The 72,089-nt window shown below is 41.8% G+C and overlaps 1 protein-coding gene across 1 annotated transcript; it reads left to right on the forward strand.

The window, feature by feature from the left end:
- Nucleotides 1-11,842: 11,842 nt before the first annotated feature.
- MYLIP (myosin regulatory light chain interacting protein) lies at nucleotides 11,843-31,868 on the forward strand. Its single transcript, XM_082663738.1, has 7 exons — nucleotides 11,843-12,127; nucleotides 13,237-13,427; nucleotides 24,731-24,916; nucleotides 26,213-26,410; nucleotides 26,938-27,102; nucleotides 28,060-28,480; nucleotides 30,104-31,868. Exons 1-7 carry the CDS (start codon nucleotides 12,041-12,043, stop codon nucleotides 30,191-30,193), a joined length of 1,338 nt encoding a protein of 445 aa, XP_082519864.1. The 5' UTR covers nucleotides 11,843-12,040; the 3' UTR covers nucleotides 30,194-31,868.
- The last annotated feature ends 40,221 nt before the right edge of the window (nucleotides 31,869-72,089 follow it).

Genomic DNA, 72,089 nt, shown 5'->3' on the forward strand with positions numbered 1-72,089 from the left:
CCCTGGTGGCACAGTGGTTGAGAGTCCGCCTGCCGATGCAGGGGGCACGGGTTCATGCCCTGGTCCGGGAAGATCCCACATGCCGTGGAGCGGCTGGGTCCGTGGGCCATGGCCGCTGAGCCTGGGCGTCTGGAGCCTGTGCTCCGCAACAGGAGAGGCCACAGCAGTGAGAGGCCCACGTACCACAAAAAAAAAAAAAAAAAATGTTTCGCTTCCTCACACCTGTATAATTTTATATTGTATGTCAGCTCACCCTTTAGAAAACCGTATAATGTACAGTAAGTCATAACCAGGAAGGTAGAGACTAAAAAAGGAATGCCATTCTTTTACTGAAACAAAAGGACAAAATAGGAGAAGAAAATTCCAGGATCAGCACAAATTTAAAGAATTCTATAATTTTAAAGTTCTGCATTTAATCTTAAGGTCAGTATTGCTAGTTCAAAGAAACCATTTGGAATAAACTGTTTTGCTAATAGGTCCTTTTTTTTGTTTGTTTATAAGTTAAAAGTCTAGCTAAGCCAAATAATGATGGAACTATCAGCATAACAGTTTAGTGATTTTTTTAGTAGTGAAACAAAAGGCCACATAGAAATAACCCTGACTTAGAACACTGATCATCTACACTTACCTAGATTATGCTACAGTCTCTACAGATGATCTAGAAGTGCTTTTCTGCCGTTCAGCTATCATACCACCTACTTGGATTATATTAGTAGCCACGACTATGCTGAATGAATTGTGGTCACCACAGAGGACAGTGTTGATAGACCTACTTTCCAAGAGCCCAAGGCAAAAGGCTATTTAGGACAATGCGGCCAGTTCAATAAAATGATGAATCAAGTTCAACAACAACAAAATGTAGCCCAAGTTAAATACTTCCTCACATATTCAATACAAAATGAAAGAAAATCATATAAATTGGAAAGCAGTAGAATTAAACTCAAAATGAAATATAACTGGTAATTAGAATTTTGATAATGAAGTTTCAGAATATATACTCAACAGCAGTGATTTTTAATCATTTACCAAGTAAGTTCCACTAAGGAAGAACATATAAGAGGCAGGTTCTTTTAAGGTAGCAGTAGGAAATTCTGAAAACGATTTTGACGTAATCTAATCAACCACCTTCTTTTCCAAATGAGGAAACCTATGGAGTTGTAACAATGGCCAATAATTATTGTAGGCTTATTGGGTGCCAAGGACCCTGCATAATCTCATTTAGTCCTCACCAAAATCAAACAGGCAGGTAAACTCCTCAGAGATTATGAAACTTAGACTAAGCAAGGTGAGTAATTTACACATGATCACATAGAAAGTGGCAGACTTACAACGGAATGATCTTACAGTCAATGAATAGGAAACATTGGAGGTTGGTAACAAATGACTTACCATTTAACTTAGCTCATAAGCTTTTAGAGAAAGCATCGCTTTATTACTCTCTGGAAGTATCTCAGACATTGTCATATTAAAATATATACTTGGTGTGTATGTATATATATATATATATATATATATATATATATATATATATATATAAAGACATCCTTCTGTATGAAAATGTCTTTAGTATGATTCCGCTTGTTCCTCCAGTTAAATTGGTTCCTTCCTTTACATCTGAAACTACATGTTGGTGTTACTGGAAGAACCGTCAAAAGGTTCTGCCTTAATATTTTTCCTGGGGCAATGAGATGATATTATTATAATTAACAAGGTTCAAAGGACTTTCAGGTAAGTAGAATGTATGGTATGTTAGAAAATAAGAAACATGGGCTTAGTAGAATTTAAAGACTACCAGAACTACTACTTTTCCAGTAACCTACTTGTCCAAGTATAAATACCTGCTAGATATTATTTGGGGAAATAACCTGAATGTTAATTAGTATCTTGAATTGACAGAGTGGGTAGAATAATATTAATATTTATCCTTTGAAGTGTAACTAATGGAGTTTCAGTCTATTCATAGTGGAACTCCATATCAAAGTTCTATTTCTTTGGTTAGTTTAAAATACCTCATAATATTTCGAGTAATGCTAAGGAACTACAAGAAGACTATTTTTAATACTATTTTTTTTTTTTTTTTTTTGGTACACGGGCCTTTCACTGTTGTGGTCTCTCCCGTTGCGGAGCACAGGCTCCGGACGCGCAGGCTCAGCGGCCATGGCTCACGGGCCCAGGCGCTCCGCGGCATGTGGGATCTTCCCGGACCGGGGCACGAACCCGCGTCCCCTGCATCGGCAGGCGGACTCTCAACCACTGCGCCACCAGGGAAGCCCATACTATTTTTTTAGATAGCAAAAGCAACGGCGACTCATTTAAATTTCTAAAATAAAGAAAATTAGGTGGTTTTTAAAAAAATTTCTTTTTATAAATTCCTGTTAACCAAAATAATCACAGCCAACATTTTTGTGTATTTCCTTCCAGGTTATTTTCATTCATAGATTTGGTGTGTATTTTACATTCTGTTAGTAGTTATATTACCCCAATGGTTCTTAAACTTTAATCAACAGTGAAGTGAGGAGGGAGGGGTGATCCTAAAGGCTCCGCCACCCTGGCAGATTCTGTCTGCTCTCTGTTCTTCTCTTCTATTATTTTTGCTGGGTATGGGGGATGCTGAACCCCAGGGGCTGGTCACCCTCAGAGGCCTACAGGAGAATCTTCCTCTGGGGTGGAATATGCAGACAGAGGCTGAGAGTATCCTGAAGGTGAGCACCTAAGGGTTAGACAGGGCTGAGGTATCTGATAAACCAACCACACAGGACTTGCCTGCTATGTGCCACTTGACCCTTGCATACTTTTCCTGCTCCTTAGGTGGCTGTGACACTCATTTTCCATTGCCACACAAAGGGAAGGAGAGCTGACAACAGGAGCACCAGCAGGAGAGCTGCGAGGCAGTGAAGCAGTATCACCAAGTGACCAGAGTCTCGTTATTAGGGAAGGTAGGAAGGTTACTGAAACTGGTAAGAAGGTCAAGGGAACTGAATAGTCCCAGCGATGAGGGAGGGACTGGTGAACAGTGAACCCTTTTCATAGTTTAATTTCTTTTGATGAAAGCATACAGTGAGGGCTTTGTAGCTTGGAAAACCTGCAAATAAATGAAGGTTAGTCCAGTGAGGAATGGCCAAGCCCTCACAAAGCTGACTGTCAACCCATCTAATTGGAATTTGATCGCAGCAATTAAGGGCAAGTGTCTTAGCCTTCTCTCCTTATGACCTCCAAATAAGATTTCAAGTTTGAAAGCCCCATCTATGACGACAATTGATTTCGGAAACTGCAAAAGTGTGTGAGGGACATTAAGGAGAAGGTCTGGCCTTTAATAAACCCTTTACATTTCTTTGGAATAGGTGTGTTACATTGTGTTATCTTTGCTTTTACTTTAAAAATGATTATTCTCAACCTGAGGCATATTCTACAAGATCTATACTCTTCAAAATATCAATGTCATAAAAGACAAAGACTGATGAAATGTTCCAGATCAAAGATGGATAAAGTGTGACAACTGAATGCAAAGCATAACCCAGAGTTTTTCTTTTGCTATAAAAGACACTAATGGAACAATTGGTGAGATATGAATCAGGTCTGGATATTAGATAATAGTATCACATCAAAGTTAATTTCCTGATTATGATAATTGCATGTGATTCTGTAAGATAATATCCTAATTTGGGGATATGTGGATATTCATTTCAATTAATTCTTATCCTTGAAGTATTTAGGGTTAAAGGTAGCATCATGTCTGCAATTTACTCTCCAACAGTTCAGGAAAAGATTACATACATAAAGAGAAAGAAGGATAAAGCTAGTGTGATCAATATTTGAGGATTCTGGTGTAAAACTGCATGGAAATTCTCTGTACTATTCTCTCCTGTAAGTTGAACATTATGTCAAGTAAAAAAAATTTAAATAATAAAAGATGGCTTTTAAACCTTAAAAAATGTTTAACATGGTCTTATTAATATTACATAAATATTGCAAGGCACCACTGTAAATACTTAGGATAGTTTTAATTATTGATAATGTGTTTTCCTTTTCATGACATACACTAAAATTCTAATGGCCAAACATGATTTTACATTTATAGTAAGGAATGATCTAACTGGTCTTACTACATATCACCAGAAACAGCAAATCCCGCCAGTCATCCACCAGCAAGAATTGTCCCCTAGGAGAGCTGATTTACACAGCAGTACATCAAATGGATAAGAAAGGCACAGAACACAGGTGAGCGATTTAAAGGAATACTACCATTTTACACTGTACATTTGAATATCACTTTTTCTTTTCTAAGTATTTTTGCCCATATTATCTCATTTTATACCCTGCATTCATGTACCATCTAAGACTTGCTGTTTTTAAAGCAGGCATTTTCACAGCTAGATGAGATTTTTAAAAAATCTATATATATTTGAAGATGGTTAGAAACAACTACAATCTGAGAAAGACCTCTTAATGACTGGAGCTAGAAAAGGAAGGGGAGGATTTCATTATTCTCAAAGCACCTGGAAATGTGAACGTTGCTTATTCTTAATCTATCACAATGCTGAAATCCAACACCTGCCTTGGGCTGTTTGTCTATGATAAATCAAAATAGGTTTTAGTCATGACAAGAACAATGATATCAACCCAAATAGAATCTTGTTTCCATGAGTATATATTTGCCCTACTCTATTAAACTGAAGCCAATTAGAACTTTGTATTACAAGATTTCCATCTAAATTCAACCCCAAGATAAAGAGATTTGCTGTCTGAACATTGTTTTCCTTGCATTTACCAGTGGTGGCCGGATTCTGAGAAATGGATGAAAAAAAAAATGTTTAGGGTTGATGGAAAAGAAAAAAATAATACTGAATTTTAACTTTCAGTATTTTAAAGGAAAGCCACGTTCAAATGTAAGGATTTTTAACAGAGATAATTTGTCAATTATTTACACATATAATTCTCTTGGACTTTATCTTCAAATATGAAGAAAATAAAATGCAGTTATTTTTAACAATGGATATAATTCAGATTCTACTGTCACTCCTCTGCCTAATTTCCCCCTTACCTTCAAGCTCATACCCTGCCCCCAAACATCAAAACTTTTCACTGGGGATTTGCCCTTCTGGGAAGGCTTTCCCCACAGATATTCATTCACAGGACTCCATCTATCCATCCCCTGCATCCTTTGGGTCTTGCTTCTGTAACTTTCTCCATGAGCCTTCCACGGCCAATTTATCCAAAACTGCAAATCATACCCCACCCCAACTCCCCATACTTCCTGTCCCCCTGCCCTCAGTCATTTTTTGCTTAGCATTTACAGTTTACTTGCTTATCTTGTTTATGGTCTATTTACCTTCCTGGAATGTAAGTTTCATGCGGGAAGTTTTGTTATTTATTCCATCCCTAGTGTCTAACACTTTTTTAGCATATCTTTCATCTGTTAAATAAATGAATGAGTGAATGCTAAAGACCAAATAAATAATAGCAATAATAGCTTATCAATGAATAATAACAGCAACAACAATAATAATAATAGCAGTGAGCAAATTTATGAACTGTGTACTGTCAAAACTATCAGTTATAAGCATTTTGTTTGTTGGTTTGTGTCCTTACTTTTTTTTAATTTTTAAATTACTTTTAGTGTGGATAAATAAAAGAATATGTTCAAATTTCACAGTAGTAAGCAAATTCCACAGCAGACCCTCAGCTCAGTAAACACTAGTGTCTCCTGTAAGCATGTGCTAGAAAGAGTTTTACTCTGGGTAACAAGTTACTATGTTGCTCAGTGAAAATGTGAACCAAACCTCAATTGATGAGCTACTAATAATTCCTTCCTCAGGTCAATATGAATAGATATATATTTGAACTTATTCATTATATAGAAAATGTATTAAGATGGGAAATGTGTGTGGGAGTACATGGAATTGGTGCATTCCTAAATGTTATGGACTAAATTGTGTCCCTCCCCACCCCCAATTCGTACATTGAAGCCCTAACCCTCAATATGATGGTATTTAGAGGTGGGACCTTTGGAGGCAATTAGGATTAAATGAGGTCATGAGGGTGGGGCCCTCCTGATGGAATTAGTGCCCTTATGAAAAGAGACACCAGAGAGCTTGCTTCTTCACTCTGTCTTTCCACCATGTAAGGATACGGGGAGCAGGCAGCTGTCTAAAAGCCAGGAAGAGAGCCCTCACCAGAAACTCACTATGCTGGCACCTTGATCTTGGGCTTTCCAGCCTCCAGAACTGCAAAAGAAGACATTTCTATTGCTTAAGCCACCCAATTTATGGTATTTTGTTACAGCAGCCTGAGCTAACTAAAACACTGAACAAAATTAAAAACCAGATCCTCCAAGGTGGAAAATAAGAAGTAAACATTCCATATATGTAGGCAGGTGGACTTCTCACCTTTCTCTAGAATTACTCCTTATAATTACTATTATTGCCTCCATACTGTCCCAAGAGTGGTTCTATATAATTTGTTTTTGTTTGTTTGTTTGCGGTACGCGGGCCTCTCACTGCTGTGGCCTCTCCCATTGTGGAGCACAGGCTCCGGACACACAGGCTCAGCGGCCATGGCTCACGGGCGTAGCCGCTCCGCAGCATGTGGAATCTTCCCGGACTGGGACACAAACCTGTGTCCCCTGCATTGGCAGGTGGACTCTCAACCACTGCGCCACCAGCCCGGTTCTATATAATTTAAAACTCAGATGCAAGTGAGATCCTGAGGTCATTCCCACTATATTCTGTACAAAGCTAAGACAGGACTGGGCTGTTTGGACAAGTTTTACATGTGATTAAGGGATAACCAAGGGTAATTACATAAAAACTAAGGTCAGCACAAGACCTGGTTTGCTCTCTGGGCTTCACAGTGCCCATCTAGGCCTAACTCTTGGTGGGCACCAGATTCACACCAACCACTGGGGCGCACGTGCTCAGACTCTTCTTCTGGAAGTCTGGGCCTTAGGAAGGGAAGCATCTTTTGCTTGAGCCAACCTGAGAAATTCCCACAACCCCCACCTAATGACTGCTGTGTCCCTGGGCTCTGGTAGCTGAAACGGCTCTGATGGAGGGCTAGGGTATGAGGTTCAGATCCATCAAACCACATAGGGAGAGACAAGGTTGCTTTCCCTCATCCATGGATGCAGATGGCTTCTTGTCCAACCTCTCCCAAGAATTCTGAACCAGGGGAGAGAAGGGGGAGGAAAAAGCAATGGACAGAGGATGCTGGGTACTTATAGCTACTGAGAGATTGCCAGGGAGAAAGCAAACCTTTGTTTTCAAGTCATTTTCAAATCATCACGATCTCTAAAATCACAGCAAGGACAAAATATTGAAAAACTGAGGCAAGGGTAAGATTTGCATATCAAGTGTTATAATGTATGCAAATGTCAGGCACAGTAAGTGAGCTGGGGAGAGGTGGTGTGATTGAAGCTTAGTGAGAAGTTGCTTTACCCCGAATCACTCAGTTTTCATTATCTCGTTTAATAAGAGCTTGTGGTTCTTCCAAAGTATGTAACTGATTTCATGTCCTTTTGCCATTTCTATAGCATTTCTAACAGTTGTCGTTTTATCCCTGGAAAGTTGGTACTACCTCATGAGCCACTGATTTTGAGAGTGGCCACACCCACTAAGTTCTGTGTCACCCCCGCACACACACAATAGATCATGCTAACCCCTTTTTTACAGAAAGGTATGCTCGGACATGGTGTGAGGGGCAGGGAAGGGGGGTGTCATTACAGAGCAACTGGTTAGAACACCTACCAATTAGGACAGGTTTGTGAGTTTGAGCCTCGGGCACACTGGGTCTGTCCTCTGTTCCATGGCTCCCAGCTGCATCCCTAGCATCTATCTATCTACCCAACCTCATTCAAGATCAGAATGATTGTACACCTTGTTGTGGGTGGAATAACACTTGCATATCACCAGACCTGAGAAGCAACTGCCTGATCATTGATCATCTCCATAAATAGAAGACAGGTATTAAAGTATTACACAAAATGGTTTTGTTGTTACACAAAACCTGCCAAATTGGAAATTATTTCCCAGATCTGAGCATCTCTCAACTAAATGTTACATGCCAAAGAAATAAACATGTCATAAAGTGTGACATATCAGGGCATACTAGGAGTAAGAAGGAAAATAGAGAAAACGGTAATATTTCAGAAAATTTAAAAAAAAGAAGAAGAAAGCTGAGAAACAGTAATAGTTGGAATTTTTTCATGGAGGTTGTTCTTTCTGTTTATAATTTTCCTAATATTCGTAACACTAGGTTTAGATTTGGAACTCCCATGGCAAGTGTCTCTTGCTCTCTTGATATTTCTCCAGAAGTTCATGTGCAGTATTTGATTATATCACAATCAAAATTTAGAGCACATTGCATGCAAAGTACAAAAGTAAAACATCAGTACTAACTGGAAATGCCTGATAAAATACACCTACTTCGTTTTTTCCCTTGTACTTTTCAATCTTTTCTAAGTAGATTACCATAACTCTCACAACTAGGAAAAAAACCATTTAAACTGCCTGCTAATTAAGACAATGCTATTTAATATGTTCCAGAGTTTGTAACACGGGCATTGCCTATTCTCTCTCCATTCCTTCTTTGACTCTTCAGACAGCCAGTTTTGGAAATGAGATGCTCTGCTTTGATGGTAGGCCAACAGCAAATTAAACTACTCCTGAATTTCACAAGTCTAACATTTCAAATGAGATTTCAGCTCACTCCACACAGTGTAGCACACTTGTGCCTGATGAAGCATTGCTGATAGAATAATTAGCTTGAACAATGTGTGAAAGCCAAGGGACAGTTTTTTAGGCAGTCACTAACTGTTGTTCCCTCTATGCTCTTACAAATGAACGTTCAAGAGGTGAAGAGGGAGAAGGGCCTTTCCTTTGACCCAGCACAGGATTTCTGCAGTGGTGTGTGCAGCGTTTAGAGAGGAATGCACGTGGAGAGGTATCCAGCCAGCCAGATCAGACTTCGTTTGCAGCCAGATGACCACCACATCTTATCCTACAAATATTATCTGGTGCTCAGTCTTGAGCCCTCATATATGAGAGAGTAAAAGTGTGGAGTCTGGGTGTCTTTGAACAGCCACTTAAACTATGGTTTCTATTTTTAAAATCTACCTTCACGCAACTGATCCTTTTACTTTGCTGGTTAATTTTAATGCTATCTTTAAAAGATGATAGCTAATCGAGAGTGTAAGATAGCAGACACAAGTAACATGTAGCACCTCTCTGGCTAATCTGGAACTGCGAGTCGCAGCTCAATCCAATATAGTTACCTCCCCCAGGCCTGGGTGTGCAGGCTTATTTTGGAGTTAGACCCAGCTGAGGCTTGAAACTGGCTCCAGGCGTTTCCTAGCATTACCAGACGGTGGGATCCTCTAGGAAGCAATTCTACTGTGGGCTTTCTATTCCCGAACCGGGTCTTTGAACATAATTCTGCTTTCTCACCCAGTAACCAGCAAATTCAGCCTTCTCATTCCTGACTAACCTGTCTCTCCATCTCTCTACCCAAGGAAAAAAATTAGGAAAGAAAGAGAAAGACAAGGAAGAGAGAGGTAGATTAGGGTCTCCCATTTCCTGTATATGCTAAGAGAAGCCAGTATTCCTTTTCTTCTTGGCCATGATGATTTCTGTCCCCTCCCCAAGTGCCGTTTTTTCCTACTTTTAGCATTGTTTTGTTTTAAGAAATCCTTCTCCTCTAAAGTCTTATCTGGTGATTCAATTTCAAAACCAACTGGAATCTTTACCAACCATCCCATAGCCAAAGCATAATCTGGGTTTGTATTAAGAAATATCCCTGGTAAAATCCCAAATATCTGGTGTTTGGTTGTTTTGTTTTTTGATTTTTGTTCTTGGCCAATCAATATGTCTCCCTTTCCATTCATTCATGCCTAGTCCCTGCTGATTCTGTGAGCTCCCCAAATTTGTGTACCAAATTCCCTTTTGCTTAAATTAGCCAACTTTTGGTTAGTCGTCGTTGGTTTAGCCAGCTTAGTCGCTCAATAAACAAAAATGTTAACCAATACACTTGGCCTCCATCTTGCCCCTCACCTCTTCTCCCGGATCTAAAATTTCTAGAGATTAAGCATAGATTAGATAACAATTATCCAAATGTTATCTCCCAGATAAATTTACCAGATCAGTAAACTGAAATTAAGTGAATGAGGAACAAGAGCTGATACAAGACGGGACTATTTCAGCAGCGCAATATCATGAGGTGTATTCTTAAAAGACACAAAGAAAGATGTGAGTGCGCATGCCCGTCTGCAACACTGGTGGTCAGGACTTGGTTTCGTTTTAGCCAGAGTCGGCTTTAGTGAAAGACTATTGGAGGAGCCTAACCAGTAGTCTTCTGCTCTGATACCCTTCTTACTTCTTCAGAAATGAAGACAACCAGGACAGAGATAATTGGAACTTCGGGAAAGGGATAAGGACAGAAGTCATAGGCAGGCAGTGACAGAGCTGACGTTACAGGTTTCCTTATATGTATCATGTACCGGGTCATTCAAGTGCTTTTTGTTTTTTGTTTGTTTTGTTTTGTTTGCGGTACGCGGGCCTCTCACTGTTGTGGCCTCTCCCGTTGCGGAGCACAGGCTCCGGACGCGCAGGCTCAGTGGCCATGGCTCACGGGCCCAGCCTCTCCGCGGCATATGGGATCTTCCCGGACCGGGGCACGAACCCGTGTCCCCTGCATCGGCAGGCGGACTCTCAACCACTGCGCCACCAGGGAAGCCCTCAAGTGCTTTTATGAACATTATCTCTGCTGCTCTTCACAGCAATGCTGGGGAAAGGCGGGGCAGAGATTGTGGTCTCCATCTGACTGCTGAAACACTGAGCTGCAGAGAGATGAAGTCAGTTTTCATCGGTCCAAAGCTGAAACCCACATTTCTGGCTTCTCCTATAAAGAAACCAGAGGTAGGCTGAGTAACGCGTTGACTAAGAGAAACAAGTGGTAAATGAGGGAAGACTTGTAGACCTTCAATTATTAATACTTTCTATTGAGATTCAGAGATAAGTCCGTTACTCTGAAGGTGGGGATAACACCTGGTTGCCTGAGAGAAGGGACTGGCATTGGAGCAGGTGCTCCATTAATGTTTAATGAAAAATGAGCTAAGACGTGAGATAGGCCGGACAACCTGAGAGAGGGCCTTAGTGCCCGTACGGGGTTTTGATTCTGCACAACGGGTAAATAGAAGCCTTTGGAGAGGTTTCATAGAGAAAGCACTAGGTCAAGCTCCCTGGCTTATTGAACGACAGCAAAAACTTTTATACTCATATTTTGTTTTCTCAATGACGAGGTCTAAACTAAAGAACAAAAATTCCGCCTTCCTACAGCCCACTGAGGCAAACCCCAGGGAAATCATCATTTTCTTTTCAGGCTTTGGGGTTGCACTCTTTGCTATCTGCTTTCACCACGACGACCACCACCCCGCCCCCCAAACGCGCTACTGGAGCGACCCAAGGCTTCTTTCTGAAGGCGGTAGCTTGGAGGCGTTTAATCACTGTATATTCAAGTCCGACAGAAAGGCGAGCCCACGTGGGAGCCCCGGGCGGTCGCTGGCTCGGAGCAGCGTCTCCCAGCGAGCAGAGGTAGCAAGCGCGTTCCGGGGCCTCCCTCCTTGCGCAGCGCTCAGCCCCCGCGAGCTACCACCTCCCCGGCGGCCGGGGGAACTCAGCCGGCTCTGGGAGGTCGGGCGGCGGCCGAACGGCCGCTGCTATTGGCTGGTCGGGCGGCGGCGGAGGGGCGGGGCCTCCGTGATTGGCGGGGGCCCCAGCCGAAGGGGGCGGGGCCGCTATATCAGAGAAGTCCCCGCTGCGGCGCAGGCAGTCGGGCTGCTGGAGTGCGGCGACGTCGCGGGACTCGGAGAGCCAGCTGGCGGGCGGGCTGGAGAGGGGGTGGCGGGGAGGGCGCGGCGGCTGCGGGTTGCAGGGCAGTGGTCTGCAGGGCTTCAGCCTCCCGAGGGCCAGCCTCGCCGAGCCCGGAACTGGGTCTGAACCCCGCGCACAGCAAAGACGAGGCGGCTGTGGCGGCAGCGGCGGCCCCAGCCATGCTGTGCTATGTGACGAGGCCGGACGCGGTGCTGATGGAGGTGGAGGTGGAGGCGAAAGCCAACGGCGAGGACTGCCTCAACCAGGTGAGGACCAGGGGCCAGGCGCGGGGTCCAGGCCGGTTCCCCGAGGCCGAGGGGCCTCGCTGTGGCGCCGGGACGCGCCGCTTGCCGGGGTCCGGCGGCGCAGCGGCGGCGGCGGCGGGGTTAGTGCGCCCCAGGCGCCCGGCCTGCGCCCCCTCCTCCACGAGGCCGTGGGGCGCACGGCCCCTTCGTGGCGTGCCGGGGGCGCGTGGTGGGGTGGGGGTGGAGGGCGCGGGGGACGCGCGGCGGGCCTGCCCCCCTGCCCCCCAGCCCGGGACTTTCCCGGAAGAAGGAGGCCCAGCACACCTGCCTCAGGTGTGTGAATGATGCCTCCTGTCGGGTCCCCGCGGGGCCTGGCAGCGCCACCTGCGTCCCGGGATGAGGTGGCTGGAGGCGGTCGCAGGTCCCTCGGGTTGCTCGGCAGAGACAAGCAGTGCCCTTGTCTCTTGATGCTTCTCAAATGGAGAAGCATTTCTTATGCACCTCCTTGCATCTCCCGATTCGCGGGGGACGAGAGGACGGTAGGTTTGGGTCGTGGACTCCTCGGTTGTCTTTAAGCACGCGTTTCCTTAGGAGTGAGGAGGAACGGTTCCAAACAGTGCATAGTGGTGTGGCAGAAAATTTGATCTCAAGTGAAACGCTGTGCCCTCCAACCCCCTCGACCTGAGATGTTTGGAAAACCTCCTGCAAAGCTTAGCTGACACTTGTGGCGTGTTTCCTCAATGTGTTTGCTTTTTTGGAGTCCAGATGGTTAAAATTGTCCAGATAATAAGCTGCCAGATCAGCTGTGCAGATTGTGCTAGTGGAGGGAATTCCAGTGATTGGAATAAAAAGGAAAATACCCCGTGGATTCCCGTCCTCAGCCTTTCTGGAAGGCTACATTTTGAGAACTCCTTTTGTGCCTCTATACTACATCTAGTGGTTTCGCGTCACTGGAGCCTTAGAACTCTGTTGTTTTAGCTGACAACAGGAATTGTAACACCGTTGTTGAACTTTGTTATTTTTTAAAAAAAAAAGAACAGTCAGGAATCTTAGACTCAGATGGAGCCTTTGGGTTTGCTTTGACCACATGGACCGCTTGCTCATCCACACTGCATTCATTTTTGTTTTAGGTGTGCAGACGATTGGGAATTATAGAAGTTGATTATTTTGGACTGCAGTTTACGGGTAGCAAAGGTGAAAGTTTATGGCTAAATCTGAGAAATCGGATCTCCCAGCAGATGGATGGGCTAGCCCCTTACCGGCTTAAACTGAGAGTCAAGTTCTTCGTGGAGCCTCATCTCATCTTACAGGAGCAGACTAGGTAAAGTGACGCTAAAATAAACCAATGTCAAATAGACCTCTGATTCCATTTAGGAAGGGCCACTGCACCTTCCCAGAGATGTTCATAGGCAAATTTGTTTTGATACAGAGTGAGTTGGTTATAACTTAGAAGTTTTCCATAGCACAGTTCTTTTGTTGAGGTGAAAAGAGAGCTGCATAGTTGGCCTGGGGTACATTTTCCACCTCTTCTGGTGTTTTTCTTATTTTAATAGACAATGGGAGAGTAAGGTTGAATTCTTACAAACACTTGAGATCAGTGCCACAACGCAAAAAAATTAAAGAAAGAAAGAAAAAAGACCTAACTGACTTCCTGATAGTGGCATCTACTGCCCGATAGTAACCTCTGTCTCAGCAGTGTTACTACAGGTCATTGCAGACTGCTCTAACAGAAAGCAGGAAACAGTTCCTCTTGGGTTACTTAAACTTGGTCAACTTCTTCAGCCTAGTGTCAAGTTACAGTGTGTAGCAAAGAGCTCTGTCCGAATTTTAAAAGTTTTTCAGTTTCTTGAAAACTTAGTCAGAAAACTCTTTTAAGGCCAGTAGTAATCTAACACTACCCCACAGATAGTTTATACATGATTGTTGGGTTCAGATTGTTAAATTTATCTCTTCTAGAAAGCCACCACTAGTGGTAGACAATTGGAGCATGTGGTTTCCTTTTTCAAACAGAAAATGGATTCTCCCCTGGACTGGCTGTAATACTTTTCTCAAGGATGAGCCAAGCTAGGAAACTGGTGTTTAATATTTACTGCTGAAATGCAGGAGACCTAAATCTTATAGTGGCATGTAAAAAAAAAAGAAAAAGAAAAAGGAAAATGACTACTTTTAAACATGGTAAACTTTGGATCTTAGTTCTAATGTTTTTCATAATCCTTTGGATTGGAAATTTGCCATGCACATAAAAAATGTGAGTGTGAGAATTATGAGTAATGAGTGAGCCATATCCTTTAAGAGTTTTTAACATGTCATTTTTTTGGTTGTTTACCAGAGGACGTATAGACACATATTTTGAAACACTATTTATTTGAATTTGAAATCTCTCCTTTGCCTTTTTATGGAGCTTTAAATGGTGAGAGAAGTGTTCAATTTTGTATCTGAGGGAAGCTAGTATATTGAATTCTTAGTGCTCCTGAAAATATGTTGCAAAATATTCAAGTGATTTCATATTTAAGGATGTTTTAGCTGTCTATATGAATCAGGATAGGTTGGGTTTTTTATTTTTTTATTTTTTTTTAAATTAAAGCGGATTTGTGAATGCTTCCACTTTGCACTTCAGTGTGATAACTTGCAGTTGAGTAAGAGAAAATAATATATATATAAAACATCTTGGAACTTTCATTGTGTAGCTTTATCATTATTTTGCAATTATTACAGGGCCTCCAGATTCAAATCTATTTTGATGACACAGGTTTATTTTTTAAACCTGCAGAAACTTGGAGGACCAAATACATCATTTAAACAATGACTGAGGGACTTCCCTGGCGGTCCAGTGGTTAAGACTTCGCCTTCCAATGCAGGGGGTGTGGGTTTGATCCCTGGTTGGGGAGCTGAGATCCCACATGCCTCGTGGCCAAAAAACCAAAACATAAAACAGAAGCAATATTGTAAAAACTTCAATAAAGACTTTAAAAAAATGGTCCAGATCAAATAATCTTTAAAAAAACCCAGTGGCTGCAGTCATAATATAATACGTACATCTGTATTATAAATGCTTACAGATTTTACAATTTGCTACTAGTCTTTACCTGTGCTTTCTTGTAATAGAGTGAATAACTATTATCAGCTCCATTCTATTCATGCAAGAAATAGAGATATTTTATGAATTAGAATTGGAATCAAATTTCCTACTTTATTGACTCAATTGACTTTGACTCGAGATTCATGTCTAATAGCACTCAAACATTGCACATACCTAGTTAGACTAGGTAATTTTAATTGATTTTCATTCCTTTTGAAATTATACTGAAAAATTCATGTGATTTTGACTTTTAAAATATTGGTGTATTTTACTTGTTTTTGTGGGGTTGTCTGAAATAAATACAGAATTTTAAGAAAATGCCACCTAAACTTTATATAGCATTCTGCTTTAATAACTAGATAAAGTGCGTTGTAATTAGCATTGTACCTTTTCATTAGGATCAGTAGTCCTGCTGCGTCGAATGTAGTTACAATTAGCATTGTGTTTATGTGCATGATACTACGGAACAGAAATACTTATTTTCCCTAATATTATGTTATCAAGATAAAGCTGGTTGATAAACTTTTTTGATATTTAATCATTTGTTGTAAAATATTCATATAAAATGCCATGAAAATAAAATCGATCTGTTTACATGGTGAGTAAGCTCAGCTTTGCCAGTCCAGTTATGAGAGGTGATATTTTCCCAGCTCTTCATCAAGTCATGAGGTCAAGTCATCAGTCATTTCCATTTAATACTCAGAAAGTGTCTGGACAGTTTATTAAATGTGCTGAAATATCCTAGCCAAGTTGTCTCTGTGGACAATTAAAGCAGCCTGCTCACAGTAGCTGGCCTGACTGGGGGCCAGTTAATATATTAGTTTGCATTAGATTAGGGAAGCTGCTGTGAGAATGACAGGCAGGAAGGCCCGTCTGTAAGAGCAGAGCTCTAGGGGCAAGGCAGAAGCCCCTGCGTTCTGGGTCCAGCTCAGCAGTCTGCCTCCAGCATGTACAGCCTTCCAAGACTTGAGCCCAACTGAAAACCCTGAAAGAGATTCTTTAAATCCCTTCTAGCAGTAGACTTTTTTTTTCTTGGCTTCTGCTTCCTCTCCATATTATTTTCCTAATGCTTTTTCTAAATACATTTCTCTGAAGAGAGGAAAAAATATATCCAATGTCTGCTTAGATTGGTAGATAGAGTTAGTCTGGCCTCTGATGTGGCCTGATTTTAGATTTGATTCTTTACCTGGATAATTATGTTTGCTCTGGAATGGGGGATTCTGGAAAGTAACCAGAGAGTTTTGTTTAGACTCAGCTGGCACCTTTCAGAGATTGGCGACAGCAGGTGTTTTCAGCAGATGTTTGCCATGCTATGGATTAAAACGAAAAGTGAAATTAATATATTCCAGAAGTAAATCTGAAATCATAATCATCTTTGAAATTATTACCTTTCAGAAGCTTTCGGTTATTCACAGCAATTCAGACCAGATTTTGTCAACATTTTCAAAACCAGAGATTAGAGAATTATATGCTTCATCTTCAGGGATGGTAATTATACCATCCATTCCCAGTAAAATCTTTCTGTTTCTCCTTGACTGCCACATTTTAGCAGAGCTCTGTGTTCTTTGCTAGAGGCACCCTGCTTGGTTAAGACTTAACAACACCTGAATCCTCTATCCCAGAAACCAATCCCAGTACAGGGGCTCTGTGAGTGCTGAACTACATGTTCATGGAAATGCTATAATCCTGAACGTTGCATCTCATTAGGATCTTAAAAGTTGCGAGCAGTGATGCGTTTGGCTTCAGACCCCAGCTCACTCATCACTCCCCGGGGAAGCCTTCTCCAGGCGTGCTCAGGAGACTAAACTCTCCCAAGACATCGTGTAGCTTTCCTTTATAGCATTTAATGAGTGTGTAACACTCCATTTACTTATGTGACAATTTGCTTATTGTCAGCCGCTCTAATAATCTAAAATTCCATTAAGCAAGGAGCTGATCAACCTTGTATACCCAGAATCTAGCCAGTGCTTGGTGTGTAAATATTTGTTGAATCAATGAATTAAGAACTTGGAAATAAAAAAAAATAGGGTTAACTGATACTGTGATAATATAAATTTTCTTATAGGTATTGAAATGTTTGCCAGTTTGCTTCTATAACTTGAAAAGTTTGAGAATGTCTAAAAGAATTCTCACCACTAAAAAATGTTTTGTAGTGATTTTTCTCAGTTAAGAATTTGCTCAGTGCTTGGCATTCTTTTGTTTGCTTGCTTCCTTCCTTCGCCCCCTCTACCTCATTCCAAGGCGTTTGTTCATTGTGGTTGTTCTTATCTAGAATGAACTACCACGCTCCTGGACCTTTTATGAAGTTCAGATAGTTTTCAAGCCACAGGCTCACTTTATCTAATTTCACCCAATTTGTAGGTCCTGACTACTTATTAAACTCAATTTTTCCCTGTCTCTCAACAAATATTACTTAGACAAGTGAAAATCGAAGGAAGATGGCATCACTGAAACCCACAAAGCAAATGCCACATGCAAACTATAGGCAGGTGGGGGTGGTAATCTCAAACCAGTACACAGCTGAATCACATTGACCCTAGCCAGTGCCTGTAATCACATTCAAAGTCTTATAAAACATCATCAGGCAATGAGAAGCCCACGCATCGCAGCGAAGAGTAGCACTCGCTCACCGCAACTAGAGAAAAGCCGGCGCGCAGCAACGAAGACCCAACGCAGCCAAAAGTAAAATAAATAAAATAAATTTAAAACAAAACACATTGTCACGATGGTAAAGGTTGATTACAGAATTTACCTTTGTGTGATTCAGGATGGGTAAATTCCATAGGATGCATTGCAGGAGTATTATGCTCTTCATATCAACTACATGCCTAAGAGTGGAGTGACACATTCTTTTTTTTTTTTTTTTTTTGGTATGCCCAAATACAACACAGCCTCCAGGAAAGTAAAAAATGGTAAAGACAGACGTGTATATTATTTCCAAAGAAAGTATTACTTACATTTCTGAATTCTTATTTATCTTTTAAGTTTTTCTTTCTGTTCAGAGTACGGGACGTTTGTGGTGGTATATGGTTATTTTAGCCACAGACCGCCCGCCTGGGCCCCTTCAGTCTCTTTTTGAATTTCTGATACTTATATATGTGTATGAAATACCAGAGAACATTGAGAAATTGATTTTTATGTAACCAAAATGAACTGTTCATTTTGAATGTCATTATAAATAAAATTTGAATATTTAAATGGCACAAAGGGCAGATTCAGGGTGACCAGTGGGATCAGGTTCCAGGTTTATTTATTCTCTGAGTCGTGTACCACTACAGCCGGATCCCAGACCTCTTCTGGACCTGATAGCCCTCCACACTAATCTAAATTGTTGAGAAAGAGATTGTAGTTAATGCTCTTAAACTACAAGATTGCCCGGACTGTTGTTTGCCTAGGGACAGCTATCTACAGTGAGTAATCATATTTTTTAGAAGTCCAGATTTTATGCTTCCAAGTGTTCTTCTGCTGTGAGTTGTAACTACTTTTGAACTTAGGAATTTCCCTCACCTGTACCCTCCTTATCTTTTAACTGCCTTGGAGCTGAGGAGAAAGCAAATTTATCGGTGATTCCCATTTTGCATTTTGGGCTTTGAGGAGGAGTTCCTTAAACCTGAATAGAGACCTGACTTGGTAATTATTGGCTGTGACAGGTTTGTCAATTGTAAGCCTTCCATGAAGTGTGGTAGATGTGATGGTTCATTTTAGGTGTGGCTCTTCATTTGAATTCTGAACCTTGACCCTAGGGATTTTAACTGGTGTTATTTTCTCAGCCTCTTACTATGAAAAATTTCAAATGTACGGATAAGTTGAAAATTTTTACAGTGAACACCCAATACCTAGATTCTACTATTAACAGTTTAATATACTTGCTTTATCACATATTTATCCATTTATTGATCCCTCTATCCATCCATCAGTCTATTTTTTCATGCTTTTCAAAATAAGTTGTGTGTGAGTACACATCTCCCTAAATACTTCAGTATGCGTATCACTAACTAGAACTCAGTATTTGCCTACAGTTCTTTTTTTTTCTTTTGATTGATACAAAATTTATATATGATGAAATGCCTAAATCCTAATATACCACTTAATGAGTTTTGGCAAATGGATGTACCTGTTTAAACAAAACCCTTATCAAGTATGAACCATCACTCCAGAAAGTTCTCTCATGCCTCTCTGCAGTCGTTCCCACCCCCCCTTCCCTACCGCCACCCCACAACCAGGTTGTATGTTTTTCCAGCATAGTTTAGTGATGCCTGTTCTACTTCATGTCAGTGGAATCGCACAGTATGTACTCTTTTGTGTCTGGTTCCTTTTGTTCATCATAAATTTTTCGAGACCCATCATCTTATTGTATACATCAGCGGCTCGTTCCTGTTTATTGCTGGATAGTATTCCACTGTAGGAACGTGCTGCTGTTTGTTTATGCATACTCCTATGATGAATACCTGTTTTCCAGCTATCGTGAATAAAGCTGCTCTGAGAGTTCAAGCACAAGTCTTTTGTAGACATGTGTTTTCATTTCTCTTGAGTAAATGAGAATGGAAGAGCTGGGTCCTAGAGGAGGTAATTGTTTAGCTTATAAGTAACTGCCACATCTTTTCCCGAAGCGATTGTACCATTCTGTACTCCTGTCAACAATGTACAGGGGACCAGTGCGTCTGCATCCCTGCCGGGTTTCAGGTGGGTTTATAGTGGTAGCACATTGTGGTTTTAATTTCTACATCTCTGTTGATTAATAACACTTTCATGTGCTTATTGGCCTTTTGTACATCTTTTGCGAAGTATCTATTCAAGTCACTGGCCCTTTTTTATTGAGTTGTTGTCTTTATTTTTGAGCTGCACAAATTCTTTATATATACTAGTCCTTTGTCAGATATATGTTTTATAAGTGTATTTTTTTTTTCCTGTGGTTTGCCTGTGTTTTTGATGCCTTTTGATGAGTAGAAGTTTTTAACCTTGGTGAAGTCTCATTTATCCACTTTTTTCTTTTACGGTTTTTGCTGACTGCATCCTGAGGGGAACCTACCTCCAAGTCGTGAAGATACTCTCCTATGTTTTGTTCTAAAAGGGTTACAGTTGTAGCTTTTACATTTAGGCCTGTGATCTATCTTGAGCTGATTTTTGTTTCACTGGAATTTAAGATACAAAACAAACCTATAGCAATTCTGTTGTGACTTGATAATTTTTAAATATAACTTGGCAGTTCGAGCTTGTGGTTTAATGACTCATTGGACTGAGGCGGGCATATGGGTGATCTCAGTTGGTGTCTCGCTCTGTGAGGGACAAACCAGCCATTACAACGGAGGGCCAAGTTCAGTCAGTCTCTTGGGGAGAAATTCACTTCAGTTATTAGGACTGGAGACTTTTTAAAAATAGCTACTTAGCCATTTTCGCGCTGTCTTAGGTTAGTTACTTAATTTTGAGTTTAATAGTAAATGTGGAGATAGTTGTTTTATATTTGTGTCATGAAAAGCTCTTCAAAATTATGTAACTGGGAAGATAACTGGAGGGCAGTAATTGAGAGTAACTGTGATGAGCAGATCGACAACTCCCGATTGGTTTGCAGAGAGTTCTGCTTTGATTATTAGATGATTTCTTTATGAGACAAGCCAGGGTTTAGAGGAGAGTGCTCTGATTACAGTTCTCAAAAGGTAAATGACCTAACTTTATTCCGTAAAGCTATGGAAAGGAGTTCATTTTAAACATAGAGGAAATCTGACGTACATACTCTGAAACAAAAATATATTAAAGATACGTGACTCTTTTTTAAATTAAAATATGACATATCCTTATATTTATCCCCCCCCCCTTTTTTTTAAGTCTTCCCTAATGCTGCAGCAAGTGTGAATTCATTAAATGCAAAGACATGAGTTAGCTAGAATGTTTCACTTTGGGGCTCCAAACCCCATCCATATATTGAAAGTGTATCCGTTTTCTTAGTAACTGGGTAAAGCTTGAAGAGTCATGAATTTCAAGGTGCAACCAGAACAATGTTTAGAAAATGAGCTTATGTCTGTTAGGACATATTCATAGACATTTGCTTAAGACAAAGAAAGCATTTTTTCCAAAGGCTTTCTTTCTGTTTATGATTCTAGCATGTAGCCTAAATTGAATTAGATAGGCCAACCACTTTTGATCTTTCGTTAAAAAAAAAAAAATTCACTGCAGGCCTGACTTCTTTGACCACATCTGCTCATTTTGATATTATTGGTAACTTTTAACCACTTTACGAAATGGGAGGTGCGGGGCGGGGTGGGGGGGAATCCACGAGCCAGACAGTTACAGGCCAGATGGTTGGAGAGAAAATAATAGGAGAAAATACTTGACTGAAAACCACCCCTAATTATTGAGCCATCACTGGATTCCGTGTGGAAATGTTTCTGTATGCCCTGCCATCCTCCCTCTTCGAAAGAGCACATTAAATAGAGTCTGCAGATGGCCTGCCACCGCGTGACCTTTGCTGTCACTGCTGCACGTGCTCTTCTCCTGGAGAGCATAAACTTATCACCCAAGAGCCAGTTTGTAGCCAGAGTTATTTTGATAGGATACATTCCTTGACACCAAAAGGCTGTACCTTCCATCGAAACAGGAGCGATCAGATATATTCACCCTGGGACCTCGGCATAGGGCTTGGCACAGTGGCGATGCGTGGCAGATTTGTTGACTTGAAATGAAAAGGTTGCTTGATAGCCATGAAATGGCAAAATGCAGGAAGGGCCTTACCAGAAAGTTTCTGTAAATGATGAGGAGGATTTTTGTACTCACAGGGTATCGACCGCAGTGCAGCCGAGAATGTGGAGTATGTTGAAAAGGATATTGTCCCCCACCTCCTTTTGGAAAATTCTGACTCCCAGACCGAGGAAGGATCACATTACTCTCAGGCTGCTGACCACCTGTTAACATTTTGTTACTGCTGCTGCTTTGCCTTTGATTTTGACAGCTGTCTGTCCAGAAGTCGGTCCTGGATAGTTTGGAAAAGGAAATTGGATCAATTTTGAAACTCTTCTTTTGCAGGCTAAACTAGTCTCTAACTTAATACTTAGGAAATAAGTTAAAAGACATTTTCACATAAGCAGTAATTAAATTGAAAAGACTTAGTTGGGGTGATACCCTTAAAATCTTTCAGCACATACTTCTTTAATGGAAGTACATATTTAGGTTTTTGGGTGATACCCTTAAAATCTTTCAGCACATACTTTCTTCTTTAATGGAAGTATATATTTAAGTTTTTGTTCCCTACTGACATGTCCACTGATGAATGCAGAGACAGAGGTACCTTAATCAAGATGGCATTTACCGAACAGTCCTCTAAAAAGCTTTCTGAGGGCTGAAGCAGTGTTGTAACACCAAGATTTTAAGGGACGGCTAGACCTCAGTCCTCAGATAGCTATTTTAAAACAAGTTATTTTTGTAGTTATTTCTTTGCCCCAGTAAGGACCCTCTTCTCAGTTTAGCAGTATGTCAGAAATACTTTAAAGACAAGCAGATGTTTGGGTTAATAAAAACCATGCTTATCTTCTTCCAGTGCTATTATGCATTCTTCACTGTGATTTCTTCATAGGGGGCTTTGAATAAAGAAAAAACTGCAGTGTTTGGCAGAGTCTGATAATTTTAAACATTTCTTTATCATTATAGAAGGCACAAAATGTTGAATTTAAACATTTCTTAAAGGAGGATTAAATGGCTCTTGTCAGCCTGAAGTTTTGAGACTCTCAACAGAGCCCCTCCTTGTATTTCTAGCCTCAAGTTCCCTTGCCTCCTTTTTTTGCATTGTTCACGTTATCCCTTCTACCTGGATGTCTGACACAAGGCTAGCATATAAAGAAAAGCATCTCGAGGACTGGAATAAGGGTATCCAGCTGAAGGGGGGGAATTTAGGAACCCTGTTCAGAGCTTTACAATGATGATCGTAATTCATTTGTTAACAGAAGGAATAGTACGGCGTTGCAGCATGTTTGAGAGACTGTATTGAGTCATCCAAGGAAGGTTATACATTTGCCAGAGACAGATTTCATAATCCAGGCCAGTGTGCCTATGACAGTTTAGATACTCTGTTCAGAATCTTCGGCAACACGGATTGGCAGCCAACAATATGTGAAGTTTTCCAGGATTTCTAATTCTCACATACCTTTCGGTAAATGTAGAATGCAGTGTTGTATACAATTAGGACAGGCTCAGATGGAATGGAACCAGGATGGGGATATAAACTAGTTGCAGACACGTGTAGTTTTACGTACATTTATGGAACTCTGATGTTAGAGGCACTTATGAAGTCAGCTCAGGTGCAGCTAAATACTAGAAGTTAGAACATGTCAAATATAATAGAGGAATAGATAGTTTGCATGTGATATAGACAAAAGGGTATCCAAATGAGGGGACAGGAGGAGTGGCCTTCAGGACAGAGGGAACAGCAAGACCAGAGACGTGGGGGCGTGAATGTACTTGGTTTTTCCAGAAGGAGGAATTGTCCCTTTCCTGGGACGTAGTGGCTGGAGGGAATGACAGGAGATGTGGCTGGAAATCTGGGGCCAGATGTGGAGAACCCTGGGTTCATGCTGACAGTGTGCTTCCTCGGCAAACAATGGGGATCTCTTGAAGGATTCTGAGTGGAGAAATGGCAAGTTTATATCAGAAGCAAGCAACTTGGAAGGTGGATTCACAGAGTCTAGAAGAGAGATCAGCTTAGAGGATATTGTAAATTCTCTGACAGTTGAGAGCTACAAGTAGGATAGAGGAGGTAAAAATGGGAAAAACGGAACTGGATTTAAAGAGTTTTCAGAGACAGAGGAAGATGAAGAGTCAAAAGTGAGTCTGTGGTAAAAATAACAAATCAGTCTCTGGTTTCCACTGGGAGAAAAAGTGGGTTTGGGGAGAAAGTTTGGCTTTGAAGAAGGTGAAATTGGGATACTGAAGACCATCCAGTGGAGAAGCCTGTTAGCACTTGGATATTTGAATATGATCCTTAGGAGAGAAGTTGGGGTTAAAACTAGAGATTTGGGGCTTCCCTGGTGGCGCAGTGGTTGAGAGTCCGCCTGCTGATGCAGGGGACACGGGTTCGTGCCCCGGTCCGGGAAGATCCCACATGCCGCGGAGCGTCTGGGCCCGTGAGCCATGGCCGCTGAGCCTGCGCATCAAAAAAAACTAGAGATTTGAGGGTCATTTGAATAAAGGTGAGGCTTGTAAGATAATAATTACACGTCAAGATAAAGTTTTTCTGATTAAGATCATTTCTTTTAAATAGTGTAATGCAGAAACATGTATATAATTATTTTACATTTTGTAACTTGAATGTTACTGAACTTGTCATAGTTAGACTTGTTTTGTTTGGGTTAAGACTTTTTGTTTCAGAGAAACTTAATCCTTAGACTTACTTTGCCTTACTGCTCATGATAAAAAAGGGTCTGTAACTGTAAGCATTTTTAAGGTAGCTTTCTTCCTTGCTCTCTTTTCCTTACTTAAATGGGATTATGAAGTTGCTAAGCGGTTGGGTCCCATACCAAGTTAGTCCCTCAGCATAACCTCACTCTCACATTGCTTTGCAGGCATATCTTTTTCTTGCATATCAAGGAGGCCCTCCTGGCAGGCCACCTCCAGTGTTCACCAGAGCAAGCAGTGGAACTCAGTGCCCTCCTGGCCCAGACCAAGTTTGGCGACTATAACCAGAACACAGCCAAGTACAGCTATGAAGAGCTGTGTGCCAAGGAGCTCTCCAGTGCCACCTTGAACAGGTGAGGCTGCAGTTCAGGCTCATGTTTATTGTCACAGATCTAGCAAATTTATAAGAATTTCCAGAAGAAAATCAAACTATGATAGATACAGGTAATTTGTGAGGTTGAGACTAGACCATTGCCCAATATAACCAACTATTTTCAACAGATTCTTAGCCTTTTCTTTGAGAAACTTACAAACACAAAACATAATCCACACAAATAAATGCCCTTATACAAAATACTATATAACAGGAATTGTAGCATCTCTGACCTTTTAAGAATGCATATCTCTTAAAAAGTCTGTCATGTTTATCAGCATTTTCTTCATCCCAGCAAGGATTAAACCAAGAGACCTAACAAAGATGTCTTAATTATCTATTCCTGGGTAACAGGGTTACCCCCCTAAACTTAGTGGCTTAAAACAACAAAATCATCTCACAATTCTCTGGGTCAGGAATCTGGCCGTGACCCGGTTGGGTTCTCTGGCTCCAGATCTTTGAGGAGGCTGCAGTCAAGCTGCTGGGGGGGTTCAGTCTCATCTGAAGGCTCACACGAGGGAGGGATCTGCTTCCAGTTTGGCTCAGGTGACTTGTTGGCTGGCCTGTGCCTTCACTACGGCGGCCTCTTCGGGGGGGCTGTTTGATAACGTGGGGACTGGCTTCCCCAAGGACGAGCAGTTGAGTCAGAGCAAGAGCAAACACCCAAGACGGATTCAAAGTCTCTTTATAACTTAATCTCAGAAGTGAGTGACAGCACATCACTTTGGCTGTATTCTGTACATTAGAAGCAAGTCATTACTCCAGCGTACACTCAAGTGAAGGAAGTTACATGAGGGCATGGATACCAGGAGGTGGGGACCTTTAAGGATGGTATTGGAGGCTGTCCGCCCCAATAGATAAAATAGATCCTGCATTTTTCAGTTGCAAATGACCTAATCAATCCCATATAATGCTATATTATAATGAAACTTAGAAAGCAAATCTAGACAAATGGCATGAGACATTGCTACGTATAAATTTCTTATGTATATTTTTAGAGATTTTCCATAGTTCTTTTAATTCATCCCCATCTGGCATCCCCCATAGTTTTTTCTCCTAATGATTTAATAGTTGAGATCTTGAACAGTGTCTTAAAAGTATTTTACAATAAGTTTGCTAAATAAATGAAATATCAATAGTATATAGCTTTGAGTTTTTGTGATTCGTAAATGACAGTGTCAGTATAATTCACTAGTAAAAATGATACCGATTTATCTCTGAAGACTACATCAGTTAATCTCTCTGTATGCCTCTCTGCCGTTTTGGTGTCTTGCAGCATTGTGGCAAAGCATAAGGAATTGGAGGGGACCAGCCAGGCTTCGGCTGAATACCAGGTTTTGCAGATTGTGTCCGCAATGGAAAACTACGGCACAGAATGGCATTCTGTGAGGAACAGCGAAGGGCAGAAACTCCTCATTGGGGTTGGACCTGAAGGAATCTCAATTTGTAAAGATGACTTCAGCCCAATTAATAGGTAACCCAAGTCTTAAATTTTTGTTTAGACCTACGTGTGTACGTACTTTTGTAGCTCTGATGGTGAAAATAGGAAATGGAGAGGGATTTACTAGACAGTCATCCTTTAGGAATAATGTGTTTCATTTTGGGTAGGTACATTCATTTTATTCAGGCCTTGATAACCATTCCAATATTTTTTTTTTAAATATAGGCTCAAGTGTACTGATGTGACAGAGTTAATATTTTTCACATGTCATCCACGGCTATAAAAATCTCATTTCACACACACACACACACACTCACACATACACACACTCACACACACTCACACTCACACTCACACTCACTCCAAAACTTGCGCCAGTGCTCCTCTCCAACTCTTTTCAAAGAGCCTTCATACCTAGGGAGCAGAGTGCTTATCTGACGGTCCCAGGCAGAGTGTCTGGCTTTATGGCTGGGCCCTGAGCACATGGGAACCCTGCAGAAGCACACACACGGTGACCCATCTCCCCTGGGCTTGCTCACTTTTCTCTTCCCACGTTTCAGGATCGCTTACCCTGTCGTGCAGATGGCTACCCAGTCAGGGAAGAACGTGTACCTCACCATCACCAAGGAGTCTGGGAACAGCATCGTGCTCTTGTTCAAGATGATCAGCACCCGGGCAGCCAGCGGGCTCTACCGAGCCATCACTGAGACGCATGCTTTTTACAGGCACGTACCTCCGTGCACCCCATAACCCCAGCGTCTGCCACAATGCTGAGATTTCCAGGTGACAGCAAGGCTCCTATGGTTCCTGGTATCACTGTGTCAGTGAACCTTGTATAGAGCTTAAGAAATCGGTTGTTTTCGAACCCTTCATTTCTACCATAGCAGTGGGGTCCTTCTCAACATCATCCTGCTTTTCCCTCGGGGTGTGTGTGTGTGTGTGTGTGTGTGTGTGTGTGTGTGTGTGTGTGTGAGAGTGACAGAGAGAGAGAGCTTCACTCTACTGCTTATCTCTTAGCCCTTTCCTCAGAGCTCCCCTTCCCCGAGGTGACTGAGCGGTGGGGCCTGTTCAGCCGCCGCTTTTGCCCTTTTCCCGCAGGATGACCCAAGTCGTCTTTCCTTCATGGGAGAGCTGCTACCCTGAATCCTCAGTGTGTAGTGAGGATGTCTCGATAACTGTATTGATAGCCTTATTTCCAAGGGTGCTTTAAAGTAGACTTGTGATTTGACTCAAATATTTGGAAAGTTTTTTAAAAGCTAAGAAGTTTAATTGGCAGGCAACCAACCCTTTTTTTATGTTAAAGTAGACACACACATTGTGGAGCAGAATGGAAAATTTGTAGCAATTTTTAACATAAAGCCAAGACTACAAAGAAGAATTTCCTTTTTCTTGCTATAAGCTGCTTTGGACTGTAGTTCTGTCCCTGGAGGTGGAGGTGCCCTCTGGTTTACAGCTGCCTGATCAGGGCTCCTTCCTTTGCAGACACTTGAGAAGCACAGAGGTAGAATCATTGAAATACCTAACACCTATGAAACTGGAAGAATTCATTTTCAAGCACACAAACAAAAATATTTAATGTCTGCTCCCATGAGCATCATTATTCACAGCAGTGTTTAAGGTCTGGCTCGTGGGGATGCCCAGGCCTGTCAGTACTGAGGTGGGTGTTACATCTCTGTCCGTAGGTGCGACACGGTGACCAGTGCCGTCATGATGCAGTACAGCCGCGACCTGAAGGGCCATTTGGCTTCTCTGTTTCTGAACGAAAACATCAACCTGGGCAAGAAGTATGTCTTCGATATTAAAAGAACCTCCAAGGAGGCGTATGACCACGCCAGGAGGGCTCTGTACAACGCGGGTGTGCTGGATCTCGTGCCGAGAAGCGACCCCAGCCCTCCAAACTCTCCCCTGAAGTCCTCGGAGAGCAGCATGAGCTGCGGCAGCTGCGAGGGCCTTGGCTGCCAGCAGACCCGGGCCCTCCAGGAGAAGCTGCGCAAGCTCAAGGAGGCCATGCTGTGCGTGCTGTGCTGCGAGGGTGAGATCAACTCAGCCTTCTGCCCCTGCGGCCACACTGTGTGCTGCGAGGGCTGCGCCACCCAGCTCCAGGTGAGGATCTTCCCAGCTCCAGGTGAGGGGGCGTTTCCAGCTCCAGGTGAGGTTCCTCCTGGCTCCAGGTGAGGGTCCTTCCGCCTCCAGATGAGGGAATGTTTCCAGCTCCAGGTGAGGGGGCATTTCTAGCTCCAGGTGAGGGTCCTCCCAGCTCCAGATGAGGGTCCCCCGGCTCCAGGTGGGGGGTCCTCCTGGCTCCAGGTGAGGGGGTGTTTTCCAGCTCCAGGTGAAGGGGCGTTTTCAGTTCCAGGTGAGGGTTCTCCCAGCTCCAGGTGAGGGGTCAGCCGGCTGGCATGGGCCAGGTGCTGACTTGTGGAGGCACAGATGGAGAATGTCCATCTCCATCCAGAGGGTCTTTGTATCTGTGACTTGGAAGGTGTTGCCCTTTGGAAACAGTTTGGATTAGCACACTCTTTTCAACAATGTAATTACTAAATCACAGGCTTCTTTCAAGTCCTGGATATGAGGTTCAGATTCACAAGGTACCACATCTAGTTAGTGGCTGAGCCGGGCAGTGGAACCCAGGCCTCCTGGGGGCTGGTCACCTCCTTCTCTTCCCTTTTCACGTTGTCTCTGCTGCTTGACACGTCGGAGGATGGTCTTTTTTGCTTACTTGTATTATTTGGGAAAGAATTCTTAGAGTTTTGAGTGATAGTTAACTCTCACTTATCCATGGGTGGGTTGTCGCCTCATTTTTTGTGATTAATTTCCTTTTGGTACTGCCTATGCCTCCGAGGTCCCCTTGGATTAGCTCTCACTTAGCAAGTCAAACTAATTTTAATATTAGTAGAAAAAATAAAAGCACTTCTTACATAGCATCATTTCTTTCTTGCACCTTGCATTTCCTTTTACAATATTCTCAATTTGTTTTCATTTCCCAGAACGGTTGGCTAACTGTCACTGTAATTTTACGTAAAATTAGCCCTAAATAACATCTAGTCCCTCGGAAGCTGCTAATTTCAGAACTATTTTTAGGGCTATATATGAGCCAAGAGGATGCCCATGTCTTCCTTAGAGTAGATCACGCTCCCAAGACGAGTGATTTCCCCAGGAGTGGTCGTGGATTTGCCTTTTTCCTCCACATAGTCTGATTCTCATGCCTACGGTGCCCCGTGTGGCTGAGGAAGGGACATGCTTGCTGAGAGGCCAGCCAGGGGTGTGGAGCTGTGACCTGTGACTAGGAGCGGCCATGCTCACCGGCCACGTGGCATCCCCCCGTGATGCACCCTGAGCCCGCTGAGCCAAGGACACAGTCTCCGGGAGGGTCTCCTGCATCCCTGCCTGAGACTTCATCATCAGCCCATGTAGGGACCACAGCCTCATTGCACAGCAAGAAGTCTTCAGTAATCACTTTACTCACGGTGCCTTGTTTAAGAGTTTGACTGAAAACCTGATTAATTTCATTCATTTATACTTTTTCCTAGTATTTATTTTTAATCCTTTGTCAGGTATAAAATGTCAGACTTGTTAGAAAGCAAAGAGCCCTCCCAGTGGAAAGCTAGAAATAATTGTGACCACAACGTATTTAGAAAAAGCACTGTAATAGGTACCATGGGTGAACACTGAAGACACAGACCCTTGGAAGTGTCCTAACCCATACTGTCGGCTTCTCTTTTCCAGTCCTGTCCTGTCTGCAGGTCACGGGTGGACCACGTCCAGCACGTCTACCTGCCGACCCACACCAGTCTTCTCAACCTGACTGTGATCTGATCTGCTGTGCACTTACCGGACATGCCATGTCTCCATGAACTGCACTGGTATAAACTATAAACATGATAGATTGTGGAGAGAATAAATACTCCAACGCCCATCTGCCATGCAACGTTTAGGGGGAAAAAAAAAAGGAAGACTAGAAACAGTATGACTACTCCTTACCGCCAAAATGTACCATGCGTAGAATCAGCACGTCCGGGTTGGTGACCAGGAAGAGCTCTGGGACCCAGACACGTTCCTTGGACTTTTCTTCTTTTTATGATCAAGTAAAGAAATCAGGAAGATCTTTGACGTCAGTTAGTGGCAGCATAGCCCAAAAGTGAGTACCTTTTAGAAACTGATGTTTAAGTCCCCTTAACGTATCCCAAGGTAAGTTTCCTACTTGCAGCCAATTTTGTAAGGATTCATTTTAAGGATTTACTTGGTTCTTTTTGTACGGGTCACAGAGCTCTGGACATTTTTAATAGGAAAATTTTTCTTAAAGAGATAGTTGTCATTTTAATGTCATTTCTGTTTTTCTAACTTGTTCAAGAAAGATTGGGAGGCAAACATATTTAAAAATCGATTCGGGGACTTTTTTTTTTTTTTTTTGCCGTACACGGGCCTCTCACTGCTGCGGCCCCTCCCGTTGCAGAGCACAGGCTCTGGACGCGCAGACCCAGCGGCCACGGCCCGCGGGCCCAGCAGCCCCGCAGCATGCAGGATCCTCCCGGATCGGGGCACAAACCCGCGTCCCCTGCATCAGCAGGCAGACCCTCAACCACTGCACCACCAGGGAAGCCTGATTCGGGGACTTTTTTAAAGTGGACACAAAGTTGTCAGATTTAAACCAGTCTAACCAGTGGAAAATAGATCCCTCCACGTGGATGGTGTCCTATTCTTTCCCCCTCTCCTTACCCTGGCCCCAAGCCTTTCAATTATAAAATGCTACCAGTCTGGTTAGACGATTTCTGTGGAGTAGTCAGCACTCCTTGGGCCTCTTGAGTTGGTGGAATATTTTAAGATTGAAAAGGGAGCACATGTTCCTTGGAAGGAAGAGCATTGCTCGCTGAGATGAAGCTTCGCCATGTACAAAGCAGGGGTCGTTCGTGAGTTCTCCGACGCACCCTGCTCCAGCTTCAGCCAGTGGGGTTGCTTTTGCTTGAGCCATCAAGCCTTTTACAGCCTTATAGTAGGTATCCTAGATATCGTAAGCTTTTTTTTGGTAGTAAATGCTTAAGTATTAACTTTTTGTTGTCCCTCTATATGTTTTAGAGGGGTTTCGGGGGTTTTTTGTTTCTATATTCTTAATCATGTTTTCCACTCCCACTTGGGCATTTTGGAACCTGGTCAGCTTGTTGGTTTTCTAGGATGTCTGGAACCTGGATGACCTTATTGGGTGCAATACTAGCTAAGTTAAAGCTAGAAACCTACACTGTCACTTTACTGAGATTTCTGAGTATACTTTTCATATTGCCTTAATGTAGCAGTAATGTGTTTATGCATTTGTTTCTTTGCACAGACATTTTGTCAGATATTAAAACTCTACTTTTTTATGGCACATATTAGCATATAAGCCTTTATTCCAAGAGGTATTTATTTTTTCACTTGTAAAAAAATAATGTTTCACATATAAAGAACTCTGTTATATCTTAAAGGATTTCTGTCTTTTATATTCAGGATAATAAAGATGTTAAAGCAAACACGGGTGTTTGTATCTTCACAGTTATTGTCATTTAAGCCAGATTTTATTCATTTAATAGAGCATGGATAATGTCATGGTTGGTATCTAATGTGGTCCTTTGTGGAAAGTTTGAAAATGTTTAAGGTATTGGCTCTAATCAAGGAGACTCTTTACCCAGTTACTCATTCAGCTATGTTTTCTGGTTTATAGGATTGGAATGTAGGTGAAAATAGGGTAATATACACAAGCAGACGAAAAGTAACAATTGGGAAAAGGACTGTAAAGTATTGGAGAAGGAAGGGAATGGCGAAGTTGGAAGTTAAAACTCTAAACCCAGATGATGCCGCTAGTGCGTTGCGTGGTCAGGACAGGTGAGTGCCGGGCTGGGTCCTAGCAGAGATGGCCTCAGCCCACAGACTCTAGGGCTGCATTCTATAGGGCGGCTAGCCTGCTGCTGCTGGGACCTCGCTGCCCTGAGTGTGCTCACTTGTGTTGCTCAGGAAATACTTTGTGGAGTAGAGAACAGTGCACATAATATATGTAACTCAGAACTATCTGTCACAGTCAAGTAATTTCAGCTGCTACAGAGGTTCAGTTCGGTACGAGTGCAATGATTTCAAGCAAACAACTTTTTAAAAATCGAGAAAAACAAGATTTGTTTTCCACTATTCCTATTCCTAAGTCAACCTCCCATCAATTTCTAGGAACTAACTTATTTATTCAATCACATTTATTGAGCACCTGCTAAGTTATTATTGAGCACTGGAAATTTAATAATGATCAAGACACGAATGATACAGGATGCCCATGTCATGTACTTAAACCTGTAATTTACACTATTTTCTCTATATATAGAAATTAAATAATATTCAAAATGATAGAATATTAACACTGGAGGGGATCTTAAATGTGGTAGTCTCAAAATGCTGGCCAGAGTAATGGATGGATGGGTGACAGGCCAACAAATGGATAAGATATTGTTCACCCCGCTACACCATGGACTCCTCAAGCTCAGTGGCTAACATGAAAACTACTGTATTACAAGGTGACTTAGGAGAGCTAAAAGAAAAGTGCTGTGTAGGCACAGAAGGTGATGGTTAATTCTCCTTAAGAGCCAAGGGTAAGGGTGCTTCACAAAGACCCTTTGAGCTGAGCCTGAACATTCTAGTTGAATTTTACCAGGTGGAAAAGAAAGTATATGGTGCATACAGGGTTAGAACGCAGTTTGGGAGGCTGGCCCCCTCCCCCTGTGGTCAATGAAGTGGTAAGAAATGAAGTTCTGAAGGGAACGTGGTTAGAGTTACCGTGGTGAGCGACCTTGAATTCCAGGCTTCACTTGGACTTGGTTCTCCACTGCCTTCAGAACCAGGAACTTTGGGGATGGGAGAGTGGCAATCAGATCTGGTTTCTTGCACAGGGAACACAGAGAGCCACAGAGGAAAGCATACACAAGAGCAGGAAGAGAACAGAGGCAAGAACTCAGTTTTGATCATCTTTCGACATGAAAATGAAACAGATCAAGAGCCTTCGGAAGTATGAGCAGTATTTAGTGAGACAGAGGAGTCATACACCAATTCTGCTTATATCTTGGAACAAATAGTCGTTAACAGAGGGACAAACAGGGGAGCAAGCCATGGGGGTAGGAAGGGAATCGAATCTGGTTTTGAACATGATGCATTTGAGATGCTTGATGACTGGCAAACCTAGGGTCTGTTGAAAACTTGGACTGGAACTTACAGAGGATGGAAAAGGTAAAGAGAAGCATTTAGTGGCCATTACATTTAATTGATATTTGAAGACATGACAGTGTAAGAAGTCATCATAGGGAGAGCATTAAGGGGGGAAATGAATAAAGCTGAAGATGGAACCCTGAAATGACCTAGACCTAAGGTGGACGGTGAGAATAGGAAGGAGTCTGAGAAAGACAAAGGGACGAGGAAAAATCAAGGGACTGAAAGCCAAGCCCGGAGACAACTTCAAACGGGCGCGCCCGCTCCGTCCAAACAGGCAGGCCAGCAGAATCAAGGAGCTGGAGGGCCAGAAAAGGCCGTACAAATGTGGCAATATCAGGTGGTCCCAGGTTCCAAGAAAGAGTGGGTGTATTTTGAGATTGCGGGCATACTCCAAGGTTGCCAGATTGTAGAGAGCTATGTATGAAAGTGAGACAGGGACATGAACGTGATAAAGGGGGGCCGACATGCATTGGTGACAAGGTGGAGTAAGTCAAGATGGTACCGTAGGAGGCGGCGGGCTCAAGAGAAGCGTTTGCGTTTTGCATTTTAAATGGGAGGACTCGGGGGCCGTGGAGAGGGTGAGTCAAAAGGTACAGCAGAGAGGAATCAGCGTTGGAACTCTGGAGAAACAGAAAGAAGCCTCACGAGGCTGTTCTGCCAAAAGTCACGATCCATGAGATGTGAACAAAAGCATTCTTTCATCCTTTTATTAAGGGTTACAAAAAGGAGTGGTGAAGCTAGAGACATTTCCCCCACCCTATATGTCTACACTGATCCTGTTGCAGATGTCGAGCTCAGATGCAATGTGGGTACATTCTGGGGTTGTCCCCTTAACCCTGCCATTGAACATGGAGGATCAGAATCCCCACGGGTGACTACTCTTGGGCAAAGCATGGACTCTTCCAGGAAAAATGTGAGAAAGAAATGCCCTATAGCCCAGAAGTTTGAGCAAATTTCCAAACACAGGCCTTGGGAGAGCGCATGTATGAGTCACCGCAAGGAAACCTGAAGCAGGATGGTGCGACGGATGCTTTGGCGCTGACGGAGCTCAGAATAAACCAGGAAGCCAATGTTTTTAAGATAGTTTTACCAAGCAGTGGAAAACGAAGCCTACGTGGAGTTTGAGCACAGTCAGAATTTAAGACCAGATGCAGCTATTTTTGCCTTTCTCATTGCTTATCGTATTTACTGCCTTCTCACAGAAATCCTATAACATTGCAAATTACTTTTATTCATATTTGCAGAATCTCCTTGAAATGAGTTTGTTTAAAAACTGCAAGATGTTAAAGAGTTAGCCCTATGCCTTTTAAAAACCAAACTATGTCAAGACCACACCAATTACACAGATTTAACACACCTGCCAGATGCTTATGGAAGAAAATACACTTCAAGCAAAATCTAAACATCTGTTGTTCATAAACTTGTGCTAATGCTAAGGGGAAGCAAAATCTCAAAAGCATAAGCAAGCCTTCTATCAAGGAGCAAGTCCTCTGGTTGAGAAGAAAACTCCTATACACGTGTGAAACAAAAAGATGATAGTTCTAAGACCAATAGTATTGCACATACATGTATGTATATATGTATATATGTATATATGCTTAAAACTTTTCATAAATGTTTAAAGAATGTGAAGAAGTCACTGTGGATTGGGTGCATTTGGGGAAGGCTTTTTGAAGTAGATAAGTTCTTTGCCTTGCATTCAGTACAGAATTTGGATTGGCGGGAAGGAAGACAAAGCAGAGGATGTGGAAGAGCCTGCAGGTGAGGGACAAAGGGTGATAAAATAGGAAGAAAGTAGAACCAAGTCATAAAGAGACTTCTGGAACAAAGATCCTAAGTTTGGTGAGTGTGTGAAAGATACAGTAAGATCTTTCTTTATCTGGGGTTCATTCGGTTTTGTTTTGTTCTTTTGCGGTACGCAGGCCTCTCACTGCTGTGGCCTCTCCCGTTGAGGAGCACAGGCTCCAGATGCGCAGGCTCAGCGGCCATGGCTCACGGGCCCAGCCGCTCCGCGGCATGTGGGATCTTCCCGGATCGGGGCACGAACCCGTGTCCCCTGCATTGGCAGGCGGACTCTCAACCACTGCGCCACCAGGGAAGCCTGGTTCATTCGGTTTTTATTCATGAACTTGGACATTGATTTATTAACTCAGCAAATATATATTAAGCACCTTTTATACATCAGGCTCCCTGTTAGGGCTAGAGCTGTAGTTCTCATCCGGGCTGATTTTCTCCCCAGGAGGCACTGGGCCATGTCTGAAGATGGTTCTTTCTCATCACACCGAGGATGGTGTGCCACTGGCATTTAGTGGGTAGAGACCAGGGATGATACACAGGACAGCCCTCACACCAAGAAATTTTCTGGCCCCAAATGTCAATATTGCTGCTGTTGAGAAACACTGGACTGGAGGGTTCGGATATCCTAGGTGAAGTCCCTGCCCTTTCAGGATCACAGGGGGAGCTGACACTGTAAGCTAAGAATTCCGGTGCACTACGCTCCATAATGAAGCAGGTACCGGGAACTATGGAAGAGCAGAATAAGATGCCACTCACTTTGCTTAGGGTTGAAAAGATTTCTGGAAGAAAGTCACATTGCAGATGACTCTTAAAAGATGAATTGAAACTTGCCCAGGTAGGAGGTGTGGGCGGAAGGAGCGTGTTCAAACATGCAGCGTATTTGGGACCAGTGGGTAGTTTGGCGTAACTGGAATATAGGCTCTGTGGTTGGAGGGGATGGTGCGAGATGCGGCTGGGAAGTTAGGTTGGGACTACATCCAGGAGCGTGCTGTGGGCCCTATTCATCTCTATCCCAGCCACACTCGAGAAGGACAATGTCCACCAAGGCAACCTCGAAGTAGCTGGGTTCTGCTGTTCTGTTTATGGCACTCTTGTCTGTAGATTTCATTTCCTCATCTGGGCTCCGGTAAGCATGTGTCCTCTGAGTTTTGAGTAAAGGTAATAGCGAAATAAAACTCTTGCTGATAATTTGTCCTAAAGATAGAAGCTGTCAGATAATCTTTCAGAGTTTAAAAGCTCATGTCAATATTCCTTCAGATGAAAAGAACGGTAGGATAAAAATATAGCAGGGCTTATTAGTAACATCTTACCCATTTTTTCCCTAAATGGTTAGAACATACTGCCTTTCTCCGCTCTTTACATCACCGTTTCTGTTATTAAAGCTGTCTATTTTTCAGTTCTAAATCCTGGGAGGATTTTCCCCATGAATTTAACATGACTGAGGAAACTTGCTCCAGGGTAGAACTTTGCTGCAAATTATCTAACTGAGACTAGGCTGCTTAATAAAGAGACTAAAAATGAATCACAGGCTTTTTGTAGCTTCAAATGTGGAGTTGCCTTTCTCCTTCACCCCCAATTTCATGATTATTCATAACAGAAAGAGGCCAGCTTTATACAATGATTTCATGGAAGAAATGTCCTTTGTGTTCAAAACTGGAGGCTGCCGCTGATACGGGCCAGGAGAGTGTATGTGGAGAGAGTTAGGGGGTACTACCTAGTACTCCTAGGTAGGGGAGCTACCATTTCTAAGCTTCTTCAAAGGCCACTCCTGCCCATGCCACACGATGCTTATCACTGGGGGGTGTGCATGACACTCCTGGGGTCAGGCAGTGCCTTGTAAATGGCGCTCAGGTTATCTGTTCAAGCCCAAGTCTCTGCATGTGCATAACCACCACATTACTGGGTTTTAGGTATTATGTAAGTTCTACCAAGAGCAAGTGTATACAAATAACCCATTATACTGGAAAAGGAACCTTAAAGCAGAATTACAAATCTTTCTCAGCGCCCCCTCTTCTGCTTTCTGACTCTTTGCAGGGGAAAGTGTAAGGGGTACCCTACACTCTAGTCTGTGGGAGCCATGAACCCCGCCCTCATTTTTCAGTAATTGATTCTGGAAAGCTTTTCCTTCTTCCTATCATCCTGATGTTTGAAAGTTCTTTTTCCTTTGGAGAAGCCACCAAGCTTCCCCTCTCCCTTCTGGTATTTAACCTAAATTTATGCACAGTACTAATTAATACTCTTTGGTAGGGTCCCTTAGCATGGATGTCAACAGAGGTCCGGCACCAGAGGCTAGACCATTCTAACGGCTTTAGGGGAATCAACTCGTTTCATCCTCACAATGTGTCCGTGAAGTAGGTACTCTTTTTGGCCTCATTTATAGATGAAAACTTGAGGCACAGAAAGATGAAGTGACTTCTAAAGGTCACGGAGCTAGAAAGACGGAGAGCCAGCAGTCAATTGTGATGTGATTCATAATAAAAATATATATTCGGTCTTTGTCACCATTTCTGGCACGGAGCTCCTAAAACCCTTGGCATTTCCTTAGTGATGAGAGCAATAAATATGTCTTGGGTTATGTTAATGAGGTAACTTTTGGACCTCGCCTTGCCAGGGTCCCCATCCATGAGATTAGAGGGTCAGATCTCTCAGTCCCATCCCCCAGCCTCTGGGAAGGGGAGAGAGCCTGGAGCTTGAATCAATCACCAATAGCCAGTGAATTAATCAATCATGCTTATGTAATGAAGCCTCCATAAAACCCAAAAGGAGAGGGTTCAGAGAGCTTCTCGTTGGTGAACATGTGGAGACTTGGGGCGCCTAGAGAGGGCATGGAAGCTCGTCACCCCTTCCCACACATCTTGCCCTAAGCATCTCTTCCCTCTGGCTGCTCCTGGGTTTTTTTGTTTTTTATAATGAACTGGTGATCTAGTAAGTGAAATGTCTCTCAGAGTTCTATGAGCCGCTCTAGCAAATTAATCAAACCTGAGGAGGGGGCTATGGGAGCCTCTGGTTTATAGCCAGTCAGAAGCATAGGTAACAACCTGGGCTTTCGATTTACCTCAGAAGTTGGGGGAGAGCAGTCTTGCAGGACTGAACCCTTACCCATGGATGGTGTTAGAACCCTTACCATGTAGATGGTGTTAGAACTGAGTTGAATTCGCGACACCCTGCTGATATCTGAGAATTGCTTGGTGGCGTGTAGGAAGCCCCCATCCCTGACACCCACACTGGGATTAATTCACAGATGCAGGCCAGTGGGGTTCTGAAGCCCCATCCAACATGGCGGCAGAGTCACACAGGGCCTCAGATGGTCTCACCCAGAACATCTGAAGGGACTTAACGGCAAAGAAATGGTTTTGCTTCTTTGTTTGTTTGTTTTAGTGAGCATGGTAGCCCAAATGTTCTCCACCCCCTTGAGTCTGAGGGTACAGCTGTTGATTGCAAGAATCCTCGCTATTCGTGGTTCTTATACTTCTGCTTTGAAACAGCCCAGCTCCACCGCATGAAGCAGTTTTTTAAATCATCATGTGTTTACTGGGGGGGGGGGGAACCTTAAACAAACAAGGTATACAGGTAGATTAGGGGATGGGATTAGGAGTCTGGGATGTCCAGCACTGTGTTTTTGACCGACTGAAAGGATTGTTGAAAACAACTGAAGGACTTACATCTTGGCTAGCTTGTGCATTTTCAAAGTATCATTGTTAATACCCATTTCTTCGCCAGCCCAGCTCAGCTGGCTTCATGTTACCACCAGTAATCCCTGAGGAGAGAGCAAGAGCCTGGGCTGGTTAGGCCTTTGAGTTGGAGGGGAGAATGTGTGTGCACTGCCTCCTCTTTCTGTAACCAGCACGGTGGACGCTCGGAGGGCAGCCCCCGTTCCAGGCCCACACCCACCAGGAAAAAGGCCAGCATGCTAGAGCCAACTCCACAAAGCGTTCTTGAGAAATGGATACTTCGCTCAAGACATTGAGGAAAGATAGGAAAGGACTCACATTATATATACACAGTGTGGCAAAAATGTCTAAAACCCCCCATGCAAGCATCTCTGTTCTTCCTTCCCAGACATCGTAAGCAGCAACAAAGAGAGGAAACAAGAAAATGAGCCTAATAAATATAAGGAAGGAAAATACGGAGGAAGAAAGAACAAAGGAATGGAAAATAGTTTTCTTTAAACTCAGGTGAACCAAATATCTTTGTTGGCTGAGTTAGCAAAGGAGAGTCAGCTGGGGGGGTGATAGTGAAATAAACTCGAAATGGAAGTATTTGTTCCTTCTTTTCTCTTAAGGGCTGTTTATTACTTATGAACCATGAGGGTAAAGTGCAATGTCAGGAGAGTGAAGATGGTAGAATTCATTCCTTACTGTATGTCTCTGACCATCGATAGTCATCCCTCAGTAGCCATAGGATTTGGCTCCAGGACCCTTCACAGATTCCAGAATCTGCAGATGCTCACGTTCCTTGTATAAAATGGTGTGGTATTTGCATATAACCTAGGCGTGTCCTCCCGTATACTTTAAATCATCTCTGGATTACTTGTAGTACCTAATACAATGTAGCTGCCATGCAAATAGTTGTCACCATGCAACAAATTTCAGTTTTGCTTTTTGGAATTTTGTTTTTTCAAATGTTTTTGATTCATGGTTGAATGTTAGAATATGGAACCCACAGATACAGAGAGCTGACTGTATATGCAGTTTGTCAAGAGACGATGCAAGCCACATCTGTTAATGGAAGCCTTCACTGAGGCTTGGTGCAAGAAATCATTGGGTTATCAGTAGATCTCAGCTTTTCAGCTCACAAGTTGCTCAACTATACTGTAAGAGGAAGAAAGTGAATGTCAGGGCCTCAGTTTACTGCCCTTGAACTTGAATATCAGTGGCTTAGAAATGAAGGAAAGATCATATTTGAATGTAAATGTCTAGCTTGCTATCCTGAATCATCTGAGTCGTAAGATAATGCCCCTGTTTAAGGAAAACCAAAGACTGCTTATCTCAGTGCTACTGGGTGTCAGCCACCAGGGCCAGCACCGCCCCAGGTACCTCTTGACAAGGCATCCAGCTGACATATTACTGTTTGACACATTGCTGCCTATAAACACATCTGCACCCATGCTCCTTGAAAGTCAAAATCCTTCATCACTTAGCCTCTACATACCTTCTTAGACTGGATTTTTGTTCCACCTGTTATCCCACCAGTGCTGAGACTGGAGTAAACTATTCAACTCTTCTGAATGTGGTTTGCATCCCCTCTCTTCGCACTCCTGGACCTTTGCTGAAATGTTTCCTAATGCCTGGAGAGCTTTTTTTTCTTGCCTCTTTGCATCGTGGCTGTATTCACCTGACCTAAACTTTCTTCAGGCTCCAGCTTAAATCTCCCCACTTGCACAGATTCTTCCACGAATCTTCCCTTCTCTGTCAAAATGAATTTCTTCTTCCATTATAACTGAGAGCACTGTGCACCAACACACAGCATCAGAGGGTTTTCGTTTGCATTTTAATGCATATGCCTGGATTACAGTAGTTACTCCTTTGTACTTACCGTTATCTAGCATACTATATATTTACTTATTTATTTCTTTATTGTCTGTCTGCATAAAGCACAGGGACTTTGTCTGCTTTGTTTATTGCTGTATCCCCATTGTCTGAACAGTGCTTAACGGATAGTAGGTACTCAATAAACATTTTTAAAATTAATAAGTGAGTGACTCATGGGAGCCTAGAAATCCCAGATTGCCCTCATCTTTCCATCGCCTCAGAGTGGCTGGCAAAGTGCTTTGCACATGATTCTCGAATCCAGCTGGATTCAAGAGCCAGCCACCGGGATCTGGCTATGTATATCTCCTCTGCTTTGAAGAGGAGATGCGGATTTAACTGCGATTGTACGGCTGTAGTGCTGTGAGGCAGGCAGACATGATGGAGGATGAGACTCTTACAGGAAAATTCTAGGTTAATGGGCAACCCTAATTGCTAAATCTAATTAGGAAGAGGAAATCAGTTAAATTAAGAATCCTTCGTGTAAGAGAACCCAGTAAGAAGCCGTTGGGCAAAATTTTTCATTTCTCATTCACTTCAATCAGCTTCCTTAAGAGAAGGCAGCAAGACAGCAGGACTTCAGCAAGAGTATTTTATTGGCCCCAAAGCTAAGCTCTCATGACTACAGAAACCAAGAGGAAAGGACAACCTGGTCTTTGGCTACTAGATTCTTCTTTGGCATGTGCTCGGGAGGAAGCTGCCATGTCGTCTCTCCTAAGATTGAAAGGATTATCACTGTGAAAGCTCAGGCTCTCATGCTTGAGTCTTTGCCAGCATGCTTCCAATTTGGAGAGCTAATCCCCCTAATTGGGTACAATCAGACCCATCTCCACTGAAGCCAGCAACACAGAAGCCCCATGCAATTCACCTCTATTGCTGAAAGAGTTACTTGTCTTCAGTTATTTGGTCTGAAAAGATAAATCCTTTTTCCCGTTAATACTTGCAAGTTTAAAGTGTTTCCATCCTCATCTTCTGCAACACCTTAAGAATCACAGGGTCCATTCCTTTTTTCTGAGAAATCCAACAAAATATATTAAAAATGAAGAGATACAATAATATGAATATAAGAATTACCAACATCAATTCCAACAGAATTATTTTATGTAAATACATGTAGTCAGAGCTCATATTCAGAAGCAGAGTGGTAACCTTAGTATCAGCTCCATCAAGATTCTAGCTAAGCTCTGTCACGAACAGTGTGAATTAGGGCAAGCAATAACTCTGATTTCCTCATCTATAAAGTAGGGATAAAAATAATACCTATTCACAGTTATTTTGCAAAGATTAAATGAGATAACGCTCATATAGCACTTAGCACTGCACCTGGAATATAGGAACCACTCCATAAGTGATGAGTGAATAAATGAATAAACTGCCAGGTATCCTTCAAACCACTGATCCAGACCTGCTACATTTCTGAGACAACAGGACTTATTCTCATGCCCCAAACAAGTGGGTCCCAAGGCTGCTGTTTACAGCTGTTCTGGTTGTAACCTAAGGGGCACCATTCACAGTTCGGACCCCAAGGATTTGTATATTAACTATTACAATTTTACTGCATATTACAATCCTTTTCTAATAGATGGAAAAGTATCAAGAGGAAGGGGAGACTTTTTCTACTTTGCACAAAGGCACTGTACGGGCAAGTCCTGGCCCTGGGCAGTAAAGACAAGCATTGGCGCCAGCTCCCTGCATGAAAGCAAGCTGGGTTAGATGACTGGTTTTAGCCACAGTTGAGCTCATTCACGGGACTCTAAACACTATAAGTATTGTTGAATAGGGCTGAAAAGCTGCTCTCACTGGACAGTCATTTGGTTTGTAAATGTTAGCTACTGTGTTTGCTGTCCTTACTATAATCATTATTTCATTTTACCGTATTATTTATTATGTTCGAATTCATCACAGAGGCCATGCTTGTCTCTGTGACGAGACAATAGTTTGTCAGCATCATCTACCTGCCATAATGAAGATCAAAAGGCAAACCAAGTTAGCATAATGCCATCCTGAAGCCAGCCATCCCTCCCTGGAATTAGGCCCTCTGCAGACCCAGCCTCCCTCTTTGGACTGAAAACAGGTCCTGAATCTGGACAGAGGACCTGAACTACCCCAGCTGGCTAACTGGGGGATGACAGAAGGATGGGCAAAATAAAACAAGGTTTGTGAGTTCTGGGAAGCAAAGTTAACCATCATGGCAACCACAGGGCAGCAATCAGAGATGGCCTTTTGAGTGGCTACCTGAACAAGGTGTCCTGGGAACCAGAAACAGTCACAAGGACAGGCTGTAGCTCCAGCATAGGAGTCTCTCCCTTCTTCAAGCCCCTATAACACACTATTTGTCCCTCCCTATGTCAGACTTATACATTGCGTGGTCATCTTCCTGGAAGTGTGTTCATAAAGGGCAAAGGATACAAGAACCATGACTCCTCTCTTTCTTTCTTTCTTGTTTATACTGCAATAGCAAGTCCATGCTGGTTGATCCACCACTTTCGCAATACACTTCTCTCTATCTTACTTATCGTGGTGGTGGTTACACAACTATATCATTTCTGAAAACCCACAGAACTGTACACAACAAAAGAGTGACTGTTATTGTGTGTGAGAGGTGATGGCAGACACCATTGTTGCCTACCCAGTAACCTTTCTCCCATACCCTGCCTGCCAATTCCTCTTGTCATTGGTTGGTTTAAGAATGACCTTTGAAAATGAAAACGCAATGTCAGAGATATTTGTATCTCCACATCCATAGCAGCGTTATTTACGATAGCTAAGACATGGAAACAACCTAAGTGTCCATCAGCAGATGAATGGATAAAGAAGATGTGAGATATATATGATAGAAGAGTGTTAAGCCATAAAAAAGAAACAAATCCTGCTATTTGTGACAATGTGGATGGACCTTGAGGGCAATATGCGAAGTGAAATAAACCAGATAGAGAAAGAAAAATACTGCGACATTTGGCATAATTCTTACCAGTCAAAGATGTGAAGGTGTGGAAGCTTCTGCTTGTGTTCTTTCTTGAAAAAGCGGTTTTAGGGGGGCTCATGTGCCCTCTTCTTTTGTGGCTTTCGGTATTGTGTGAGGATGTGATGCCTGGAGCTGCTACTGCAATCTTGTGAAGATGAGGAGAGCTAGCACACATGCAGAGTATGGCAGATCAGGCAGGTCATCCTGACAACACTGAGCAGCTGAATTCACTGACCCTGGAGACCGGCCCACCCTAGCCCACTCCTACTACCTCCTGACTTAACCGCTGGGGGAGGTAATACATTTTTTCTTATTATTAAAGCTGCTTTATTTGGTTTTCCTATTACCTACAGCCAGAAACATTGTGATTAACACACTGGTGCCATGCTGTTAGAAATGGGTCAGGAGTCCTGCTGTAGAGTTGTATCCAAGAACAAACACACAGCAGATGTCTGTTATGCCATTGCCAAGATACACTTTGTTTTGTTGCAGCATTGTCTCTTGATTACCAGTTGGCTTTTGCTACCTGTGGAGCCACTTGAACCTAATTCAACCAATAACAAACTCTAGAAACTTAAGGCAACAGCACCTTTAAGGCTGTCGAAATTTGTCTTGGTTTCCATGATGATCCATTTCCTTTTCCTCCTCTCTTTCTGGGTCCTTTCCTGCTGGATGAATACTCCATTTTCAGCCCCTCACATGTATAGTCTCTTACTGAGTCAGCTCTCAGTGGGGCTTTCCGATGACTTCTTTGTTGTCTTCATCTGTCTAAAGCTTCATCTTTCTTTAGCATTTATTTTCATCTGAAAACTCTATAGGGACTTCCCTTGCGGCACAGTGGTTAAGAATCTGCCTGCCCATGCAGGAGACACGGGTTCAAGCCCTGGTCCGGGAAGATCCCACATGCCGCGGAGTGACTAAGCCTGTGTGCCACAACTACTGAGCCTGCACTCTAGAGCCCACAAGCCACAACTACTGAGCCCACGTGCCACAACTACTGAAGCCCGCACGCCTACAGCCCATGCTCCGCAACAAGAGAAGCCACTGCAATGAGAAGCCCGCGCACCGCAACGAAGAGTAGCCCCCGCTCGCCGCAGCTAGAGAAAAGCCCGCATGCAGCAATGAAGATCCAGCACAGCCAAAAATAAATAAATTTAAAAAAATTTTTTAAAAACTCTATATTCTTCCTTTCCTTCTTTTCTTGACTTTGCATAAAATCAGGGTGGTCCAGTGAAAGTTATGTTTAAGAATTAATGTGAAGAAAGCAATCTTTAAATCCTTTATGCCTTTTTTAAATCCGCTTTATTCATCACCTTATTGTTTTATTTTTGTTTTTCATATTTTTCCCTGGTTGAAAATGTTTGTCATCCAGGTCATTGGAAGCCTCTTTAGTCCTATTGAACTCTTTCAGATTCGACATCTTTGTCCTTTGTTAACTGAGATTTGATGATCTCCTTATTAATCCAACAGAAAGGGCCCCTCCCCTATCCTTTCTGCTCCACAGCTGCAAGAAAAAAAATTATTTGCCACCGGCATCTTGCAGGCAGTGTGCCAAGCAAGCAATACATCAGGCAGCCAACATTTTTCATCAGAACTCAACCTATTTCATATATCTTTCCCTAAAACGCCTAGCGCAGTCATTTGTTGAGTAGATGCTCAATAACTTAAATTTTTTTGAATAAACTTAAATTGAATGTTTATAGTCAGTACTAGATGACAAGCAACACACAAATTTTGGCTCCTTTGGAACCCATGGAAAAGGACCTCAACACTGGCAGCATCTTGAGATCCCAATACAATTCAAGCAACTCAGGACCATCAAGAGCTGAATATTTGTGCTGTGAGTTATCTAGTTCTAGTCCTTTGCTTCACCTTCTGCTTGCTGACACCTCTTGTTCTAATATCTAAAATATCATTATAAAATATCTAGTATGTATAAATTAGTTAATTGGTTAAATGCCAGGAGTTTGACCATAAGAGGAAAGGTTTGGGAATCTTAGGAGAATTACAGTATCCAGAATCTTAGCCTTCATGAGGAAGGAGGCAGGATGGAATTTGTATGAAGATTCTCAAAATGTCCACTCAGTTTATTATTACTATTATTATTTTTAGATGTTGGGGGTAGGAATTTATTAATTAATTAATTTATTTTTGCTGTGTTGGGTCTTCGTTTCTGTGCGAGGGCTTTCTCTAGTTGTGGCAAGCGGGGGCCACTCTTCATTGTGGTGCGCGGGCCTCTCACTATTGCGGCCTCTCTTGTTGCGGAGCGTAGGCTCCAGACGCGCAGGCTCAGTAGTTGTGGCTCACGGGCCTAGTTGCTCCGCGGCATGTGGGATCCTCCCAGACCAGGGCTCGAACCCGTGTCCCCTGCATTAGCAGGCAGATTCTCCACCACTGCGCCACCAGGGAAGCCCCAGTTTATTATTATTTTTGATTGCAGTATGATATCATACAGGCTTTCATATCTTATTTTTGCTCCTTCTATCACAAGTCCTCAGTTCTCACCTCTGGTGGCAGCCAGATTTCATTTCATTTATTCATTCATTCACTTCAACAGTTACTTATTGTGCATCACCTGGGGGCCCAAGCACACTTCTGAGTGCTGAGTATGTATAACAGGGAGCAAAACAGACAGAACTCCTGCCCTCCTGGAGCTTACATTCTAGTGTGAGAGACCCTGGAATGTAATAAATCCATAAACTCAGGAAGAGCTTAGTTCTTTTTAGATAAATAAAGCTGAGTAAGGAACTGTTGAGGGATGGCCTCTCTGAAGAGGTGCTGTTTGCAATAAGGTCTGATTTTAAGAGACTTCTTATTTTTGAACATTCTTTACCCATTTCCTTCTTTTGTCTCTGTTAGAGGTATCTTTCAGCAAGAATAGAAAGACTGAAGTCTAGTGATGTGATGTTGGGAAAGCCCCTTTACTTCCCTGGTCCCCACTTTCCATGATAGCAAAATGAGGTGGCTGGATCACCCAGAGGCTCTTTGCAGTTCTGAAATAATAACAATTTTGTGTTAATAACACTTTATTCCTACAGAACACACACAAGAAATCCCTCTACTCACTATTCGACTTTTCTAACAGTTAACATCTTTTTTTTTCAATATCAGGAATCTAAGTGGTCAATACTCTTTTAATGTTTGTCTGTGGGATCACTTTGTTTTGTAAATTGTGTAAAGAGAAGTTGGTACAATCCTAGCATTTTCATGAAATAGGAAACATGATTCAGACATGTTGGTAAGATATACAATACTGGGGACACATCTTCCGTTGGGGTTTAGATTGTCAACAAATTAAACCAGAGAGATGTCTAAAGGGGTTCTGATCTTGTCTATTTCTGCTTGCTCTCCTTTTTTTTAAGGGATGAAAAGTTCAGAAAACTCAGGTGAGAAATAAGTAAAGAAATAAATATTGAAATCTCTTAAGGCAGCTGTATCTGACCAGGAAAAACAACCACTAAAATGTTTGTCAGCGCAAGGGGGAAGGAGGTAACAGTGTTGATATTTACAGACCTCTGGTGCTCATTTTACCTCGGGGAACTTTATGGACATAAGATGCCAGCCCTCTCAACAGTCAGGGCTGCCTGGTTAAAAGTCAGGTCTCATTATCTCCTGGTTAACAATTCACATTTTGAAACGGAAGACCTAGACTCAAATGTAATCCTGTCTTCAGGCTTGAAGAGAAGTAAAGCACTATTTTAATCTAATACATAAGTAAAAGCAGGAAAATCCTCTCCGGACAGTAGAAGATGTTCATGGTTCTATTGTACTTCCTGACTGTAAATGCGTGAAAGAAAATTTCAGGAGAAAATATTCCCCAAAGTAACCTTTTTAAATGTTAAACCACTGCATTTTGGAAACCGAGATAAAGAGCTTTGTACTCCCAGCTATTTCTCTGTTCCTTTTCCCTTAACTAAACCTCCTGTGTAATAGTTTCTTTGGTGTGCTTTGTTTTGAAGAGATGTTTCATGTTGCTGCCGTGCCTTGTTTCAGGAATCAGAGGCGCACGGAGTCAAACTTGGCCTTTGGAAAACAACCCGGATAATGACTGCCTGTAGTTATATAAATGTTTAAATAACAACGGGTTTTTAATTTAATTTAATGTAGGTAAAACTGAGCACATCCTTACCCAATGCCTCTCCTTGTAAGTGGCTACTGTGTCCTGTGGGTAACCTTAGGATAGAACCTGGTAGCACAATCAGAAACATAGTAGGTGCTTTAAAAATATTTAAAAGATGAATGAATGAATGAATGAGTGAATGCTTAATAAATGTGCTTGGTCTGATCCTAAAACAACTTTTTCTTCCCTTTAGAAATTTGGCCTTTTAGTTGTCACTTTTTAACATGTTAATTTCTAAAGTATCTGACCATTGAAGAGTAATTAACAACAGAGAGTAATTGACAATATGCCTTGTTTAACACTGTCCCTCCTTCCCAAATAAATTCATGCGTTATGACCCTCCAGAGATGGATAGAACAAAACCAGCTGAGATGGGAATATCTGATGGCTTTTTCCCCCCCACAAACTGTCTTGTATTCAGAGCAAAGCCACAGTTTCAACGGCCTCAGGCGTCCGCACTCCAGGCTCACTGCAGAATCTTCCCTTACTGACCCTAGACTTGTTTAGCAGAGCCTAAAGTCACCAACCTTCGGGGTAAATTACCCTCCTCCCCACCCCTCAACATTCCCAAAGGTTCATCTCAAATTCTGTTTGTCAAAACGGGAAGTGTGCTTGGTCTCACCACTTGAAGCCAAAAGTTTTAACTATATTCTTTGCTGTTCCTCCAGAAAGACACTCTTCTGAAGTTTCCCAGATCTTACTTTGAAGTGCTCTCTGGAGTTAGCCAAACAAATAGGAAAAGTCTGAGTAAACTATGCAAGAACAGCAGCCAGTGGATAATTGGATGAACCTAGCAATGCTGGAACTTGCCTGACCCAGGAGAGAGGGCAGCGCTGAGAGTGCAGTTTTCAGGTCAAAGCCCCGGGGTGCTGACCACCACGGTGGGGAGGTGTGTGTAAAGGAGGGTGCCTTAGGCACCCACTCAGGCAGTAGAGGGAAATGCTTAACCCCTGAGGTATCTCTTCCTTGTGTTTATTTACTCATCGACAACTTGGAGGACCCTTTAGCATTCCTAGAGAAAGCTCCAGAGTATGAGAAAGTATGCAGTGGAATGGGGGTGTGGGAGTGCCCCCTTCTCCCCAGACACCCTGTCCTTTTCTCTCCACTTCTCACAGATACAGAATCTCCAGGCACTGAATCTACTGGTGATCTCTGTGACCAGACACAAGCAGCTTCCCCAGAGGGCAATGTGATCTCAGTATGACACAGTCACGTTTTTTTTTTTTAAATAAACAGCTATTATTTAACTTATGGAAAAATCTTAACAAACAAAAGGAACAAACAATAATAAGCAAACACCTATGCCCACCGCCAGGAGAAGGCAGGTGTGAATAGTTGGCTTATTCACTTTAGTTCTTTTTTCTTTAAGAAATAAGATTTTATAGCACCCTCCCTCAAATTAAGTATCTCCGCAGCTATTCTCATCATGGTTTCTTTTACAAATTGCTTTGATGTTAATTATGAGCAATTCAGAAGTGCAAAAACAGAATAGAAAATGATGACTATCTTTATACCCACTATCAAGATTATTTATTTTGCCTTATTTGTTTTAAATCTTGCTCTAACTTCCTATTCTAGAAACTTTCAGGCATATACAAAAGTAGGAAGAATAGTATAATGAGTCCATGTACCCATCAACACCCTTCAACGATTATCAACTCATGGCCTTGTGTTTTTTTGTTTGTTTTTTTAAGAAGATGTTGGGGGTAGGAGTTTACTAATTTATTTTGTTTATTTTGGCTGTGTTGGGTCTTCGTTTCTGTGCGAGGGTTTTCTCTAGTGGCAGGCGGGGGCCACTCTTCATCATGGTGCGCGGGCCTCTCACTATCGCGGCCTCTCTTGTTGCGGAGCACAGGCTCCAGACGCGCAGGCTCAGTAATTGTGGCTCACGGGCCCAGTTGCTCCGCGGCATGTGGAATCCTCCCAGACCGGGGCTCGAACCCGTGTCCCCTGCATTGGCAGGCAGATTCTCAACCACTGTGTCACCAGGGAAGCCCCATGGCCTTGTTTTATCTATAATATAGATATAGAGGATATAGATTCTGTACGTCCATTCACTTCTACCCATCACATTAGTTATCTATGAATATTTCAGTATGTGTCTCTTAAAGATAACTTAAAAAACATATCTGTAATGCCATGATCATACTTGAAGATAATGATAATTTACTAATATTAGCCAATATCCAGTCAGTGTTCAAATTTTCAAATGTCTTACAAAAATTTTTTTATCGTTTTTATGCTTGAATCAGGATTCAGGTAAGGTGTACCCATTGCCATTGATTTGATACAACTTTTAAATCTCTTTTAATCTTTAAGTGTGTCTTCTTTATTCTCTCCCCCAATCCCTGTGCCTTGTAATTTACTTACTAAGAAACCAGGTCTTCATTTTTCCTGTAGAATTTTGTACAATGTGGATTTTTCACCCCCGTTGTGTTGTTTAACATGTTCTTGTGTCTTCTGTATTTCCTGTAAATTGGTTATTGGGTCTAGAGGCTGCTTCAGATTCTGGTTATTTCTGCAGGGCTTGATGACTTCATGGGGGGCAGGGGTGCTCTTCCAACAGGAAGCAGATAAAGTCCGGTTGTCTCTGTGATATAGGCAGCCTTGTTGCTCAATGCCTAGATTCATTCACTCATCAGGTGTTGCAAGTTGATTCATTTCAATTCTATCATTCCTTCATACTTATAGCAAGAATATTTCTATGAAGAGAAAATTCCCTGTATCTCCTATTTGACTATCAATTGCATGGTTCCTTGGGAGTGGCTGGATTAATGCTTAACCAGTTTACAAAATAAGATAGTTGTTTCCTAGAATCTTCCAGTGATGATCAATTAGGTTCTTGTTTGTTTGTTATTATTATAAACTTACGGATTTAACATATTTGATGTGTTTCAACCCAGTGCTGTTGTTTTTGGTTTTGATGGTTAAATTGTCCCATCTTTGGCCAGTGGGAGCCTCTTTAATTGGCTCCTGAATCATTAGATGTGACTCTTTGATACCTTCCTTGCTATCTGGTATGACAGGTTGTTTCTGGCTCCTCTGATACATTTCCTGCCCCATACCAACAACCAGTGCACTCTAGGAGATGCTATTAGAAACATTAATCTGGGCTCTAAGGCTGCTCATTCGTAGTAGGTGGTCATTATTTCTAGGCTATTTTGGTAAACAAAGTTGGAATATATATACTTTTCTTAAGATGAAATATATCATGAGTTTATGCTGATAATTCCAATTCAGATTCTGGTCTAACCTCTTTGATCTTCATCTGGACCTTCTTTTTCCCACATGGAGAATCTTGAATCTGAAAACAACAGAAAGGCTAGAATTCAAAATAACAAAATTACTCATTTGCTGTCTCCCACAAAACACGCCCAACAGTTTCAGAATAATAATATCAACCCTGTCCCTAACAATAGGATTCTTGAACACAGTTTAAGAGAGTCTTGTCTGTGTGTTTTGGAAGACCTTATATTTTCTTAGTGTGTCTTCTGTCAAGGACATATTGTCAAACTCTTGTGTGTAAAATCACTTAGAATAATTTTCACTGTGTGCTTTCTGCCACCTGAATATATATTCAGGTTCATTGCTTTTATTTTTACTTCTTAGATTTTATTACTTTCAATTTAAAATTGTTCAATTAATTCCAGGTTTTGTAATTAGGTATAAAATATTTACATGGTTCCAAAGTCAAACAAACAAGACAGTGTTTATTCAGAGAAATCTAGCTTCTATACCTTTCCCTTTCCCTAATAAAATTGCCATTTCTTAATGTTTAGCCTTCCATTGCTTGTTTGTTTTTAAATAAAAGCAGAATATGGGCTTCCCTGGTGGCACAGTGGTTGAGAGTCCGCCTGCTGATGCAGGGGACACAGGTTCGTGCCCCAGTCCGGGAAGATCCCACATGCCGCGGAGCAGCTAGGCCCGTGAGCCATGGCCACTGAGCCTGTGCATCTGGAGCCTGTGCTCCGCAATGGGAGAGGCCACAACAGTGAGAGGTCCGCGTACAGCAAAAAAAAAAAAGCAGAATATATGTATGTGTGCATGTGTGTATGTGTGTGTGTCCCATTTCTTAGCTAAACAGTGTCATGCCGTACATATTCTTCTCTACTTGTTCTTTTTCTTTTTCAAGCTACAAATATATCCTGGAGGTCACACCATACTGGCACAGAGAGATTTTTCTTAGTACTTTTTCAGCTGCATAGTACTCCACTATGTGGGTGTACCTTAGTTTATTTAACTAGTTTCCTAATGATCAACATTTGTTTCCAGTCTTTAGCTATTGAAAGTAGTCCAGTTATGACAAGCCTTGTACATATGTCTTTTTATCTTTTCCCAGGAATCTTTGGTGGGACTCTCTGAGGTTGCTGGGTCAAAGAGTAAATGCACATGTAATTTTGTCAGATATTGCCAAATTCCAAATACCAAATTCTGTAAGGGTTCTACCATTTTGCATTCCCACCAGCAGTGTATAAAGAAGCTTGTACAATATAGCTTTACCCACAGCTTTACCGATATAGTACCTTGTCAAACTTTTAGATTTTTGTTAATCTTTTAGAGAGAAATGGATCCCAGTGGAGTTTTGATGTGCATTTCTATTTAAATGAGTTTGAGTAACATTTCATATGATTTAAAGATATTTTCATTTCTTTTTTGGTGAACTCTCAATTTCTCTAGTACTTTTTTCCACAGCAGTGCTATTTAATATAATTCCAGTGATGGAAACATTCTATACCTGCACTATCTAATATAGTAGCCACTAATCACATGTGCTGTTGAATATTTGAAATGGGGCTGGTGTAACTGAGGAATTAAATTTTTTATTTTATTTAATTTTAATTAATTTAAATTTAAATAATCACACGTGACTAGTGGCAACTGTTTTAGATTGCTCAGGTGTATCAGGTTTTTAGTCTAGTCTCTCTTTTTAGAAACTCTTTATATATCAGGGGTACAGCATGAGAAAGAAGCAGTCCCTGACCTTTGAGAGGTGGCCTGCCTCAGCTGGACCTCAGTGCTGCCAGGGGTTTGCTAGGTACTGACGGCTAGATGGGTGTCCCCCGTTGGATATAAAAATCTGGTAGAGCACCAGTATGATTCAGACAAGGTCACTCTGCCACCATGATAGCAAAGCAAAACAAAACAAAACACCATTTGAGAGTCTTTTCTAAGCACAGACAGAAACAAGGTTACTGTGTAAATCACAGAAAACTAAACAAAAAACACACACACACACACACACATCTTCCTATACTGGCTAACATGGGCGACTGCTGCTTCTCTACCAATTGTGGCTTTAGCTTTGATTCATTTCTCCCGCCCTAGAGATAAGGTTTAATAAGATAGTCAATAATAGATTTGCTTACTGTTCCCTGACAGCATCCAATCCAGAGCCAAGCCCTACTTCCTTGAACCCTCTCCAGAGTTGCCTAACCAAACCCCAACTCCTGTAAAAAGTCATTTCCAAGACTGCCTTCCTGAATCCCACTGTGGTACCCCGTGGTGGACAGTCTCCTTTGTTACAAGGGGCTTAAATCCAAACTTGTTCATCCGCAGGTGTGTGCTTGGTGGTCTTTGGCTGGAGGGCGTTGATTACACTTCGCGATTTCAGTTACTATTATTCTCCCCAGTTTGTCATTTTCCATTTTACTTTACTAAAGTCTTTTTTACTATGCAAATTTGTATTTTTAAGAAATAAAAAATAATTTTAATTGCTCTGATTCCAAATCATAGCAAAGGAAAATTTCCCCACCCCCAAGCTATAAAGGAATTTATTCATATTTGCTTCTAGTACTTGTCTGGTTTCATTTTTATATTTACATTTACCTGGAATATATCCAGTATATGGTGTGAAAAAGACATTAACTTTTTCTAAATGGTCATTCAGTTATCCCAGGACCACCAATAAAAATCTAACTTTTCCTCTCTATTTTGAGATGCCACCTTCACTGCATTCTACATTTCTGTACTTAATTAGGTCTATTTCTGTATTTTCTCTTCTCTTCCATGGGTCTATCTGTCCATTCATGTGCAATATCACACTGTTTTAATATAGAGGCTTCATAATATGTTACTTCTGGGAGGGCTAGCCCCCTGTCCCTGCTCTGCATTTTGGGGTTTTCCTACGATTCTTGGGGATTTTCTTGCCCTTCTAGATGAATTTATAATCTAGTTGTCTTGTTCTAGGGAAAAGCCCTAATGTTAACTTTATTGGGATTACATTAAGTTTATAAACTGACTTAGTGAGAACTGGCATGTTATGGCTGTTGAGTCTTCCTACCCAAAACCATGGTGTGACTTTCCAGTTTTTCAGGTCTTCTTTTGTATCCTCAGCAGTGTTTTAGAGATGACCTCACATAAGTTCTGAGTGTTTAGGTTCATGCCTGGGTTTTTTTGTTTCTGTCTTTTTACTGTTGAAAACAGTGTCCTCTCTTCCATTGTATCTTATATTGGATTTTAATTAGTGTATGAGAAGGTTATTGGTTTTATATGTTAATTTTGTAATCTGAAACTATTTTTATTGTTTAAGGTGGTTTTTCACTGGTTCTTTGGAAATTGCATATATGTAAAATTATGTTGCCTACAGAGAGTTTTGCCTCTTCCTTTCCAATTTTTATCCTTCTAATTGCTTTTTCTTGTCTAATTGTATTGGCTAGTACTTCCATCCCAGTGTAAAATAGTAGTAAAGATAATGCATCCTTGTCTGTTAATCACGTTATTGAAAAGTTTTTAATGTTACCACATGAACTAAAATTTTGGCTTTCGATCATAAAAAGGAAGTAGTCATCAATTTCTATTCTATTGAGTACTTTTAACATGAGTGAAAGTTCATGTGATCAAATGCCTTATCCACCTCTGTGGAGATGATTATATGATCTTTCTCTTTAGCTCTCTTAATATAAACGATTATATTATTGAATTTTCTAATAAGGAATCAGCCCTGCTTTCTCAGAATAAATCCCACTTGCTTGTTATATATTTTTAATGAGGTGATCTATTGTGTGTTTTAATATTTCATTTAAGATTTTTTCCTATGATATTCATAAGTGACATTGGTCTGGAGTTTTCTTTTTGATGCAATCTAGTGTACTTTTTAGTATAGTCTTTCCAAACCTGGATGGTACAAAAAGAGCACTGGGAAACAGAGTTAAAGATAAACCTAATTCCTGTAGCAACTAAAATGGAAAATGGAAAATGACACGAATGATTTCAGAAAAAAAAATCCAGATCCCCTATTTGACAGGAAAAGAGAATTTACATACCATTCATGTTTGTGAGTAAAATAATCCATTGCTACTTATTTTTTAACTCTCCCTGCACAGCAACTGTAATTAGAAGTGAGTTCTATACACACCTTTTTTTGCAGCAGCTATTGCCAAGCACATCCCCAATTTCTAAAAATGCTTTTATTCTTTAGCAGAGTAAACAGCAAAAGGTGCTTAAAGGCAAATAATAATAAATGTGCGGGGCACAGGAGCCACACATGCCCAGGGTAAGTTTCTTGATGCCTAAAGCCATTTGGCTTTGAAGAGAGCTAAAGAAACAACCATCTGATGTTCAGAAGTTAAGATGAAAAAGTTAAAGAGCTACCTCCCCAAAACCCATAACCCCAATCTAATCATGAATAAAACATCAGTTGAATCCTAACTGAGGGACATTCTACTAAATTCCTGACCATCACTCCTCAAGACTGTCAAGGTCACCAAAAACATGGAAAGTCTGAGAAACTCTTACAGCCAAGTGGTGCCTAAGGAGTACTGAAGACTAAATGTAATATGGTGACCTAGATGGGTTCCTGGAACAGGAAAAGGACTTTAGGTAAAAACTGAGAAAACATGCACAAATCATGGGCTCTATTTAATAACAATATTATTGGTTCACTAACTGTGACAAATGTGCCGTACAAATGTAAGATGTCAGTAATAGAGGGAAATGGGTATGATGTACATGGTGACTCTCTGTACTATCTTCACAATTTTTCTGTAAATCTAAAACTATGCTAAAATTAAAAGTGTATTTTTAAAAAGTTAAAGGAGCTTAAAATATAATACAGGTGCACCTTTTCTCCAGATGCCAAAAAATATAGAATTAGACCAACAGGTACGTGCAGAGATGCTCAACATCACTAATCAGGGAAATGCAAATCAAAGCAACAGTGGGATATCGCCTCACACCTGTTAGAATGGCCATCATCAAAAAGACAAGTGATAAATGCTGGCGAGGATGTGGAGAAAAGGGATGCAAATTAGTGTAGCCACTATGGACAACATTATGGAGGTTCCTCCAAAAATTAAAAATAGAACTACCATATGATCCAGCAATTCCACTCCTGGTTATGTATCCAAAAGAAATTAAAACAGAATCTCAAAGAGGTATCTGCACTCACATGTTCATTGCAGCATTATTCTTAATAGCCAAGATACAGAAACAACCTAAGTGTCCATCAATGGATGAATGGATAAGGAAGATGTGGTATACATATATATACAATAGAACATTATTCAGCCATGAGAAAGAAGGAAATCCTGCCATTTGCAACAACATGGATGGACCTTGAGAGCAATATGCTAAGTGAAATAAGCCAGACAGAGAAAGGCAAAATAAATGGCATTACTTGCATGTGGAATCTTAAAAAAAAAAAAAAAAAAAAAAACCTCATCGAAACAGAGAACAGATTGGTGGTTACCAGAGCGGGGCACTGGGGTGAGAGAAATGGGTGAAGGTGGTCAAAAGATACATACTTCTAGTTATAAGATAAATAAGTTCTGGGGATGTACTGTACAGCATGGTGACTACAGTTAATAATACTGTATTGTATATTTGAAAGTTACTGAGAGAATAGATCTTAAAAGTTCTCATCACAAGAAAAAAAAATTGGCAACTATGTGAGGTGATGGATGTTAACTAAATTTGCTGTGCTGATCATTTTGCAGTGTACACAGGTATCAAATCATTATGTTGTATGCCTTAAACTGATACAAGCTTGTATGGTCATTATACCACAAAAAAACTGGAAAAAATGTAGAACTGTATTCTTGAATTCCCTATCAGTTTTTTCAAACTACCCACGAGTGTCAACTCAATTTGCAGTTTGCTTTTTCACTCAGACGTATATTTAAGCTTGTTTTGGTGAAGATGAGTGGTGGGTGGAGTGAAATGGGGAAGTGTTTTGGAAGAAAATCAAGATGCAGAATCAGAGTCCCAGGAGGGACAGACCCACTACCTTCCTTTGATGAGAATTTGCTGATGGACAGTCTTCTTTTCTTTTCTCTGATCCTTTTCTGTCTCTCCTTCTTTCTTTTTTTTTATTTTGGGGACTTGGTGGGTCAAGCCTTCAATGGAAAACAGAAACAATACCACCTTGAGGCCTCTCTAGCTCCTGGTGGTGAAAACATGGGAGGCTGCCTTGTGGTCAGTCTGGTGGCTCCAGGCTTTTTGGGTTCCTGTTTATTATTGGCTCTTTCTTGTTGTCCACAATCTGTCCCAGAAAACATCTCAGCTCAATCCTTAACCCTGGTCTCTGGGTCAGTATTTTCCAAGAGGCTTAGCTTTGATTGCCCTGTTATTCTGCCCAACATAGAGATAAAGCTCTCTTGTTCTTTTGGAAGCAGCCTAGAGTCACCACCCGGAAGATGTAACTGAATCTTCCTCAAGATGTCTATAAAGAGGAACCAGGCCCAGTTCCTCAGATGCATTTTAAAGATACCCAGGGCATTTTTACTCTGTTCTATGAGCCGTTTAATGATGTGGTGCTCGTTCAGGAAACCTGGGACAAAATCCATTGCAAAAGAGTTCATTATTTCAACCAGGAAGCAAACTATTCTGAGTTTTGTGACATATCAATGTACACAAGTCAAAAGACACAAACACAAGGCAGGCCTAGATGTCACCAATGGCAGCTGTTGTCCAAACAGCTGTGGGGACTGGGGCATGGCCGGCTGCCCGGGACGGCTGTACATTTCAGTCCACTGGGGATCTGAACCTTGAACTTAGAATGTCCTTACTGCAGTGAGTTCCCTTTCCATTGTGTTCAGATCCTCTTCAGTTCCTTCATATATTTTCTATGAGTAGAATGAAAAAAGGACTGTTTGTGGTTTGATTCTGGTGCAAGACAGGGAGCTTGTTTGAATTAACACAAAAATGATTTTAAAAGGAGGATATGCTCTTAGTCTTTTGGGGATACTTACCCAACGCTGTCAGGCTTTTAGAGAGGGCAGCTCTGTTGTTCAAAACATCCCAGCGTGATACAATAGGTTTTTGCCTTTAACATTTTATTATGGAATATTGCAAATATATACAAAAGTAGAGACAACTGTACATATAAAGAATCCCCAACCTCAACAATTATCCCCTTAAGGCCAATCTCATTGGACATATACTTCCAATCACTCCCTGAACACATTCCTCCCTCCACCTGCCCCAGTATTTTGAAGCAAATCCAAGACTTTAATCTCCTCTAGAAAGATTCACACCTCTAAAAGAGTAGGACTCGTTTTCAAAACATAACCACTATTCTGTTATCACATCTCACAGTTGGAAAATAATTCCTTAATACGTTCAAATATCCAGTCAGTGTTCACATTTTTCCATTGCCTCATAAGTATTTTTTGAATGATTTACTCATTTATTTTCTTTCTTTTACTTTATTTTATTTATTTTTTATACAGCAGGTCCTTATTAGTCATCAATTTTATACACATTAGTGTATACATGTAAATCCCAATCACCTAATTCATCACAGCACCACCACCACCACCACCGCTTTCCCCCCTTGGTGTCCATACGTTTGTTCTCTACATCTGTGTCTCAATTTCTGCCCTGCAAACCAGTTCATCTGTACCATTTTCTAGGTTCCACATATATGAGTTAATATACGGTATTTGTTTTTCTCTTTCTGACTTACTTCACTCTGTATGACAGTCTCTAGATGCATCCACATCTCTACAAATGACCCAATTTCGTTCCTTTTTATGGCTGAGTAATATTCCATTGTATATATGTACCACATCTTCTTTATCCATTTGTCTGTCAGTGTGCATTTAGTTTGCTTCCATGACCTGGCTATTGTAAATAGTACTGCAATGAACATTGGGGTGCATGTGTCTTTTTGAATTGTGGTTTTCTCTGGGTATATGCCCAGTAGTGGGATTGCTGGGTCATATGGTAATTCTATTTTTAGTTTTCTATGGAACCTCCATACTGTTCTTCACAGTAGCTGGGTCAATTTACATTCCCACCAACAGTGCAAGAGGGTTCCCTTTTCTCCACACCCTCTCCAGCATTTATTGTTTGTAGATTTTCTGATGATGCCCATTCTAACTGGTGTGAGGTGATACCTTGTTGTAGTTTTGATTTGCATTTCTCTAATAATGAGTGATGTTGAGCAGCTTTTCATGTGCTTCTTGGCCATCTGTATATCTTCTTTGGAGAAATGCCTGTTTAGGTCTTCTGCCCATTTTTGGATTGGGTTGTTTGGTTTTTAAATATTGAGCTGCATGAGCTGTTTATATATTTTGGAGATTAATCCTTTGTCCGTTGATTTGTTTGCAAGTGTTTTTTTCCCATTCTGAGGGTTGTCTTTTGGTCTTGTTCATAGTTTCCTTTGCTGTGCAAAAGCTTTGAAGTTTCATTAGGTCCCATTTGTTTATTTTTGTTTTTATTTTCATTACTCTATGAGGTGGATCAAAAAAGATCTTGCTGTGATTTATGTCAAAGAATGTTCTTCCGGCCTTACCTGGTGGCACAGTGGTTGAGAGTCTGCCTGCCGATGCAGGGGACACGGGTTTGTGCCCTGGTCCGGGAAGATCCCACATGCCGTGGAGCGGCTGGGCCCATGAGCCATGGCCGCTGAGCCTGCGCATCCGGAGCCTGTGCTCCGCAAAGGGAGAGGCCACAACAGTGAGAGCCCTGCGTACCGCAAAAAAAAAAAAAAAAGAGTGTTCTTCCTATGTTTTCCTCTAAGACTTCTAGAGTGTCCAGTCTTACATTTAGGTCTCTAATCCATTTTGAGTTTATTTTTGTGTATGGTGTTAGGGAGTGTTCTAATTCCATTCTTTTACATGTAGTCATCCAGTTTTCCCAGCACCACTTATTGAAGAGACTGTCTTTTCTCCATTGTATATCCTTGCCTCCTTTGTCGTAGATTAGTTGACCATAGGTGCATGGGTTTATCTCTGGGCTTTCTATCTTGTTCCATTGATCTATGTTTCTGTTTTTGTGCCAGTACCATACTGTCTTGATTACTGTAGCTTTGTAGTATAGTCTGAAGTCAGTGAGTCTGATTCTTCCAGCTCCGTTTTTTTCCCTCAAGACTGCTTTGGCTATTCGAGGTCTTTTGTGTCTCCATACAAATTTTAAGATTCTTTGTTCTAGTTCTGTAAAAAATGCCATTGGTAATTTGATAGGGATTGCATTGGATCTGTAGATTGCTTTGGGTAGTATAGTCATTTTCACAATATTGATTCTTCCAATCCAAGAACATGGTATATCTCTCCATCTGTTGGTATCATCTTTCATTTCTTTCATCAGTGTCTTATAGTTTTCTGCATACAGGTCTTTTGTCTCCCTTGGTAGGTTTATCCCTAGGTATTTTATTCTTTTTATTGCAATGTTAAATGGGAGTGTTTCCTTAATTTCTCTTTCAGATTTTTCATCTTTAGTGTATAGGAATGCAAGAGATTTCTGTGAATTAATTTTGTATCCTGAAACTTTACCAAATTCATTGATTAGCTCTAGTAGTTTTCTGGGAGCATCTTTAGGATTCTCTATGTAGAGTATCATGTCATCTGCAAACAGTGACACTTTTACTTCTTTTCCAATTTGTATTCCTTTTTTTTCTTTTTCTTCTCTGTTGCCGTGACTAGGACTTCCAAAACTATGTTGATTAATAGTGGTGAGAGTGGACATCCTTGTCTTGTTCCTGATCTTAGAGGAAATGCTTTCAGTTTTTCACCATTGAGAATGATGTGTCCTGTGGGTTTGTTGTATATGGCCTTTATTATATTGAAGTAGGTTCTCTGTATGCCCACTTTATGGAGAGTTTTTATCATAAATGGTGTTGAATTTTGTCAAAAGCTGTTTCTGCATCTATTGAGATGATCATATGGTTTTTCTCCTTCAGTTTGTTAATATGGTGTATCACAATGACTGATTTGCATATATTAAAGAATCCTTGCATTCCTGGGATAAATCCCACTTGATCCTGGTGTATGATCCTTTTAATGTGTTGTTGGATTCTGTTTGCTAGTATTTGGTTGAGGATTTTTGCATCTATATTCATCAGTGATATTGGTCTGTAATTTTCTTTTTTTGTAGTATCTTTGTCTGGTTTTGGTATCAGGGTGATGGTGGCCTCATAGAATGAGTTTGGGAGTGTTCCTTCCTCTGCAATTTTTTGGAAGAGTTTGAGAAGGATGGGTGATAGCTCTTCTCTAAATGTTTGATGGAATTCACCTGTGAAGCCGTCTGGTCCTGGACTTTTGTTTGTTGGAAGATTTTTTTTTTTTTTTTTTGGTACTCAGGACTCACTGTTGTGGCCTATCCCTTTACGGAGCACAGGCTCCAGACGCGCAGGCTCAGCGGCCATGGCTCACGGGCCCAGCAACTCCATGGCATGTGGGATCTTCCCGGACCGGGGCACGAACCCATGTCCCCTGTATCGGCAGGCGGACTCTCAAGCGCTGCGCCACCAGAGAAGCCCACATTCTTTATTTTAAGTTCTATTTTATCTGATATGAGTATTGCTACTCCAGCTTTCTTTTGATTTCCATTTGCAAGGAATATCTTTCTCCATCCGCTCACTTTCAGTCTGTATGTGTCCCTAGGTCTGAAGTGGGTCTGTTGTAGACAGCATATATATGGGTCTTGTTTTTGTATCCATTCATCAAGCCTGTGTCTTTTGGTTGGAGCATTTCATCCTTTCACATTTAAGGTAGTTATTGATATGTACGTTCCTATTACCATTTTCTTAATTGTTTTGGGTTTGTTTTTGTAGGTCCTTTTCTTCTCTTGTGTTTCGCACTTAGAGAAGTTCCTTTAGCATTTGTTGTAGAGCTGGTTTGGTCGTGCTGAATTCTCTTAGCTTTTGCTTGTCTGTAAAGCTTTTGATTTCTCCATCTAATCTGAATCAGATCCTTGCCGGCTAGAGTAATCTTGGTTGTAGGTTCTTCCCTTTCATCACTTTAAGTATATCATGCCACTCCCTTCTGGCTTGTAGAGTTTCTGCTGAGAAATCAGCTGTTAACCTTATGGGAGTACCCTTGTATGTTATTTGTCATTTTCCCCTTGCTACTTTCAATAATTTTTCTTTGTCTTTAATTTTTGCCAGTTTGATTACTATGTGTCTCGGTGTGTTTCTCCTTGTGTTTATCCTGTATGGGACTCACTGCACTTCCTGGACTTGGGTGGCTATTTCTTTTCCCATGTTAGGGAAGTTTTCGACTATAGTCTCTTCAAATATTTTCTCGGGTCCTTTCGCTCTCTCTTCTTCTGGGACCCCTATAATGCGAATGTTGTTGCGTTTAATGTTGTCCCAGAGGTTTCTTAGGCTGTCTTCATTTCTTTTCATTCTTTTTTCTTTATTCTGTTCCGCAGCAGTGAATTCCACCATTCTGTCTTCCAGGTCACTTATCTGTTCTTCTGCCTCAGTTATTCTGCTGTTGATTCCTTCTAGTGTATTTTTCATTTCAATTATTGTATTGTTTATCTCTGTTTGTTTGTTCTTTAATTCTTCTAGATCTTTGTTAAACATTTCTTGCATCTTCTTGATCTTTGCCTCCATTCTTTTTCCGAGGTCCTGGATCATCTTCACTATCATTATTCTGAATTCTTTTTCTGGAAGATTGCCTATCTCCACTTCATTTAGTTGTTTTTCTGGGGTTTTATCTTGTTCCTTCATCTGGTACATAGTCCTCTGCCTTTTCATGTTGTCTATCTTTCTGTGAATGTGGTTTTTGTTTCACAGGCTGCAGGATTGTAGTTCTTCTTGCTTCTGCTGTCTGCCCTCTGGTGGATGAAGGTATCCAAGAGGCTTGTGGAAGTTTCCTGTTTCCCTGCTAGTGTTGAGGGTCCCCTGCAGAGGTGGGGGGGTGGCTCTCTACTCATTTATTTTCATATTTTGTTTTAATCTGGATCAAAATAAGATCCATACATTGCAATTGTTTGACATGTCTCTTAAGTCCCTTTGATGTATAAAATTCTCTCTTTGTACCTCTCTTGCATGGGCACAACTTTATTTCTAAGAGAAACCTGGTCATCTCTTCACAGTCTGGACTAGCCAGAATTTTTCTACAGTCTGGATTTTGCTGTCTATATCCTCTTGACATTGTTTAACATTTTACTCCGTCCCCTCACAGACTCCCCACTCCCTCTCCACCACACACCTGTTTTTTCCTTTTTAACTTGGATTCGGTGAAGTAAAGCTCTTGAGGTGAAACTCAGGGACAATAGATGGCACTGAATACGTTCTTCTTTTGAGAAGGTGACTGTCTCTGGTGTTGGGAGGTGTTTCACTTTTTTCCCACGGATACCAGCAGTCCACCAAGTCACCCCCTAATTTGTCTGGAGGGTTGAAAGGATAGCAGTAAATCCCAGAACACAAGCAAACCTGCCTATTTATTTTCTAGAGTTTTAAATAAAAGCACCCAAGTCCTGAGTTTCAAGGAAGCAGCATTTGTCTACACAAAGCATACTCTTCTTTACAGCAGCATTTGGTTTCTTTTAAATAACCTATTTTTACTCAGTTAACCCACCCCACTCCTGCATGCCATCTGTCTAGCCACAGGGGAAAAATAAGGAGAGAAGAGAAGTTGAAATATTTAGTATGTTGCCACCTGAGTCCATTTAGATTACTTCACACAAACTTAACACAAACAACCTGTTATGTTGATCCTAAAACAGACTCCTTGAAAACTCCATGCCCCTCTTTTCCTTTCCCTTCCTGCACCACCTGCCCCTCAATCCCCAAATGTTTTAATGAAAGAGCAATGGACCAGCATTGTTGAGAAGGAAATGCTGAGCTCTCTCCCAACTTGAGATTTGATTCAGATCTTTGGTCCACACTCCCTGACCTCAGGAATTAAGGACTGCTGTCCAAACACCCAAGGTTTCCTTCCCATCACAGAACTGATTATCAGTTCAGTTCTCTAAATCTCTAGAGAGTTCAGTTTTTCTTCCTTCTTTTTTTTTTTTTTTTTTTTTTTTTGGTGCGCGGGCCTCTCACTGTTGTGGCCTCTCCCGTTGCGGAGCACAGGCTCCGGACGCGCAGGCCCAGCGGCCGTGGCTCACGGGCCCAGCCGCTCCGTGGCATGTGGGATCTTCCTGAACCGGGGCACGAACCCACTTCCCCTGCATCAGCAGGTGGACTCTTAACCACTGCGCCACCAGGGAAGCCCTTTTCTTCCCTCTTAAGCGAGGTCTGGCTGGAAGAGGAGCTTTTCTAGAACACTTGGCAGAGCCTTTGGTTATGCTCAGTGCAAAACAGGCTTAACTAAGTCCTCTCCAAGGGGGCCTTCTGTGTCCCCCGCAGGGGACTTTGCTCTTACTCCCCACCTTCCTCAACACCCTGCGTCTCTGCTCTGCCTCCCCAGTGGGTTAAGGACTCTTGGTTAGTCAAAGGAAAAGAGTAACTGGTCAAGGAACCTGCCCCCATGGTATTACTTCTAAAACAAAGGGCATTTCTTGAGTTAGAATGGGAGAGAGAAAACAAATGGGTTTCTACTAAGATCTGCTAGTTCAGGGGAGTTGGTTCAATGAGGGATGTGATTCCCCACCCCAGCCTGCCTTTGTGCTGGGGATTCCATGACCTTTGTGGTCAAAGCCGTGACTCCAGGTGAAATGTAAATGCCTCAGATGGTACAGTGGTGAATGGTGTACATGATCTGGAATCTTAAAAACCTGGAGTCAGATTCTACCTCTGCCATTTATGACCTTTCCTACTTTGGGGAACTTTACCTCTCAAAGCATCAGGTCTCTCATCTGTCAATGAGGAAATTGAAATATAGACTTCATAGGGTTGTTGTCAGGATAAAAATGAGATAGCATCTCCAACCTACATCAATAATATTGGATCCCGAACTTTCCTCCCTTCCCCCACCCCCAAGGGGTAATAGAGTAAGCCATTTATGAGTCAATAAGATGAATTATTCTGCCGTAGCTTTTCCAACTATAGCAAAGCTGAAATGAAATAAATCGCAGGTTTTGTCAAGGGAAAAGGCTGCAGAGACAGAACTACAGGATAGGCACTCCCTGTGTTTATAGAAAATTTTTAAATGGTAGATGACAAGAAGAAAGTAGAAAATGTAAGAGCAGAGAGAAGGGCATCAAAGAGGAGACAGGTGAACCCCAAAGGTACATGTCCTCTGTGTTGGCAGTTTTGTCCCTTGCTAGTTCTGATTTCATACCACATGTCTGCTTTTTTGGAGACTTTAAAAATGACACACAAGCCAGAAAGGAAAAATACTCTGGTTGATATATTGCTGCCATAAAGGCAATTTAAAATAGAGGTTTAAAGATTTCAGCTAATTTTCCTAGGCAAATGAATCTTCCATATTACAAATGGCACCATCAAAATCTAGTACGTTGAACTGGAATATCTATACATGGTTTTCTCCAGGGAAAACAAGTTATCTCTTCCAAAGGACCCAGTCAAACATCTTTGAGAAGGAGTCATCCCATCCCTGAAGATATGTAAAGTTGCACCCCTCAGGCAACTAGGAGAGAAGGGAATTAACCTAAATTTATTTTCATGAAAGTAGAAATATGCTGGAATCCAGTTTTACTGAAATGGTTGAAATGTACCATTTAGTTTATGTAGTCTCATTAGAGCTGTAGACTGGTTTTATAAAACATACATATGGAGCCTATAACACATTCTCTATTTTCCTCATCAGCAAAAGGAAGTAAGAACAAAACTGAATGCCTCTTAGGAACTCAATTCTTCATACAACAGTATGGAGTGGGATTGTTGTAAGAATCCCGTTTTTCAGCCAAGGAGTCTTATGTCCAAGAGTTACTTGCCTAAGGTCAGTAAGTTAGTACAGATTAACCAGGAGTCCCACTTTAGCCTGCCAGTTCCAAAGTCCTCTTTTTGTTGCCACACTCTGCTTTGCTCTGACAACAAATGAACAACATACAAGAAAGTTCTTAATAGGCACTTAGTAAACGTTAACTTCTCTAAATCCTCCCTTTCCTTCTTCAAAACTTGTATGCAGCTCATCGTATTAGTGACTGGTCCCTACCATAACTTAAGGACCAGAGGACTTCCCTGGTGGTCCAGTGGTTAGGACTCTGGGACTCTGTGCTTTCATTGCTGAGGGTGCGAGTTCAATCCCTGGCCGGGGAGCTAAGATCCCGCAAGCCACAAGGGGCAGCCAAAAAAAAAAAAAAAAAAGCATTAAGGACCAGGGGTTCTAAGAGCTTCCCCCTGCAGGGGTACAGAGTAAAAGAGGGTCAAGACAGTTTCTGAGAGTAACACACACACCGACAGACACACACACACCGACAGACACACACACACCGACAGACACACACACAAATACACAAACAAAACATAGAACACACAGAATTCAGGATTAAAGGCTAAATGGAAATAAGCTACGTCTAATAGGTCTATATTAAGGGGGGGGGAAGTATTATTGACGCCCCCCCAAATAGTGAGTAGATGTAGTTAGAGAACTGAAATGATGGGGGCAGATGATTGGGAGGAACAGAGAAAATCTAGAAGAGTTGTTATTTTTGTAAGCACAGCAGCCTGGCCAGCGAATCCCAGCAGAGGGCTTCGGATATAGTAGTGCTCAAAAAAACGTGTGTTGAATGACTCATTGAATTTGGCCATTCTGTTAGCAGTTATAGCTTGCCATGCATACAATTAATCTGGCTACAGCCATGGTTTCCTAGAATGAAGTTGGCTGAAATTAATACAGAGAGCTGTGGTCTAGTTCACAAATAAGTTTAGCAGGTAAATCCTGGTTCAGTGTAGGATGTTCATGTCCTAATTCCTGAGGGGAACAGGAGTCTATCAAAAGCCCCAGGTCAGGTCCTTCCCAGCACATAGCTTAAGACTCACTGAGAAGTGCTATTCAGAGCCTGGCCACCAGAGTAAGAGATGAATGTGAAAGATGGTCTGTAGATCTTCACAACATGTCTAGGGCTGTGTCTTGCAATTGGTGTCCTGGGACAGGCTGAGCCCTGGAAGGACCAGGTTGGTTATGTCTGGTCCTTTCCTAAAATAAAGTTGAAGAACAAACGGGGACACAAGTGTCTGCAAACTACTATTGTCAAGTGTTCTTTGCAATAATTTTTTGAACTCAAGATATGCCTCTTAAGCATGTTTTTCTTCCTAATTTTTTTTTTTGCGTTACACGGGCCTCTCACTGTTGTGGCCTCTCCCGTTGCAGAGCACAGGCTCCGGACGCGCAGGCTCAGCAGCCATGGCTCACGGGCCCAGCCGCTCCGCGGCATGTGGGATCCTCCCGGACCGGAGCACGAGCCCGCGTCCCCTGCATCGGCAGGCGGACTCTCAACCACTGCGCCACCAGGGAAACCCTTCCTAAATTTTAAAAAAGTCTATTCTGTAAGAAATGGAGCCTATACGCTTGTTTCCTGTACTCATCAAACTGATGCCCAGTTAATGGGAGTTGATGACCAAATATCTTTCTATTAAAAACAGGAAAATATCTTTCATTCACTTAAACAGATTAAAACTCGAAGATGTTTGAATTTGGTTTGAACTGTGTTGCCATAAATCTTCAAGTGAGATCTCTAAACTAGAAAAAGCATTTTCTAAGCCTTACTCTCATTGTCATGCTTGGCTTTCAGAGTTCCTTGATACGCACAATACACATTCTGCTGAGAATCAGGGAGAAAAAAGGTAATACTGAAACCACAAGACCACAGTCAACCTCATCCAAGTCCTGTCAATTAACTCTTTAAGACCCTACAGAGCAGTTCGATGACTAGCTATTCAATCTGGTCATAAAAAATGGTTGGAACCTCTACCACCACCTAGAGGTCATTGAACTGAACTGCAAAAACAAGGGGAAAATGTTATTGCAGTGACTGTAAAGTCCCATGCATATTATGGTGTTTCCATTACCGTATTGAACTGACATAATATTAGATCCCTGAGAGAAACAGATGATCCTCAGGAAAGAGATAGTTTCCAGCCTCCTGAACATAAAGTAGGTCAAAGAATGGGGAAGACCATCTGGAAAAAGAGGTTGTTCCAAAAATATTCCTGACTTAGTTTAAGTTGCCACTTCCTGTACCAGCAACTATATTTTGAAGAACATATGTTCAACACGTGCTCCAGAGAGGCAGCCATTAATACCATCATCTTGCTTCCTGGGGAAGGATGGCGTAAGGGGCAAACAGAAATGAATATGTTGGAATCCAGCTTTTTTGTGGTTGTAGAATCCTACCATACTGTTCTTTATATCCTGGAACCTAGACTCCTTGTTCATTCTTGATTTATTTAGGCAAGATCAGAAGAAGCAAATTTAATATGTATCCCATGATTCCATTCCCTTGAAAAAAGAATCATTTTCTTTTAATGTTTACGGAACAGATCAAAAACGTCCCATCTGAGACACTTGAGAGAAGGAAAAGGAAAAAGAAAAAGAATAAGAAAGGGTCTCTTTTTCCTCCACATACTACTTTAAAAGAAATATGTCTTCTATGATTCAAACTTTGCCTCTCAGTAAAGGTCTCAGTCCATTTTGTATCTCTACAACCAGGTTGCTGGTGACTCTGAAACCACCTTAGGTCTACTCTGGATTTGGGTGGACTTCTTCTCTGTGGAACACCAGCAGAAAGTTTGGATGTGAGCTATTGGATACCAAGACCCTTCCCACAACCAAACAGACCTTCTGGTGGAGGTTCTGGAATTGGCTATTGGGTCTTAGAACCTGTGGCCAATGGAGCAGATTGTTATTTAGTCTGTAGGGAATCTCACCAATGCATAACTACTTAATAAATGACCACCAGGATCCTCCCTGGAGACCAGAGAAGCCTGTGGATACCTCCCCTGCCCTCTCCCTCTTGCCCTTTCCAAGTCAGCAGTATCTCCCTGGAAGGAGTTTGTACACATGTCTGGTGCCCCACGTTTTGTGGCTGCTGCCCAAGGAATGGGCCCTTGTATTGCCTGCCTCTGATAGCCAAAATGGCTTACATTTATAAATCCCACAGGACTACGGAAAACAAAGAAGCAGTTCTTAACAGGCACAGGAGCTCTACACCATATGGCTATCCGCCTGGATGAAGCCCAGAAAGAGCAAGCAAAAATGCCCATCTTCCAGTTTCTCCCTAGAAGATACTTAACTACATGCTTTCCCAGCTGCTCTCTGAAAGTCTGAGTTCCAGTCAACCTGCATCTAGGTGCTGACTGCCATTCTGCCCTTTGGGACAGTCACAGATCTTGGCATACCCTAAGCTCCTGGGAGGCACCAAGAATAAAGAAGGCAGCTTGGACAATCGCAAAGATTTGAGAGAAAACCAAGAGCTTGGGCCAGGTTGATTGATGAGGTTCACCGTCTATACAAAACCACTGCGTCAAGGCTGGGAGAGTTAGCTGTTTTATCTAATGCACAGAAGCCAACACAGAGAATTGAGGAAAATAAACAGAGGAATATGTTCCAAACAAAAGAACAAGATAAAACTCCAGAAGCAGACCTTAATGAAACAGAGACCATTGACTTACCTGGAAGTTCAAAATAATGGTCATAGGGCTTCCCTGGTGGCGCAGTGGTTGAGAGTCCGCCTGCCGATGCAGGGGGACACGGGTTCGTGCCCCGGTCTGGGAAGATCCCACATGCTGCGGGGTGGCTGAGCTTGTGAGCCATGGCCGCTGAGCCTGCGCGTCCGGAGCCTGTGCTCTGCAACGGGAGAGGCTACAGCAGTGAGAGGCCCGCGTAGTGCAAAAAAAAAAAAAATGGTCATAAAGATGCTCACCATGGTCAGGAAAATAATGCATGAACAAGAAAAGAATTTCAACAAAGAGACAGAAAATATTAAAAAGTACCAAATGGAAATCACAGAGCTGACAGATAAAATCATTGAACTGGAAAAGTCAATAGAGGGGTTCAATAGCAAACTAGATCAAGAAGAAAGGATCAGTAAAGTTGAAGACAGGGCAGTGGAATTCATCCAGTCAGAGAAGCAAAAAGTAAAAAGAATTAAAAAGGGAAGAAAGCTTAAGGGACTTATGGGACACCATCAGGCGGGCCAATGTATATACTATAGAGGTCCCAGAGGAGAAGAAAGAGAGAAAGGGGCAGGAAGCTTATTCAAAGGAGTAATGGCTGAAAACTTCCCTACCTGGTGAAAGAAGTAGGGAGAGTTTCATACATGATGAATCCTAACAGACCCTCACCTAGACATATTATAATTAAATTGTCAAAAGTTAAAGAGAAGGAAGGAATTTTAAAAGAAGAAAGAAAAAAAGCAACTTATTACATACATGGGAACCCTCATAAGACTATAAGCAGATTTTTCATCAGCAACTTTACAGGCCAGAAGGAAGTGGTACAATATATTCAAAGTGCTGAAGGAAAAAAACCCTGCCAACCGAGAATATACTATCAGACAAGGCTGTCCTTCAGAATTGATGGAGAGAGAAAGAGTTTTCCAGATAAGCAAAAGCTAAAGACAAGTTCATCACCATTAGACTGGCCTTAAAAGAAATTGTTAAAGGGAGTTCTTCAAGCTGAAACAAAGATGCTAATTAGTTACAGGAAAACATATCAAAGTATATAACTCATCAGTAGAGATATTAAGTCCTGAATACTCTAATGTCATAATGGTGGTAAGTAGATCACTTATAACCCTAGAATGAAGGTTAAAAGACAAAAGTATTAAAAATAATTAGAACTACAATATAATTTGTTAATGGACATACAGTGTAAAAAGATGTCAATTGTGACATCAAAATCATAAAATGGGGGCAGTATATATATGTAAAACTTTGTATATGTTCAAAATTAAGTTGTTATCAGCTTAAAGAGACTATTATTAATATAAGATGTTTTCTTTTTAAAATACAATAAAATGCACGAGCATCAGAGGGCCACATCACTAAAGTACCACCTAGTGGTCCAGCCTCTTGCCCCGAGCATCCTACTGTGAGTAGAGCTGAATGGAACTATGCCTATAGATGGGCTACTTAGAGCATGAAGAAGGGGAGGGCATGCAGACCGCCTTGTGTCTTCTGGGTGCTATGTGTGGTATAATGAATGACTGCTTGACATCCAAAGTGATTTGAGGTTAGTGAGCAAAATTAATAAGTAGACTTCAAAATTAAGTTTTCTTCCCAATTGGATGATGTCAAAATGAACTGCCTGCAGATGGTTTTCATTGCATGTAACAGGAAAATGTGTGCTTTTGCCAGGTTTGCCCGCTTTTACATCTGGGACTGTGGTGGGGTATTGAATGGTCTTCTGTGGTTAGAAGCTATCTCCTTTTATGGTGATGCCAGAGGTAGGATTGGCTCCAGGGATCTCAGAGCATTCATCTTTCCACTCAAGAAAATTGCCTTCCACCCAATGTGATTCTTTGAAACACAAGGACAATAGAGTTCACTGAGACTCTCTGCTGGTAATTAACTGCCTTGGGGCCCAGGATTCTCAGATGGGAGCTCAGCATACTTCTTTCATTACAGGGAAACCATTCAGACCTCCTTTGATGAAAGCAACCAGAGTTGGCCGTGGAAAGAATTAGTATACTTTAGAAACAAGCAATTTAGAAAAGCAACAGACGGTAGGTTTGAGGCATCTCTTTAATCCAAATGGGAATGGTAAGGAAAATGTCACGAGAGAGGTTTGGACATGTTAGAGGTTTGTGACAAATCCAGGATAACAGAGAAAAAAGTATCACATGGCTGTCAGACAGTGTCCAGTGAAATCTCAGTTGGGTGAGAATGGCATCGACTGAGTTGGAACCATGTGAAGAGGGGGGTCTCTTGAGTTACACTTGGTGGTTCTAAGCCTAGACTAAGGCAATAACAGAAAGACCAGTGCTGTGCAAAGAGAGATTCTCAGAGAGGTCTCCTCAACCATGGATAAGCCAAGGCATGCCCTGAAAGTCGTGAGTTGGGCT

Source organism: Grampus griseus (assembly GCF_964374135.1).
Source record: "Grampus griseus genome assembly, chromosome: 10".
NCBI classification, from domain to species: domain Eukaryota; kingdom Metazoa; phylum Chordata; class Mammalia; order Artiodactyla; family Delphinidae; genus Grampus; species Grampus griseus.

Bases quoted from the DNA above. Each gene is read 5' to 3' on its own strand.
- MYLIP (XM_082663738.1), top strand. From the start codon at position 12,041: ATGCTGTGCTATGTGACGAGGCCGGACGCGGTGCTGATGGAGGTGGAG. The intron at 12,128-13,236 runs GTGAGGACCAGG...TTTTTGTTTTAG, and splicing joins GCGAGGACTGCCTCAACCAG to GTGTGCAGACGATTGGGAAT. The intron at 13,428-24,730 runs GTAAAGTGACGC...ATTGCTTTGCAG, and splicing joins ATCTTACAGGAGCAGACTAG to GCATATCTTTTTCTTGCATA.